We start from the raw sequence: 57,789 nt of genomic DNA on the forward strand, positions 1-57,789 counted from the left end.
TTTGTCGGAAACCTCGCCAGCCACCCTGATCGAATCTTTTTTTGTGATCGAGTTTTCTGTTACCTGATCTAATCTTTTTTTTATGATCGAGTTTTTCGTTACTCGATCCCGTTTAATGATCGAGTTTTCTGCTACTCGATCATGTTTGATGATTGAGTTTTTCGCTACTCTATCCCGTCTGATGATCGAGTTTTTCACTACTAGATCCCGTCTGATGATCGAGTTTTTCACTACTCGATCCTGTCTGATGATCGAGTTTTTCATTACTCGATCCCGTTTGATGATTGAGTTTTCGTTACTCGATCCCGTCTGATGATCGAGTTTTTCGTTAATCGATCCCTCGAGTTTTTCGTTATTCGATCTCGTGTGATGATCGAGTTTTTTGGTTACTCGATCCCGTTTCTTCCGAATGCCTGTTAGTCTGTTGTTGCTTGAGTTCTATGCGAAGAGCTGAATCTATTGGCTCTTCAATGTGCCATTATGCTTTCTCAGCTGTCTCGATTGTTTTTTCTTGCCTCTTCAATGTGCCATTTTGTGTTCTCAGCTGTCTCGATTGTTTTGATTATTTTTTCTGGAGTTTTTTGTCTGATGGCTCAAGTCTATTCCTGAGGCTTGTTCAAGCAAAGCAATCTGAAGACTACTCGTTTTTGGCAAATTAGTATTATTCATACTCGTTTTTGGTAAATTAGTATTATTCAAACTCCAGCTGCTTTGTGTTAAAGCATTTTTAGTTTGAGGGGGAGTGTTAGCGTTTTCTCAAGTTAGTATTGATATACGTAATTACTGATACATATCAGTATAGATATCGTGTTAGTATTCAGTATAGATGTATATTTGTATGTGTATATATATCATGATAAGATTAGGTGTCTAGGCAAGATTAGTTAGTAAATATCAATAACGGTTGGTATCAGAACTGATTTGTATTTGTATGTGTATATATATCCTGATAAGATTAGGTGTCTAGGCAAGATTAATTAGTAAGTATCAATAACGGTTGGTGTCTATTCTCTATTTAGAACTGATGTGTATTTGTATGTGTATATATATCCTGATAAGATTAGGTATCTAGGCAAGATTAGTTAGTAAGTATCAATAATGGTTGGTGTCTATTCAGAACTGATGTGTATTTGTATATGTATTTATATCTTGATAAGATTACATGTCTAGGCAAGATTAGTTAGTAAGTATCAATAATGGTTGTCTATTTAGAACTGTTACTAGCTGTATATTTATACGTGGTCATATTCTTTATTGATTAATAAAGAAATAGTATTGATATACATCATTATTGTATGTGTATATATATCTTGATAAGATTAGGTGTCTAGGTAAGATTAGTTAGTATCAATAACAGTTGGTGTCTATTTGTATGTGTATATATATCTTGATAAGATTAGGTGTATAGGCAATTTGTATGTGTATATATATCTTGATAAGATTAGGTGCTTAGGCAAGTAGTAAGTACGTGGTTTTGTATATTCTTTATTGATTAATAAATAAATAGTTCTTTTCAGTATTCTGAATAATCTTCCATGGAGCCTAAGGCCCAAATATTCAGTATTTTATCATAATATGTAATTTTGGTGTAATAAAATTCTTAGGATTATCTAAAAATCTATTTTTATCTCTAATTATAAAATTTTAAACTTCAAAAGGATTATCTAAAAATCTATTTTTATCTCTAATTATAAAATTTTAAACTTCAAAAATAGTTAAAATCATGTAGATCTATAAATATATGAAAATCTTGCAAATGAACGGTGCAAATGAACGGTCTAGATAATGTGTTGCAAGATGCACTGAGACTCATTTTTTTATTTTTTTATATTATATTCATACATCTCGATGTCGAGTTGATCAATTAGAAGGTTTTTCAATATTAAAACAACGATGGATTTTTTAGGTGCATGTTGTAACCTTCTATAAACTTTTTTCAAAGATAAATGTTCTAAAAATAAATGATATTTTTGGAGACAATCCCAAAAGATATACTCCTAGAGAACATGCTTTTTGTTTACTCCCTCTGGTAAAACCCACCTAGGATTTGTGTTAGGACCCCAACGTTGAGAATATAACCTCTTTAATACATAGATTAACCTTAAGTAAAAAACAATTCCTACTTACACCCTCTAAGCAATTGAAAAAAATAATATCTTGATAGAAACTGTACTGCTTTCCGAGGGTGAGATTTGTGTAAAAAACTCAATTTCCAAATTTATTTTTTTGAGAATAAGGTTAGTAATTTTAAGGTAGTAACCAAAATTTTAGATCGAAAAAATCTATAATTTTCAACAATGGACTCCACATTTCCTCACTCCAGGCATATTTCTTTATCTTTTCGCATATTTCCATATAAAACCTATATAGCCAAATTACGTGTTCTCTCTAGGCCTATTCGTATTTGCCCATGCATAATACTGCGACAAATTTAAGTGAGGACCTAGGGAAATGATGAAGTGATACCGCATGGTCCACAGCCGTAGACCCGTCCCGGGTCTGGGTTCAAATATTGGACCCGAACATTATTCGGGTCTGGGTCCATGTGGACCCAACCTGAACAATATTATTATTTAAATAAATATTTAATATACAATATTTAATAATATTTAATTAAGGGTGAGGTTTGTACAAGGTTGCCTCCTTATACTGTAGAAAGAAGGTTCAGGTGTCGGAAATCTTATGATGGCTAAAAAATTAATTTTCATCCCCAATTATAAAACGAATCCGATTTCTATGTGGTCAAGCCTGCATATGTATAACTGTGCGCCTCTTAATAAATATATTTTTTGAAATGGATTTTAAAACTTATTTTTTAAGGGCATGTAATCTCTAACATGGAGATCATGAATGTGAAAAAATAAATAAGTTTTAAAAACTAGAAATAATAATTCTAGTAAGAAAACATTTGGACCGTTAGTTTGCATTTTTTTTAGGTGAAGCACCTACTTGCATCCATCTTAAAGATGGATGCTTTACACTTTCTGGACCTCATATGTTGAAATGTGGTCCAGCCCACATGAAACAATTTTCCTTAGAGTTTAAAAACATTATAAATAGAGCAGATCAATAATCTTGAAAATGGACGGTCCAAATAAGTTGTTACAAGATGCACTAGTTTTTTAACTCTAATTCCTTCTTTTTTCTTTAAGTATGTGTATATCTCAATGTTCAGATGATCAATTGCAGGGTTCTCTAGCACCGAAGCACTCTCTTCTATAAGGTTTTTTTAGATACACCTTACTTCAATAATTTAAGATTTCAACCTTATACAAAAATTTTTCTTTAATTAATATTTAAATAAATAGAACTATATATTTTTAGTTATAATATTTAAATAATACATGTATGTATTTAACATAATCCGATGGCTTCTTTATCTGTCTTCTTTGCTATTGTAATTTTTCTTTTGCTTCTAATAATATTTGTTATATATATATATATATATATATATATATATATATATGTTTTATTTATTATTTATTTTTGAATCGAGTTCAGGTCCAGCTAGGTCTGGGTCTGGGTCTAGGACCAGCCGGCATCCTACCATAGGGTCTTATTTTCTTGGAGCTTTTTATGTAGGGTGTGGTTTCTATAAGGTTGATGCCCTAAACAATCAAAGTAAGGTACACCTTCAAATAGTATCAAAAGATGTTGTTCCAGTATAAAAAGTCTTTGTAAGGGCCTCAAAATTTATTTTCATATCTAGTTATAAAATTTAAAGTTTCAAAACTAGTGTAGATCGGGCAAATATATGAACATTTGAAAATCATAAAAATTAACAAATCTATTTAATGATACACTATTTCCAAGACTTAAAATCCATTTGTTCTCTTGTCCATACATCTTGAGGTCGAGATGATCGATTTGAAGATTTTTGGGCATCAAAATAACCTATTTTAGTGAATTTTTGTCCATACATCTTGAGGTTGAGATGATCAATTTGAAGATTTTTTAGCACCAAAATAACCTCTTTTAGTGAGTTTTTTGAGGTGCGCCTTCATTTGATTGTTTAGGGCCTCGCCCTTATATAATCTTTTTCCTTTTATGTATTTTGGGCTGTTCTATTTTTGTGGCAGGCTCAATTCCTATCGAGGGTGGGGCCCTTTCCCCACTAACTCACCAAAGCCGCCTAGACAAAAGTGTTTTTTGTAAGGAAAAAGTTTATATAAGGATGCAACCTTATAATGTAGAACTCTGAATGCAGCTCAAAAATCTATCGGAAAAGGTAGTTTTAATGTTGAAAACCCTTTTGATCTTGACATCAAGATATATGACCATGAAAAATAAAAAGATTTTAATTCTCAAAAATAGTGCATTTTACAACATATTATCTACACCGTCCATTTTCAAGACTTTCATATGGTTTATAGATCTACTTGATTTTAACCATTTTTGAAATTTAAAATTTTATAATTAGATATAAAAATAGATTATGAGATAATCCTACTAACATTTTACATTAAAATTATATACCATGATAAAATTTGAAGTTGCACTTTACCTACAGCTACGGATGCATACGTATGCCAACTGCACCCTTTTTGTAATTTTAGCATTTCACCTTTATGTAATTTTAGCATTTCGAAATTTGGACTTTTAAAACCACGTCAGCATAATATGGCGATGGACCTGCATCTTTTAACTTAAAAATTTCAAAGAGTGCGGTTTGTATAGAGCTGATGCTCTAAACCATCAAAGTAGAACGCACCTTCAAAGAGTGCGGTAGAATGTGGTTTTAATATTGAAAATCTTTGCAATAGCCTTAAAAAGTGTAGATAGAGTATATTTATGAAAGCTTGAAAATCTTGAAATTTGACGATCGAAAAATGCATGACAAGATGCACTATTTTCAAAACTTGAATTCCCTTACTTTTTTTTTTTTTTTTTTTCTCTCACATTCATGGGATATTGGGCATCACAACAACCTCTTCTAGTGAAATTTTTGTGATAGCCTTAAAATATATTTTTATATTTAATTATAAAATTTAAAGCTTCAAAACTAGTGTAGATCGAGTATATCTATGAAAGCTTGAAAATCTTGAAAATTGACGGTCGAAAAACGCATGACAAGATGCACTATTTTCAAAAATTGAAATCCCCCTTCTAGTGAAATTTGTGAGGTGTATTTTAATTCGATTGTTTAGAGCCTCACCTTTATGTAAACTGTTTTTTGTACTTAAAAACAAAATACCAAATAAAAACATTCATATTGTTTAGCCTCACATTTATATAAACTTTTTTTCGTACATAAAAACAAAACACCACATAAAAACATAAATTTTTCCAATCATCCTAGTAGAAAGAAAGCTAAAACAATGTTCTTCATTGTTTATGAAACTAAACCAAAACCATGAAGAAGGGACGACTCTTACCCTATCAGACCAAGCATGAATATTTGAAACGCTTGTCTCCAATCAAGAGGGGGCCTCTTTTTTCTGAAAAAAAATAGGAAATTCATGTGAGATATGAAGAACTTAGTTAAGAGAGAACTTAGAGATAGAATCTCTAAGTAGTTAAGAGATGGAATTCTACCTCTCAAAATAAGTAAGAGGAGCAAGGGCAATGGTAGCCATGGCTGCTCGGTATGCGACAAAGACGTGGGTGCTCATTCCTTGGGTGAGGGCCATCTTGTTAACCAGAAAATTACCAGCCCAAAGGAATTGCATCACTATTTGTACCAAAACAGGCCAACAGTCTGCCATGAGAAGAGAGTCCTCAAACCTGGTTGAGAGGTCCTCAAACCTGGTTGAGAGATTGTTGAAGAGAAGAGAGAAAACCTGGTTGAGAGATCACCAAACCTGGTTGAGAGATTGTTGAGGGACAGATGAGGAGAGAGAGTCTCTGCAAGTAAAGTAAAAGGTTACACACAGAAAGTTCGAACCTTAGTTTAAGAGAGAGAGGCCTGAAGCAAGCGATGTTTGAAAAACCGAGCCGGCTATGGGCCGGGTCTGTATAACCAGTAAAGCCGCTGGTTCAACCGGGTAGGTCTTGACTGATCCAAAAAATATTTAAAAAAATAAAAATCCAAAAAACTATGAAAATTAAATTTAAAGCATGATCAAACAAAATCTAAATGATGTTGAAATGTTGTGAAAAAAAATGAAATTTAAGAAACTAATTTGTGCCGAAGGGTATTTTTGTACTTTTTTATAAAGATATAAAAATATAAAAATAAGTGTTCTTAACCAAAACACTTTTTAATCTTTGTCAAAATGATAAAAAACATTAAAAAATACATCACAAATAAATCCTTTATTTTTTGAAATATCTTTGTCAAAATGATAAAAAATATTAAAAAATGCATCACAAATAATTCCTTTATTTTTTGAAATTTTATATTTTATGAATGATTTCTTTTAAAATAAAAACCAGACCACCAAAACCTAATATGCCCAGTTCGAGTTTGACCCTCCGGTTTCGAGTTGGACCGACCGAGTTTGCCAACACCGGAAGAGAGAGAGAAAGCATAGAACTGAGAGGAGGATACTCGTTTTTCAGTTTTTGGTAGACCTGTTATTGTCAGTGGCGCCGGTTTTTTATTCAGTTGCATTTTTAGGGTTTCTGGTTCTCTCATTTGAAGAAATGGTTGAATAACAGCGATAGTCAAAGTCCATAACGCTTACGCAACACACACGCAAAAAGGAAAGAATAAAAACTCATGGATTAATAAATTCTTAGTTCGTTTTCGGGTAACCAGCATACATGACTAACATTATTATGTTGAATTAGTTATGGATCACATTCATGACATATTTTTGGATCCATTTATTCTTGAAACACCACTAAACACGATTAAAAGAGAACAAGAAAAACAAAGGAATGGACCCTACCTTGGTTCTTGTAATCAACCCAAACCAGTCGAAAATGATAGACCGTGGTTTCGAGCATAATGTTTGCATTGCCACTTTTGGGACTTAACAAAAAATGAGAAAATTAGGGAAAAATCCATATACGTGTATGATATTTACCCTAAAAAATAAATCTCCTCCATGGTGTATTTGTATTTTATGCCGGAAGTATCTAATCTTTTCTTTTCTTTTTCACTTTTCCAAAACTATCCAGCAAAATTGAATCGAAACAGTTTAACCGGACATGGCAGAAGCGGTTTAACCGGCCTAACCGGTAAACCGACTGATTTAACCCCTCTAACCGGGCAGGTTTGGACGGTAAAAAAAATGTCGAAAAATTAAAAAAGATGCAAAAAAAATCTACTAAAATATAAAAAGCATATAAATAATGATTAAAACAAAACGCACTCAAATGAAGTTGAAAATTAATGAAAAAATGGATTTTAACTAATCGATTTGTGCCTATGCGTATTTTTAAAATTTTCTGAAAAATATGGGAAAATATAAAAGTGAGTATTAATGACCAAAACTGTTTTTAATCTTTACCATAATGTAAAGAATGTTAAACTAGTGTTAAAAAAAATCGACTTGGCTAAGGTAATCGGGACATGGCCGAGAGTAATTCGCCCAAGTCCAACTCCTTTTTTTTTAAAAAAAAATAAAGAAAAAATTAACTTATGTATAATATAGGCCCCTTTTTTATCAACAAAGTAGTAAATGACATACTGGTTAGTGTGCCTAATGTTAAGGGCATATATTTTTTTGAACTCCAAATGGCATATTTTGAACTCCAACAAAATGAAGTAAAAAGATGGCGTTTGTGTTTTTTGATCTCCAACAAAATGAAGTCCTAAAAAAAAACAATAGGATTCGAACTGTGATTGAGATAAAATTTAATCATCAAAGCAAACCAGTAAACCATTATAATATATTTGATATTAATTTGAGATAGTATTCTATTTAAAGTTTAAAATACCGATTGATCACCAAAACCACCAAAAACCGGAATTGGCCGGTTTCAATCTAACCCGGTGGTTAGCTGTTAGATCGCCCATTGCTCTAGGCCAATATATTTTTAAGATTGTATACTATGAGACCATTTATTTTTGGTACAAGGAGATTACAATTGCTTTTAGCCATTCGATGTGAAATCGAGTATTCCATAACATTCAAAAAAATTTAATTTGGACTTTATGTCCAAACAATGCCACATGCTCTATCACGTGATTTCAAATCTAATAATAAGATATCAAAAGTAAATGGTCTCATTGTATATGTTTTTTATACTTTTTCAGTTAAATCCAAGTTTGAAACTAAGCTTCAAGACCTACCATTATTATATTTTTTGTTTTCATATTTATGATCATCTTGGCCTAGATGATGAATCTACAAAATAACATTTTTTTAAAAAAATCTAAAATAAATTTTAGTGGGGGCGCATATATACATATGAGTCGGCCGACTCATAGAAAAAAAAAATATGGTCACCATATTTTTGTCATTTTCTCTGAGAAATAAAGGGTAAAAAAAAGACAATCTATGACGGGTATGTTACATTTAAGCCGCCAGGAGAGAGAACTCCGAGCATAGCCATCCAGGAGTGGAAACTTTTCTAGTGAGAGATAGAGCATTAATTACTGTAATGCAGCAAATATTGTCAGAATTTGAAACATTTATGTAATGCAACAAATAAGCTGACTCAAATGGCTGTCTCCCTTTATTTGGTGGCATATTATCATGTTAATAACTTTTCTCTAACCTTTTTTTTGGGTGAGTCATCCGAAAGAGGCCCTTACCTTTGGTAGGAATTGAGCCTAGGACGGAGAGGGCCTTTACCTTTAGTAGGAATTGAGCTTAAGACATAGCGTTTCATTAAGCCCTATAACGAATTAAGTTTGTGCTCCTTTTCTTATACGATAGGGGTTTTGCAAGAGAAAGATGTTAGTTCACAAGAAAACCCGAAGTCTATAGGAGAAGGCCATGAAATGGTAAAGAAGATATGGGCAGATATCTCCATAACGCACTCCAAACCATCAATCTTCATAACAACACATCTCAAGCCATCCAATTTGATTTATCCGATAAGAGAATTCTATCCCAAGCCATCCAATTTGATTTCTATTACGTAATTTTTTGGCTATATCTGATAAGGGAATTCTATTTATTAGATAAATTTTTGGTTATATCCGATAAGGGAATTCTATTTATTACGTAAATTTCTATATCCGATAGGGAATTCTATTATTAGATAAATTTTGTCAAAAAGGTTTCATAATATACAATTCCACTAAATGATTCTATATTCGACTAGACAATTCTATTATTAGATAAATTTTTTCAAATCAACCAAAGTATACAATGATTTATGACCATTCCCATTGTTCATTATTTTTTCATTATTTCAATGAGAATTGATGATCCAGTAGGCATTCTCCTCGATGAAAACCAAAACGAATTTCAATAAGGAGTAGTGATAGATCCAAAACGAATTTCATTAAGGAGTAGTGATAGATCCAATAGGCATTCTCCTTGATGAAAACCAAAACGAATAGTATGATCCAGTAGACAATTAGATGATATTCATAAAATGGTTTATGAACGCATTATTGATCAAAGGGAAGGACAGTGTGTTGGAGAGAGAGCAAACTAAGAGAGGAAGGGATGTATTAAAAGTAAATGCAAATTAATAACCCTAATCAATTGTAATTATGGAGAAAGAGATTAAGAGAGATTATAATTATGGAGAAAAAGATTAAAAGAGAATGATCTACCTGTACCCAGTTTCAGAGGGAGATGGCCCACTTTTAGAGAGAGAAAGCTTTGAAATTTGGAGTAATGAGTAACCTCTACATGCTACTTATCCACTCAAGAAACAAACGGGCCACTTCATTAAGCGATTTACCACTTCAATAGGGTTATAATGAAGTACGTGGCTCACGAGATTTCCTTGCAGTTATTTTAGGATTAAGATTTAGGTTCGTTAGGGGATTTACCAGTTCATTAGGGGTACGGTGAAGTAGGTTGCTTAGGATATCTAAGCGAGATTAACTTGCCGTTATTTTAGGATTAAGATTTAGGTTCATTAGGGGATTTACCACCTTATTAGGGGTATGATGAAGTAGGTTGCTTAGGATATCTACACGAGATTTACTTGCCGTTATTTTAGAATTAAGATTTAGGTTTCAGTTATTTTAGGATTAAGATTTACAATGGAAAAAAGTTTATATAAGTGCGAGGTTCTAAACAATCAAACTAGGCGCACCTCAAAAATTTTACACGTTGTTTTGATACCTAAATATCATCAAATTCACCGTCTCGACGTCAAGCAGCTTCGAGATGAGAAAAATAAATAAATTTAGAGATGAGAAAGAAGATGAGAAATTTTTTTTTTTTCAAGTTATGAAATTATGAGAAAAAAATGAATTTCAAGTTCTGATGATAAAAAATAATGAATTTCAAAGTTCTGAAAATAGCGGAGATGAGAAAAAAATGAATTTCAAGTTCTGAAAATAGTGTATTTTGTAATATCTTTTTAGACTGTCAATTTTCAATATCTGAACTTTTACAAAATAATTGGATTCTAAAAGTGCTTAATTTTGAATATTAAAGATCTAAAATTTAAAGAATTATCATTTTTTAAAAAATAATTTAAATAATTATCATTTTTAAAAAATTGTGAAAAGGGATAGGCATGTATTAATATATATATATATATATATATATATATATATATATATATATATATATATATATATATATAGAAAAAGGATGGGATTAGCCCACTAGCTCATATGAACATATGAGCCCAACAGCCTAAATTGAATTTAGACCGATCTGACGATCACGGATGTCCAGTAGTGTTTGAATTTTATTTATTTTTTGCGCACCTAATTAAAATATAAAAAAATATTCGTGGAAAAATGACCAAAATACCCCTCAAAACATTTCGGGGGTATTTTGGTCAATTTATTTCATGTAGAATATTTTTTTGATATTTTTCGAAGATTCACCTATTTTTTATGAGCACACACCTAAAATTTCAAATGATTTGGATTTGTAGAAAAACAACTAAAATTCAAACACTACCAGACAATATGATCGTCAGATCGGCCTAGATTCGATTTGGGACGTTGGGCTCATATGTTCATATGAGCTAATGGCTCATATGCTCATATGTTCATAGGAAGTTTGAATTGCAAGTACCAAGAGTGGGTATTATTTGGATTTTTGTATGAAAAAACCTTATGACAGACTTCTATATACTCAGCATATTTATAATATTTGTATTGAAATTTTGAGTTCACTAACATTTTCCCTTGTAGGGGGTTACAGCCCCAATCTTCATAAGAAAGTAGTTTTTTTATTTGAAATTTGGAATAAGCATATAATTTAGTGGTTCCTTGATAAAAATGAACAATAGAAACGGAACCTGTTTCCATGAGAATGGATTCAAACCACTCACGGGTCTTAACTCCGTGTGATGGATTTAAGTGGTTTACAAGGTAAAAAGAAGCCAGTTTATTTGAGTCAATTTGCGTATGGTTATCAGAAATAGGCATATCTGCCAAGAATGGTGTTTCAATATAAACTGATTTTGCAGTAGTGGAAGTTTGCTTATTTGGGTATATTGCCGAAGAGAATGCCGTACTAGGGGTTTGTATTGGACTTTGAGGAGGAGTTTGTATAAAGTATTCAGATATGTTTGTGGATCTGAGAGGTGACATAGGTGTCAGAGTCAAAGAGGGATAGCTGGGCATAAGAGGCCCAGGCATATTGCAAGGTACTAAGTCCATGGGTTGTTTTCCTCTTTTGTTTGAAGGATTATTCATATTGTTATTCTTATTGGCAAGAAATAATTGCAAACCGTATGGAAGAGTATCGTCTTTAAGAAGTGGTGGTAATGTACGATCCCCCCTGCAAAAATTTACGGGTAAGAAAGTCAGGTAAAAAATTAACAGAGCCGTGAAGATGCTCAATAGAGAAATCAAAAGCAGATATAGAATGGCCTGCCAACGGGCAAATATTTGTTCTGAAACAAGGTTTTGAACATCTTTTTGCAGAATATCTTTTGCTGCTTTACAATCGGTGCGAATAAGAAAGTTTTGGTTTAGAATATCTGTTTGAAATTTGCAAACACAGTGAATAATAGCAAGTAATTCCTTTTTAACAGTAGAAAATTTTTTTTGTGTAGGATTCCAGGCTTTGGAAGTAAACCGTATTAGTTGTTCTTTAGAGTCAACTGATTGTTTTAATATGCCACCAAGACCTAATTCAGAAGCATCGCATTCAATTATTTTAAAAGCTGTAGGATTAGATAAAGTTAAACATGATAATTCTTTGGCTTTTAATTTAAGTCGTTGTACAGCCAAAGTATGGACATCAGTCAATGGTGGAGGATTCTTCTTTAATCTGTCATATAAGGGTTTAGCATCAAGAGCTAGATTTTGATAAAAATCACTTATATAATTCAGACATCCTAAGAATCTTTGTAATTCAGTTTTATCTAAAATTTTATCAGGAAATTTATCAGCAAATAGAATAGATCTGTCAATTGGGATAATTGTCCCTTGATTTATATTATGTCCTAAAAATCTAATTTTTGTTTGGAAAAGATTTAGCTTTTTAGCAGTGACTACCAATCCAATTTTTTTAACTGTATGGATGAAAGTATGAAGATGTTTAAAATGTTGTTCAAGAGATTCAGAGAATACTAGAACATCATCAATATAAACTATCATGAATTTATAAAAAGGATTGAATATATCATTCATTATTTTTTGAAATTCAGATGGAGCATTTTTAAGACCAAAGGGCATGACACTCCATACATATTGTCCAAAAGGGACATTAAATGTTGTTTTATACTTATCTTCTTCTTTTATCTGTATTTGCCAAAAGCCAGATTTTAAATCAAATTTGGAGAAGATGACTGCATGTAATAGTCTATCTTGTAAATCTTTTTTATTTGGAATGGGATATCGAATCCATTGTAAAACCTTATTGAGGGGTTTACAATTGATAACCAATCGTGGAAGTCCTCGTTATTGTTCGGCGTTTTTGTTGACATAAAAAGCAAAGCAGCTCCAGGGAGATAAACTGGGACGTATGAGTTTCTTGTAAAGTAAATCTTTAATTTCATTATGACATGTTTGTAATAATTCCGTATTCATTTGAATGGGTCTAGCTTTTGTTGGTATTTTTGTTTCACTAAAATTTTGTTCATATGGTAATCCAATTATATGTTGTTTTTTATGCCAAAAAGCAGTTGGTAGATCATTACATATTTCGTTTTCAATAAGACTTTTGAGTTGTATTTTTTGTATCATATCATTATTTTGGAGTTTTTCACTGACAATCTTGTGTTTGATTTCAAGTTGTAGTGATCCTATAAAGTCTTCTTTTTGTTTGATACTATGTTTGACAGTATTAATTTTTTTGAGTTTTGGTTTATCAAGGAATTCAAATTTAATAGGGGTACCATGGATATTTGTTTTAATACCTGTATAGGAAATAGTAATTGGATATAACAGAGTGAAGAAAGGTACGTCAAGGATCACAGCCTGGCTGAGTCATTTGATCATAATAAATGGAGTTGAAAAACAATGACCTTCATTACAAATTTTAGCATTAGATAATTTATATTTAATAAATAGTCTACTCCCATCCGCAGTGTTAAGGATTTGAGTAGTTTTATCGAAGTATTTTGTAGGAACTAATCCCTCATTGAGGCAATTAAGATCAGCACCTGAATCGACTAAGGCTAGAGTTTGGAATTCATATTCATCACTTATTACAATGGTTACTAATACAAACCATTTCTGTATGATTACTCTATTTAATACATTTACTGATTTCCTCGTAGATGATTCGCATTGATTTATGTAATCATTGGGGTGATATGATTTGAGTAAGTGGTCAAATTCAATGGCATACTGAATCAGTGTCTATTTCGAAAGTTTTATTATGGAGTTCAAAAACTTGAATTCTATTTTTTAATTGAGTTACTTCTACCTTGACTGTATTTACTTCGGCTTTGAATTCAGCAATAGTAGGTTCTTTTTGTGTAGCTTCATGCTGACTTATATGTTTCATTATATCATAAAAGTTATAATTATCAAGAGGTTTGACTAATGGCATATGTTTTGTTTTTGTTTTGGTCAAATTAATAAATTGAGTAATTATTTCTCTTTTTTCATTAAGGTCAGAAATTTTCTCTATTAGGTCTAAACTAAGATTGTCTTCTTTTGTTAGGGTATGAATATCAGAAGTTGTGATAGGACATTTATATACTTCTTCATCCGTATCAGAACTACTATTTGTAGACCAATAAAAATCATCATTATGAATAGTTGCTATAAAAGATGTATCACTACTTGATGAAGTAGTGTCTGTATCTGAACTAGTGGATGAATCATATATTTGAATGATGTCATATATTTTATTTCTGATTTGCTCATCTAATGTAATAGAGTCTAATTTTTGTTTGACTTTGCATTGGCTTTTATAATAGCCAACTTTTCCACATTTATAGCAAACAGGTAATTTCTTACCTTTTTGATGGAATTTTTTAGACGCAAAACGTTTAGTAAATTTCCTATATTTCTTATGTCTGGTTGGAGAAGACTTATGTGTTTTTACGAGTCGATCAATACGATGTTTTTTCCTTTTATGTAATTTATGTGGTTTATTCTTATCAAAATGATCGCCAAATTATTGACAGAAATCACCTAACTCTTTTTTACCACTTATGTTTTGTTTATCAAGTTGTTTTTTGAGTTTTATATCTGTGCATAGGGCTAAGCCTTCAACACATATTTCAGAGGATAATTCACCTAAACTATATTGAGAGTAATTGATTGTACCACTATTTTTATTTTTCAGACGTTCTTTGACCTTTTCGACGAATAGATATGGTAGTCCTGCTACGAACTTTTCTTTCCAGTGGTCAAGATGACTATCTTCTCGTATAAGTAAACGAGAGAAAAAAAACATCTTTATACTATTTGTAATGAGATAATGTGGGACAACGTAAATTAGATAAAAGATCAGCAGTTCGAACTGCAAGTATAGCAATATTTCCTATGAAATGAAGAGCAATTGTATAAATAAGTGAATTGACAGCATCACTTTCAAAGTATATAACATCTTGGTTGTGTTCATTCTTTGCTGTCCATTGACGAGTATTTGTTAATATTTGTTGTTTTGTCTGATCATTGAGATAGGAATTACATCCTCTTAGCCATCCAGTAAATCCTGAAACTATGCCTTTTGCTATCTCCTGATCATGGCTACCAGCCATTTTTCATGCCGAAGCATACATAGTCATATGTTTCGTTGTATCTAATATTCGGTGATCGAAAATTCCATCAATGTTTCAATCTATAATGGTTCGACCAATATATGTGGATGTATGACTTGTAAGGTCTTCTTCTAATTGGATATCAACTGGGGTTGATCTCTTATAGTATGGTCGAGCATTTATTGGTTGCCAATTTTTATTATAATATGACTCTTCAAGAAGAAATAATGTTCCAAGAAAATGAAAATATTGAACCCTCAATCGACAACACAATAACAAATATACAAAAAGCATTTTCTGAACATCATATTTCCCCAGATACTATAAATCGAGTCAATTATAATAAAAATTGGCAATTACTATTTCCCATACAGGTATTGGAATAAATATCCATGGTACCCCTATTAAATTTGAATTCCTTGATAAACCAAAACTCAAAGAAATTAATACTGTCAAACATAATATCAAACAAAAAGAAGACTTTATAGGATCACTACAACTTGAAATCAAACACAAGATTGTCAGTGAAAAACTCCAAAATAATGATATTATACAAAAAATACAACTCAAAAGTCTTATTGAAAATGAAATATGTAATGATCTACCAACTGCTTTTTGGCATAGAAAACAACATATCGTTGAATTACCATATGAACAAAATTTTAGTGAAACAAAAATACCAATAAAAGCTAGACCCATTCATATGAATACGGAATTATTACAAACATGTCATAATGAAATTAAAGATTTACTTCACAAGAAACTCATACGTCCCAGTTTATCTCCTTGGAGCTGTTTTGCTTTTTATGTCAACAAAAACGCCGAACAAGAACGAGGAGTTCCACGATTGGTTATCAATTATAAACCCCTCAATAAGGTTTTACAATAGATTCGATATCCCATTCCAAGTAAAAAAGATTTACTAGATAAACTATTACATGCGGTCATCTTCTCCAAATTTGATTTAAAATCTGGCTTTTGGCAAATACAGATAAAAGAAGAAGATAAATATAATATATATATATATATATATATATATATATATATATATATATATATATATATATATATATATATATATATATAGAAAAAGATATGGTGCGCAGCCTAGTGTAAATAAGCTAAATGTGCCAACGACCCAGATTGAATCTGGGCCGATCTGATGATCACGGATGCTCGGTAGTATCCAGTAGTATTTGAACTTTAATTGTTTTTCTACAAATCGGAATGACTTGAAATTTGGAACGCGTGTTCATCAAAAATAGGCAAATCTACGAAAAATATTTTAAAAATATTTACATGCAAAAATTGACCAAAATACCTTTCAAACACTACTGGGCATCCGTGATCGTTAGATCGGCCTAGATTTAATTTGGACCGTTGGCGCATTTAACTTATCTACACTATGTTGCACACCATATATATATATATATATATATATATATATATATATATATATATAGATTCTGTAGATTCCCATAAGGGTTGTATTATCTTCTCCTATAAGAAATTTTTCTTTATTCAAGTCAGGAGGTGGCTTGAAAAATAATTGTTTTTTCTCTTTGTGAATAGGAGGTTGTAATAAATTTTCTATTCTATTAGATTGTTTTCCAAGTGTATGAAGACAAAGATTGGTATAATTATTTTGTTCAATTATGTGTGGAAGTAATTCTATACGAGGTATATTAGCATTATTAAGCTTATATGGTGTGGCTACTGTTTCATAGACAACTATTTGAGTAGATGGCAATCCTTCAGTTTGATCTGAAGATTTTGGTACTGTAGTTGCCATTCCTTGTATCTTCAAACTTTGTTCAGGAGGGTGTATGGATTTAATAGATTTTCCCTCTGTTGTATTGAATGTAGTATATTGGGTTTCTACTGTATTTAGTTCAAACTCAGGAATTGGTATATTATGTTGTTTAAGAGTATCTCTTAACCAATCAAAAAAGCATTTTCCTTTATTACCCTTTTGTCTCCATTTATTAAATTGAGAATGAAATAATTCCACTAATCTAGGTTTAAATTCTTTAACATACCATTTTCTAATATTATCATTTTCTGGGGATAGAAAATCATTTATAATATCATCTCGTGTGAATGTTTCTTCAAGCTGTAGTACTTGGATAAATTCTGGTTCAGCTTGTTTATATTGTGGTATAATAATATTATCAGATGTACGTAGAAATCCGTCCATCTGTGGTTTTAATGGTGATGGAGTGTTTATAGGAGAGTTTCGAGCATAAGTTGTAATGGATTTCCTAGGGGGTTCTAGGTCTCTGAAAGAATGATTGCTCAGGGTTTCTGATGCATTATCTAGGATTCTATTATTTGTAGTAAATTGTATTTCAATATTTCCATCCGTATATTCTGTAATTCTGTCTGGAATAGTTTGAATAGGATGTTGTGATGGTTGGTTTTCATTATGAATAGCCCATGTTTGGGGTAGAACAATATCTGACCATGTTATTGTTTTTGGTATGATTGTATTTGATTTTTCTATATTAGTTTGGAAAAATATAGTTTGTCCTCTAGTATCTATTTGAAGTATATTTGGACATAATGTAGTCATTACCTTATAATATATTCTATAAACAATGGCTATGTTTTGGGAACCTGCCATCATATCGAAACCTTGTGTTTTGAGGTTCAAAGATAAGACATTTAAAATATTTGGATCAGTTAAAGATACAGAATAATTCGGAAAACAATTGAAATATATTGGTCCACTACATAAACTAGTTTCGACTATTCCTAATAATGAATCTGAAAATCTATTATGTCTAGTATCTCGCAAACAAACTAAAATAGAGTTATTTAATCCTAACCGAGTCAAGGGTTTGACTGCCACTTGTATTAATCCTATGTGTAAATATTTATAATTCTTATTTTGATGAACTTGTAATATTTTTTTAGATAATAGTTGGAAATCCTCTTGATTGCTAGTAACAGAGAGAGTCTCTTCTACTGTTTTTATGGCATATCCGATTTTGAAGTCGAATGTACCTTTTTTGTAAATATCTGATATAGGAACTTTGGGGATGTTCCAATTCTGTATTTGGCTTTCGATATCATTGATAATGATTTCTTCTTTGTTTTTAATCCTTAGAGTTCTATTAGTTTTACTGGTTGTGGTATCTGTTAGATTCTTAATAAATTTCTCCATTATTAGGTTGCGGATAATGACAACTCAGGACGACCAAAAGTCCAGCGTTTTCCCTTAGCGGCTCTTCCTCGGCCTTGGCGGTACTTTGCATAAGACTTTTTCGTCTCGTGTCTTAACACTCGGACCAACTTTCTCTAATGGATAAATTTCTTAAGTTTCTTAAGATAACAAAACTAATAATACTAGGAGATCTCTAAAACAGGGTTGGCTTTGATACCATTTTAGCCCAAGAATCTACCCTAGTTCTTTTTACTTAATTGTCTATAATAAATATGAAAAGATTGCGGAATTATAAACTATTAGTTGTTGAAGAACAGAAATATAATAGAGAAATACGAATAAAATGATAATTATTGGAAGTACAGAAATGTCAAATATAATCCAAGATGTATGAGTATAATCACAAATCTTAAATGTAAAGACAAATTTAAATTGCATAACTTACTGATTACATATACAGAGACTTGCAAATTTCTTCCACTCAGGAGGATAAAAAGAAGGTAAAGAAGATAGATTACAATCACACATATTACACTAGAGAAGTCATAGAAGTTACCGACTTTAGTGGTATACAGGTGTCGATGACTTGAATCTAAACCTACGGTCTAGGTACAGGGTGAAAAAGAAGAAGGTAAGAAGAAGAGAAGAGATGAGAGAGAGAGTATGAGAAACTCTGAAAGGCTATGCTGCTATTGCGGAATGGACTCGATCTGCTGCTTGAATGTTATCCTTGATGCTCCTCCTTTTGCCTTCGGGAGATCCTTGGTATTTATAGAGGATTGCTGAAGTAGTGGATGTGGCTGAGAATGGTTGCTTCTTTACGAAGGAACTTCTTGTGGCTCTCCTTCATTGCTTTGGAATAATATTGTCGGTGATGTGTCGGTGAAGAGGATATACACGTGGCTGGAGTAGGAAAGCTCTGGGCAACTGATGATGATTGATAAGAGATATAGGGAATATTTTGGTTCGTGTGAGCAACACGTATGAGTCTTCAACGAAGAGGGAAGGGACACGTCAGTAGCTGATTTGACCCCAAATTCGTCATATCAGTGAATAGTGACGAAGGAATCTTTACTATGCATTTGTCGCTTCTATTTGAAAAGCATCTTTGTACTATTGTGCTGTCGAATCGGTCGGATGAAGGGAATCTTTTCTTGTCATTTTGCAGAGGTGTTTTGTCGTTTTTTGTGAGAGGATAGAAGGGAATCTTTTTGCAGAAAGATTAGACTTTATCAGTCTGGGAATGAGCTGTCGGGTCATCGGGTTGGAGATGATTTGTCGATTGGATTATTCTGTGGGCCTTTGGCTAAAATCTTTCAGGAGGGGATTTCCAGACTGGACTGTTTCTTCTGAGGTTGCTGGCCTGGTGGTATCAGGAGCAAAGACATGTAACAATGTTTGCTCTATTTCTTCAATCGTGGCATTGGGGTGTGACTGTTTCAGCTTTTTAAGATAGGCTGAAAAGGTAGGGAGACTTACAGTATTATTTAACACTGGTTTAAGATATTCAGATTGAGGAGGTATTCTCTTTAATGGTAGGGTGGTAGGATTGGTGCTAAAAATATCCCACCATTTTACTTTCACAGTTTTGCCAAGTTGGAGAATATATGTGTAATCATGAGTATTATTTTCAAAGATAGAATATTCCCATTTAAGAATCCAAGGGATTTGGTAAAATGGCCATGAAATAGAGATGGTAGTCATCTAGTTCGGTGCAAGTATTATATTCAGCAAATTTAGTCTGTAAGGCTTGAAAGGTATCTGGCATTATTTGGGTTAAAGATCCCCATACTAAAAACCAGTGGCGAAACCAACTGGGGAATCTTTCAAGAATGGGACATTTGAATTGAACATACCAGGAGTGTGTATTATTTGGATTTTGGTAGGCAAAGACTTTATGCCATGCTTCAACATATTCACTATATTTATAAGATTTATAAGGAAATTCTGGATTGAGCAGCCTTTTTCCCTGGATGGGATTACAGCCCCAATCTTCATATGAAAGTAATTTTTTTATTTGAAGTTTAGAATATGCATATAATTTAGTATTTCCTTGGTAGAAGTGAACTATGGAAACTGAACCAGTTTCCATGAGAATAGCCTCATACCATTCACGGGTCTTAATACCATAGGATGAATTCATATGGTTGGATAAGTAGAGGGGAGCTATTTTATATGGGTCTAGTTCAGCATGATTGTCAGAAATAATGGTTTCTGGTAAAAAGGCAGTATCAGTATAAATGGATTTGGAGGAGTTTGAAGTCTGTTTATTTGGGTATGATGCTGGGGAAAATGCCGGGCTTGGAGTGGCTAATAGACTTTGGGGAGGAGTCTGTATTATATACTCTGGAACATTTGTAGATCTCAGAGGTGACATTGGTGTTAAGTCAAGAGGAGAATGGTTGGGCATAAGGGGCCCATACCTATTGCTTGGGATGAGATCCATTGGCTGTTTTCCTTTGGAATGAGGATTCATATTTGTATTAGTATTTTTATTTGAAAGGAAGAGTTGCAAACCGTAGGAGGGAAATCCGTAGGAAGAGATGGTCTCGTCTTTAGGTTGTGGTATATGGTCCCCCCTGCAAAAATTCACGGGTTAAAAAGTCAGGTAGACAATTAGATGATCCGTGCAGATGTTCAATGGAAAATCAAAAGCAGATAAGATGGCTTGCCATCGGGCAAAGATTTGCTTAGAAACAAGATTTTGGACATCTTTTTGCAGAATATCCTTAGCGGCTTTGCAGTCAGTTCGTATTAGGAAATGTTGATTGAGAATATCAGTCTGAAATTTGCAAACACAATGAATAATAGCAAGTAATTCTTTTTTAACAGTAGAATAATTCTTTTGGGTTGGATTCCAAGCTTTAGAAGTAAAACGTATTAATTGTTCTTTAGAATTAATGGATTGTTTTAATATGCCACCTAGGCCTATATCGGAAGCATCACATTCAATAATTTTAAAAGCTTGTGGATCAGCTAAGTTTAAACATGGAAGCTCTTTAGCTTTAAGTTTAAGTTTTTGGACAGCGAGAGTATGAATATTAGTCCATGGGGGAGGATTCTTTTTTAAACGATCATATAAAGGTTTTGCATCTAAAGCCAGATTTTGGTAAAAATCACTAATATAATTAAGACATCCTAAAAATCGTTGTAATTCAGTTTTATCTAAGATTTTATCAAGAAATTTATCAGCAAAAAGTATTGAGCGATCAATTGGAATGATTGTTCCCTGATTGATTCCCTGATTGATATTATGTCCTAGGAATCTTATTTTTGTTTGGAATAAATTTATCTTTTTAGAAGAAACCACTAAACCAGAGGTTTTTACTGTGTGAATAAAAGTATGAAGGTGTTTGAAATGTTGTTCTATTGATTCAGAAAAAACTAAAATATCATCAATATATACAATCATAAATTTATAAAAGGGATTGAATATATCATTCATTATTTTTTGAAATTCTGATGGAGCATTTTTAAGGCCGAAAGGCATAACGTTCCATTCATATTGGCCAAAAGGGACATTGAAGGCTGTTTTGTATTTATCTTTTTCTTCTATTTGTATTTGCCAAAAACCAGATTTTAAATCGAATTTGGAGAAGATTACAGCATGTAATAATCTATCAAGTAGATCTTTTTTATTTGGAATGGGATATCTAATCCATTTTAAGACTTTATTAAGAGGTTTATAATTGATCACTAATCGATGGACACCTCGTTCTTGTTCAGCATTTTTATTGACATAAAAGACAGAACAACTCCAAGGAGAAGAACTGGGACGTATTAATTTCTTTTGGAGTAGGTTGTTTATTTCTATTTGACATGTTTGTAGTAATTCAGTATTCATTTGGATTGGTCTAGCTTTTGTTGGTATCTTTGCTTCACTAAAACTAGGCTCATATGGTAATCCTACAATATGTTGTTTTCTATGCCAAAAGGCATTAGGTAATTCATTACATATTTCCTTTTCAATAAAGCTTTTGAGGTGTTGTATTTTTTGTATTATTTCAGGAGATTGGAGCTTTTCACTGGTGAGCTTATGTTTGATTTCAAGTTGTAAAGATCCTAAAAAATTTTCTTTGTATTTCATATTCTGTTTAACAGTATTGATTTCTTTAATTTTTGGTTTATCAAGAAATTCAAATCTAATAGGTGTACCATGTGTATTTGTTTCAAGACCAGTATGGGAAACTGTAACTGGATATAATAGAGTAAGAAAAGGGACACCTAGGATTACAGCTTGACTGAGTCTTTTGACCATGATGAATGGGGTAGGGAAGCAATGTCCTTCCGTACATATTTTTGCATTTGAAAGTTTATATTTGATAATTAATCTACTACCATCAGCTGTATTGAGAATTTGAGTAGTTTTATCAAAATATTTGGTAGGGACTAGTCCCTCATTAAGACAATTTAAATCAGCACCTGAATCTATTAATGCTAAGGATTGAAACTCGAATTCGTCATTTATTACGATAGTTATTAATACAAACCATTTTTGGGTTATTACCCTATTTATTATATTTACCGAATGCCTATTGGATGATGATTCACCATAAGTCATTTGGTCTAAATAATCATTGGGATGATATGACTTGAGTAAATGATTGAATTGTACTATGTCTTCTTCAGTATGTACTTCGGAAGTATTATTATGAAGTTCGAGGATTTGAATCCTTGTTTTTAATTGAGATAATTCTATTTTTACAGTATTGACTTCAGCTTTGAGGTCAGCAATGGTGGGTTCTTTTTGGGTAGCTTCATGCTGACTGATCCTTTTCATAATATTAGAAAAATTATAATTATCAGGAGGTTTAATCAATGGTGTATATTTTGTTTTTGTTTTAGTTAAATTGATAAACTGAGTAATTATTTCTCTTTTCTCATTGGGGTCGGATATTTTCTCTATCAGGTCTAGAATAAGATGATCTTCTTTTGTTAATGTATGAATATCAGAGGATGAAATAGGGCATCTGCATATTTCATTATCATTTTCTATATCCGAGCTATTATCTGACCAGTAAAAGTCATCATTATGTATTGTGCCTATGAAAGAAGTATCACTACTAGAAGAAGTAGTATCTGATTCTGAACTATCTGATGAATCATATAATTGACTAATATCATAGATTTTATTTCTGATGGATTCATCTAAAGTAATAGAGTCTAATTTTTGTTTAACTTTGCATTGGCTTTTATAATGGCCTATTTTACCACATTTATAGCAAACAGGTAATTTTTTCTTATTTTGAGATAGTTTAGAAGCAAATCGTTTTGTGAATTTCTTATATTTTTTCTGCTTAGTTGGAAAAGACTTATAGGTTTTGTCTGGTTTATTTCGATGTTTTTTCTTTTTATATACTTTATGTATTTTATGCGGTTTGGTTTTATCTATATGACCTAGGTCCATATGATAGCCAAATTGTTGGCAAGAATCTCCTAATTCCTTTTTGCCACTTAGATTCTGTTTATCAAGTTGCTTTTTGAGTTTTAGATCTGTGCACAAGGCTAGGCCTTCGGCGCATATTTCTGAAGATAATTCTCCTAATGTATATTGGGAATAATTTATGACACCACTATTTTTATTTTTGAGGCGTTCCTTAACCTTTTCAGCAAATAGGTAGGGTAATCCTGCAACAAATATTAACAAATAGAAGACAGTGGACAGCAAAAAACGAACATAACCAAGATATGGTATATTCTGAGAGTGATGCTGTCAATTCATTGATATATACAATCGATAATACAACCCTTATGGGACAACTAATTTCTAAATTATCCAAATTAGAAATAAAAGAACCCAAACCAGCAATAGTGATATCTACTCCTATTCTCCCAGATAATGATAAGGGAAAAGCAAAAATCCTTGAACATGATAATATGACTTTACAAGAAGAAATGCTTTTTCAAACTAATGAAACCATAGAACCATCTATAGGACCATCTATTGCCAATACAATACAAAATATGCAAAAAGCATTTTCAGAAATACAACTAAATCCAGAAAGTATTAATCGTATCAATTATAATAAGAATTGGCAACCAATAAATGCTCGACCGTATTATAAAAGACCAACTCCCGTGGATATACAATTAGAAGAAGACCTAACAAGTCATACTTCTACATATTCAGGACGAACTATTATAGACTGGAATATAGACGGTATCTCTGATCATAGAATCCTAGATACAATGAAACATATGACGATGTACGCATCTGCTTGTAAAATGGCTGGAAGCCATGACCAAGAAATAGCCAAAGCTATAGTTTCAGGATTCACTGGATGGCTGAGAGGATGGTGGGACTCATACCTAGATGAACAAGTAAAACAACAAATATTAACAAATACTAGACAGTGGACAGCAAAAAACGAACATAACCAAGATATGGTATATTCTGAGAGTGATGCTGTCAATTCATTGATATATACAATCGCCCTTCATTTTATAGGAAATACTTCAATACTTGCGGCTAGAACAGCTGATCTTTTATCCAACTTAAGATGTCCTACATTATCACATTATAAATGGTATAAAGATGTCTTTTTCTCTCGATTACTTATACGAGAAGATAGTAACCTTGATAATTGGAAAGAAAAATTTGTTGCAGGATTACCCTACCTATTTGCTGAAAAGGTTAAGGAACGCCTCAAAAATAAAAATAGTGGTGTCATAAATTATTCCCAATATACATTAGGAGAATTATCTTCAGAAATATGCGCCGAAGGCCTAGCCTTGTGCACAGATCTAAAACTCAAAAAGCAACTTGATAAACAGAATCTAAGTGGCAAAAAGGAATTAGGAGATTTTTGCCAACAATTTGACTATCATATGGACCTAGGTCATATAGATAAAACCAAACCGCATAAAATACATAAAGTATATAAAAAGAAAAAACATCGAAATAAACCAGACAAAACCTATAAGTCGTTTCCAACTAAGCAGAAAAAATATAAGAAATTCACAAAACGATTTGCTTCTAAACTATCTCAAAATAAGAAAAAATTACCTGTTTGCTATAAATGTGGTAAAATAGGCCATTATAAAAGCCAATGCAAAGTTAAACAAAAATTAGACTCTATTACTTTAGATGAATCCATCAGAAATAAAATCTATGATATTAGTCAATTATATGATTCATCAGATAGTTCAGAATCAGATACTACTTCTTCTAGTAGTGATACTTCTTTCATAGGCACAATACATAATGATGACTTTTACTGGTCAGATAATAGCTCGGATATAGAAAATGATAATGAAATATGCAGATGCCCTATTTCATCCTCTGATATTCATACATTAACAAAAGAAGATCATCTTATTCTAGACCTGATAGAGAAAATATCCGACCCTAATGAGAAAAGAGAAATAATTACTCAGTTTATCAATTTAACTAAAACAAAAACAAAACATACACCATTGATTAAACCTCCTGATAATTATAATTTTTCTAATATTATGAAAAGGATCAGTCAGCATGAAGCTACCCAAAAAGAACCCACCATTGCTGACCTCAAAGCTGAAGTCAATACTGTAAAAATAGAATTATCTCAATTAAAAACAAGGATTCAAATCCTCGAACTTCATAATAATACTTCCGAAGTACATACTGAAGAAGACATAGTAGAATTCAATCATTTACTCAAGTCATATCATCCCAATGATTATTTAGACCAAATGACTTATGGTGAATCATCATCCAATAGGCATTCGGTAAATATAATAAATAGGGTAATAACCCAAAAATGGTTTGTATTAATAACTATCGTAATAAATGACGAATTCGAGTTTCAATCCTTAGCATTAATAGATTCAGGTGCTGATTTAAATTGTTTTAATGAGGGACTAGTCCCTACCAAATATTTTGATAAAACTACTCAAATTCTCAATACAGCTGATGGTAGTAGACTATTTATCAAATATAAACTTTCAAATGCAAAAATATGTACGGAAGGACATTGCTTCCCTACCCCATTCATCATGGTCAAAAGACTCAGTTAAGCTGTAATCTTAAGTGTCCCTTTTCTTACTCTATTATATCCAGTTACAGTTTCCCATACTGGTCTTGAAACAAATACACATGGTACACCTATTAGATTTGAATTTCTTGATAAACCAAAAATTAAAGAAATCAATACTGTTAAACAGAATATGAAATACAAAGAAAATTTTTTAGGATCTTTACAACTTGAAATCAAACATAAGCTCACCAGTGAAAAGCTCCAATCTCCTGAAATAATACAAAAAATACAACACCTCAAAAGCTTTATTGAAAAGGAAATATGTAATGAATTACCTAATGCCTTTTGGCATAGAAAACAACATATTGTAGGATTACCATATGAGCCTAGTTTTAGTGAAGCAAAGATACCAACAAAAGCTAGACCAATCCAAATGAATACTGAATTACTACAAACATGTCAAATAGAAATAAACAACCTACTCCAAAAGAAATTAATACGTCCCAGTTCTTCTCCTTGGAGTTGTTCTGCCTTTTATGTCAATAAAAATGCTGAACAAGAACGAGGTGTCCCTCGATTAGTGATCAATTATAAACCTCTTAATAAAGTCTTAAAATGGATTAGATATCCCATTCCAAATAAAAAAGATCTACTTGATAGATTATTACATGCTGTAATCTTCTCCAAATTCGATTTAAAATCTGGTTTTTGGCAAATACAAATAGAAGTATATATATATATATATATATAAGAAGGTACTACAAAATGCCTATAGGCAAAAATGAACAGTGATTTCGCCAGCCCATATCACCATCCAAAGTTCATCGCACGGTCACGATTGTCTGGTAGTGTTTTATTTTTCATTTTTTTTCTACAAATCAAGATGACCTGAAATTTGGAGCGAATATAGACGAATTTACGAAAAATATCAAAAACATATTTTACATAAAAAAATAACTAAAATACCCCTGAAAAACTTTGGAGGTATTTTAGTCAATTTATTTTTTACGAATTATTCTTTTTTATTTTTATTATATGCGCCTCACTAAGATGCACATACGCTCCAAATTTCAAGTCATTTCGATTTGTAGAAAAAAAATTGAAAAATGAAATACTACCGGACAATCGTGAACGTACGATGAACTTCAGACGGTGATGCGGATAGGCGTTGGGAAGACTTTTCCATATATATATATATATATATATATATATATATATATATATATATATATATATATATATATATATATATATAAAAGTTGGGGTTAACCTACCAACTCATATGAACATATGAGCCCAACAGCCCAGATTGAACCTGGGCCGATTTGACTATTACAAATGTCCGGTAGTGCTTAAATTTTATTTTTTATTTTATTTTCTACAAATCCAAATCACTTGAAATTTTAAGTGTGGGGTTAGCCCACTAACTCATATGAACATATGAGTCCAACGGATCATATTGAACCTAAGCCGATATGAAGATTACAGATGCCCGGTAGTGCTTAAATTTTATTTTATTTTCTACAAATCCAAATCACTTGAAATTTTAGGTGTGTATTCTTCTCATCAAGACGTAGCTAATAAAAATATTTAAAAAAATATTCACGAAAACAAAATAACCAAAATACCCCCCCAAACGTTTTAGGGGTATATTGGTTAATTTATTTCATGTAAAATATGTATTTGATATTTTTCGAAGATTCATCTATTTTTGATATACACACACACTTCAAACTTTCAAGTGATTTGGATTTGTAGGAAAAAAAATAAAAATTTCAAACACTACCAGACATCTGTGATCCTCAGATTGGCCCAGATTCAGTCTGAGCCGTTGGGCTCATATGTTCATATGCTAGTAGGCTCACCCTAGCTTTTTCCATATATATATATATAGGGTGTGGTGTTTATAAAGTTGCTACCTTAAACAATCCAATTAAGGTGCACCACCTAATTTTATCATAACATGTAATTTTGCTGTAAATGTTTTTTAGGATTATCTAAAAAACTATTTTCATATCTAATTAGAAAATATTAAACTCCAAAAATGGTTAAATACAAGTAGATCTATAAACATATGAAAATGGACGATCTAGATAATGTGTTGCAAGATGCACTATTTTTTGGACTAAATTTTTTTTTTTTTTTAATATTCATACATCTCGATGTCGAGATGATCAATTAGAATTTTCAACATTAAAACAGCCTTTCCGATAGCCTTTTGAGGTTCGGGATTCTACATTTTAAGGTTGCAACCTTATATAAACTTTTCCTATATATATATGAGTAATGATCTTATGAGACCCTCCCACACCCATGTGTGTAGGACCCAAAAGAATCACCATTAAATTTAGCACATATTTCTAGAAAAATCAAGTCCTACATCCGCGTGATAACTTTTCTAAAGATCTGTGCTAAATTTAATAGTGATCTTTTGAGGTCCTACACACATGGGTGTGTGAGGTCTCATAGGATCTTACTATATATATATATATATATATATATATATATATATAGAGAGAGAGAGTTTTAGATCGGGCCCGCTACCTAACAGCGATTGTAAATGCTCAATGCCTAGATTGAATCTGACACGATCCCGTAATCACAATTGTATTTCGTATTTGAATTTCAATTTTTTTTAGAGATTTAATTCACTTAAAATTTTGAACGTTGACTCTTGAAAAATAGATGAACCTAATAAAAATATTAAAAAAATAATTTATAAAAAATAATTTATCAAAATACCCTTAAAATTTATTGGGGTATTTTAGTCAATTTATTTTATGAATAAATTTTTTGTATGTTTAATAGGTGCTCCTTGATGAATAAAGTGAAGTTTCAAATTTCAAGTGATTTACATGTGTAGAAAAAAGATTAAAATTCCAATACAAAATACAATTGTGAACATCGGATCAGCCCAGATTCAATCTAAGCCGTTGGACTTGCACTACTCCATCAGCTAGTAGGCTGACAGGATCTTTTATGTGTGTGTGTAAGCATGGCTCTGATGAGCTACGATTTTAGTCATAGAATTTGCCAAAAGAGATCATTTTCTGTGTAATTTAGATAATGGAAATAATAATAAACTGCTACGAAGAACACCATATATAATAGAAGATCATAAGGAGTTTAACAAAAGATAACGCAGCGTAGACGAGTTCTAAAATACCCAACAAGCCAAAAACTAATAAGATGGCTTCACTAGTGTGTTGATCCAAATGAGTCAAAGGGACAATGGCTTTGAATGTACATCGAATGGTTCACAAGATGTCAACTAAGCCAGCGTACTAAGCATATACTACAATAAAGAAAACCATTGTAACTAGTATAGCCATTCAAAAGAAAAGAAAGATGTTGCAAAAATATCATCAGATTCAATAGAAAAGATATCTTCCATGATATTAAGATAGTTTCTCATTTCTTGCTTTTTTCCTGTGATTTTTTTGAAAAATAAAGTTCATGGGGACTTTCAAACTTGAAACAAATATGATAAATAACAACTTGGTCTTTTCCTTTCTTAGTTCTTTGGTTTTTTTCTCACTATTGCAATTTTTTTTTTTTTTAACCCAGAATTTTCTCAAGACGCGGTTTCCTAAGAGCTTTTGACAGATTATCTCCCAGAGGAATTCCTAATACAACAGATTTTTTTATTTATCTCTTTTTACGATTGAGGATGAGATTCATTACCATGAAGCCACCAATCCATCAGATCCACAAGACCACAATATTTATTCTTTTTTACCATTGAGGATGAGGTTCGTTACCATGAAGACAACAATCTAATAGATCCACAATACTAAGGGTGTCAACAAGCCAAGTTGACTTGAGCTGGCGGGCTAGTGATGAGACAAGTTTGAACAGTATTTTTCAACTCGTCCATGCAGAGGCCATAAGCTCACTTATTAGACAAGCCAAGCTCAAACTGAGAAAAGCTCAACTCAAGATTGTTTACAACATTATATTATATAAAGGAAAGGTTTATATAAGGTTGCAACCTTAAAATGTAAAATTATAGATGCACCTAAAAAATCCATCGAAAAAGGTTGTTTTAATTTTGAAAGACCATCTAATTGATCATCTCGACATCGAGATGTATGAATGTGTAAAAAAAAAATATTTTGAGTCCCATAAATAGTGCATCTTGCAATACATTATCTAGACCGTCCACCTTCAAGATTTTCACATGTTTATAGATCTACATTATTTTAACTATTTTTGGAGTTTAAAATTTTATAATTAGATATAAAAATACATTTTTAGATAATCTTAAGAATTTTTTACACCAAAATTACATGTTATAAAAATTTGGAGGTACACCTTAATTGGATTGTTTAAGGTTGCAACCTTATTGAAACCGCACCCATTATATAATATAGTATTATAATATATATTGCCTTGTTTATTGGCTTGTGCTTAGTGGTTTATGCCTTAACTTCTTAATGGGCTTGCTTAAGTAAACAAGCCTCAATCAAGCTTATCTTCCTTAATCAAGCCAAGCACAAGCTCGTCTACCCATGCAAGCCAAGCTTGAACATGCCCAAGCGTGGTTTGGCTTAGCTCATTAGCACACCCACATTTATGATCCATTTAAGGCCATTGTATATACCTGTGACAACCCACCAACGCTAAGGCTACCACCAGTCAAAAGCATGGTGATGAGAGATGTCACAGGCCCACCACCGTCCAAGCTTCCATTGCGAGTCTCACGTATTGTTGCGCACATAGAAGTCAAGATGCTCCCATATGTTGCTCCAGCACCACGCTCAATAGCTTGGATGAAACTGTAAGTCATCGCCCAAGGGATGTGATCTTCGAGAGAGCCTTTACACATGCAAGTTTACTTTTTTTGAGAAAACATTGCACAATAAAACCTATGATGAATCAAACTTAAGCAACACAATATGATTAAATGGTGGGAAAGTATACTATAATTCCAAATACCATGGAAGAAATTGGGTTATCGTGGTTCATTGAAACAATGGACACTGATTGAAAGAATGGAACCCACAAGGGGACACAAAAAAAAAAGGAGATTGAGCCCAATGGTGTGGGTTCCACTCCTTCTGCATCACTAACCGTCATTACAATGGACATTAATGGCCCCATGAAATATGATTTTGCATGGTCCATTTTATGATAATCATAATATATTTTCCCTAAAATGATAATAAAAATACAAAGGGTAATTAATACCATTGGTAAATGGATTTTAAGGTACAAGTTCAGTGGCCAGTATAATCAGGGTAGCAACAAAGGATGGCATGCCAAATACAATCTTGATTTTCATAATTGAGGGAGAAGTAGCACATAGAATTAGAGCTGGATGAGCGAGGTGGAGATGTACAACCAAAGTTTTATGTGATCGCCGCATATCAATGAAGCTGAAAGGGAAGATCTATAAGACAGCTGTGAGACCAGCTTTGCTTTATAGGGCGGATTGTTGGCCGGTCAAGAAATAACATCATAGGACAAATGTAGTTGAGATGAGCATGTTGAGATAGACGAGTGGCAAGACAAGAAAGGATAGAATTCGAAATGAATTACATTAGGGAGAACTTAAATGTGGCTCCAATAAGTGATAAGATGAGAGAAAGTAGACTTAGGCGGATGGCCATGTACAATGCAGACCCAATACAACACCTGTTAGGAGCTGCAAGGTGGTTCAAGTGGAAGGCTAAAAAAGGGTAAGAAGTGGGCCCAAAAGAACATGTTTAAATGTAATGAGAAAAAATATGGCGACTTATGGCCTCACTTAGGGTATGGCCCTTGATAGAGCAGAATGGTGGACCAGGATTTGTATAGCCAACCCTAAATAGTTGAGAAAAGGCCCTGATGATGATCATCATCAGATGTTTTAGTTTTCAGACGTACAACACATTTAAAAAAGTTAAATCCATTATTCCTACTGACTTTAAAAAAATTAAATCCATTATTACTAAATCAATTGATTGGAACTCGGGAAAGAGTGGGGCTTGCACATGAAGTACTGTGCATTGTTACTATTCAGCTACACGTGATGCTTTTTTGAAAAGTTGTATGACATAATTTATCCTGAGTTCTTCCGATGTTCGCTAAAGTGAGTTTGCTTTTTTCCTTTAGTCTTCCATAGACTAACACTAATGCTAGAAATGAAAGGAACTTGTTCATTTCAACAGAAAACGAAAAAAAGTGAGAAAGAAACTTATTACATACAACAAAAGTAAATGACCAATATATTCACATTTGGATCAGTATTTAACATCGAAAAGAATAACAAACATGCATAATAATATTATCACCATGCTATAATATTGTAATTATCATGCAGTGATATGCATTTCCATTATCTACTCAAGGTAGAACTTATTTTATACGATTGAAACCTCTCTGGCATTTGGTGGTGTTGGGCTTTCAGTGACTAGTCACCTAAAAAAGTGCTCTGCCTATATATTCAACGCAGGAATATTAATCTTCGACAGGGAATTTAATCTTTAACATGTAAGAGTATGCCAATCAATTAAGAATATGATATTTGGATTGAGATCACAATTCACGCACAAAGATGTTTAGTTATTGAGTAAAATAAAATGTTTCAGATCATATGAGGCAAACAAACAACTCCGCAATGACTAGTCCTAAGCAGATAATGCCAGTACCAAGCCTGGGTCAAGGAGGAGGATTGTGTTAAGTGGGCAGCCGGCATAGAATTTTGCACATTTTTTCATAAATCCTGAACGAATATGGTGAAACAAGACTTGCTTAACCAATCCGAAATAGTTGGGATAATGCTTGGGTGATGATGATGATGATATGAGACAGAGAAAACCTTGATCCTAATTTCAGGATCAATATTTGGATGAGAGTGACTCTTCTACTATCCACAAGTATGACTTGAGCCCAAGGTTCTTCTTTTTGCTACAAAATCCCCCAACCGTATCTTTTAGCCTTTTAACATAATGTGAGATGTATATAAACGGAGGCATTTGTTTCTATGCCTGGAGAAAAAGAAAGCTTATAGAAATAAGAAACAACTTATGTCCAGGAAAAATGTTGAGAAGCATCTGGCTATGGTAGAAACATGAAGAAAAATTGGAAGCAGACACATTGACAAAGAAAATCAGCCAGGCACTTTACCGAGGTGTCTGCAGAGGTTTGATGATCATCACAACCACTAAAGGAAATGGCTTCCCCACCGTTTGTTCCTTTCCACACAACCTGATCTAGGGCGATGGTCCTCCCAAATATATTGTCCGCCACTGGTAAATTTATAAGAGAGCATATGTTAATCAGTGAAATAAAGATGCATATATTCTAATCATTTAAGAAGAAAAGAATTAAAGAAAAAGCCTCCATTTGATATCTATTTCACTGATAAATTTACCAAACCATATTGCATTTGGGAAACATGAAGCTATGTTGCATGGACACAGATACGTCAGACTAAGGTACTAGGAGTCGGATTCCTTGGCAAAGCTATATTTTTAAGGGAACAACATAATCTAACATCGTTCGCTATCATTGCTTTTCATTCGCAGCCAAAAGAAAAAGAAAAAAAAAACCATTTATGCCTTAGTTGGCTGAAATCGTTCATGCTTTTCAAGTTCATACATTTCTAGGTTAAAGAATATCATGTATAAAAAATGGTTAGAAAACAAGAAGAATCCAGAAAGAACCTGTGAAGGTATGTGTGTCAACACGTGTACGACATGGGTATGGCACAAACACAAAAGAATCCATGTAACATAGTCATCAAGCATTCTTTATTGAAGTGAGAGAGCGGATCTTTATGCTAACTAATGCTCATGTCCACACCAACAATTCTCATTCTGCCAATGACAAATACACAAGATGCTCCTCAGAAAACATTTTGCACTAAGCGGTAAGGGCATCAGTGTCCAAATAATATTGATCAGGTTTACAAATGCATCATATTAAGAAAACCCTACAGATGTCCATATTCACCAAGTACAGGAGTACGACTCTAGCACAGCAGCACCCAATGAAACCTAAGGTTTCCTAACCTAATCAAAATGTTTCAAAACAGACGGCGTATAGAGTCTCCAATTTCAGAATGTAGGAGGAAAACACAAGATAAGTATAGAAGAAGCAAAACAAAAGATAGGGAAGTGCAAACTTCGGAGGCTTTCTTCTCTCAGCACCAAGTGATGCAATGGAATTATAGTAACCAAACTTCTAAGGATCTCTAGCTACTTTTTTTATTTTCTCCATTATAATTAGGATCCAATCCATAGTTACCCTATGAACTCAAAAGAATATCTTGCTAATGGGGAATAACATCCAAATCCTCGAAAGAAACTTCAGCACATTTAGATGGAAGTTGTCTTACTCACTTACCTGTTCATTCTGCAGAGGAAGGGTCCTGTGACAAGCATCTATAATTGCGTGAAGTTTAACCCCACGGGGTCAAGGTCTAGCCATAGTTGCATTGATTTCATCATTAACGATCATGCCTTGAGTTTCGAAGTCTAACGACCAGAGGGTTTCATCATAGCCATCAACCTCATCTCCACTGTAACTCCTTTGTTGTGAACCATGGCCAGAGAAATGGAATACTAAGGAGTCCCTTGTTGATAACCATGTACAAGCCAATACATCGCCATCTGTATGTTTTGCTTTGTGGGTATCTTGTAAGGATCTCTTTCATCTTCTGCAGATCAACTTTCGGAAAAAGATACAATTATAACAGGCATTACTAGAATTAAAGAAAGAAAACTATTAATTATCACATAGGATATCTTCCCCTAAAGATGTATGACTTCGTACTTAATCCCACAAAACAAGCCACACAAATCTCACCGTGAGTCTTCTTAATTCCTGTATCAACCCCTCCAATGTAAGGTAAAAGAATGGAAAATGTTTACATTAATTAGCAACTACTGAAAGATATCGTTTGGAAATGCATAGAACACTACAGCGAGTAGACTCAATATGTGAAATTGTCAATGATATTTGCAACAAAACTTCCTTAACGGTTCTACCACAGAACCTCCAATAGTGGACTGTGTTCGCTTAAGCCTGTAATGAACTTAACTAAGCAAGTCAGGCTAGAATTCTTGAGCACTATCTTGAGTTCCAACAAAAGAATTACAGTATAGACACTCCAGTATCTTTCAGTGAAAAATAATTAGAACCTCTAACCAGCTGCTTGCACGAAAGGTGAGGCACAAACAAGGTGATACAAGGTGGTGTGGTCTATAAATGGTTGGCATTTGATTCGTTTTCCATGTTTTTTTTTGTCCCCCCCCCCCCACCCCCCACACACACACACGCGCACACAGTCATATTTATCATACCGATCAATTAAAACACACATATTCGACGGTTGATACCAATGGTATATTACCACATACAATATGTATATTAACACACATGAATGCTCTACAAAGGCAATCTGTCTCTGTGTGCGTTGAAATACTCTGGATACGTCCCTGGATGAAAGGTGAGCCTCAAATCCAAAAACGTTAAGGACGTGATCAGTAAGAGGCAAGCATTAGGGCGGTAGCACTTGTTGCAGAGCAAGGGTCAAAGTTAAACCCCAACTTTTCATGTACCTTTTTTTGCCACATTAGTAGGGTTTGTGCCTGAACTCACCCGTTGTATGAATTGGCATGAAAATTTACAGAAGGATGGGTGCTAGTCCTTGTGTGATATAATATTTACAACGGGCCCCATTACAAGTTTCTCTTTACCGATCTATTCGCGTAATGACCTCACTACATTTGCTCTATCTCTCTCAAGGTCAATTGGGAGTTTGCATTCCCCACCTTTTCATATACGACTTTTTCTCATGTATTCCTTGGGGGGGTTACTTTTTTCTTTCAGGATGCAATTTTGAATTTTCCATGACATCTCCCTTTCATAGACCTGCCAATGGAATTCTATCCTTTGGAAGGTGTTGGTTTTATGACCCTTATCAAAGCAAGACTAGCAAAAGTTCCTATTTAGTGATGTTGCTTTGTAGGATCACATAAATAGTGACTGGTGAGCAATCAACTTCATAAACTTCGGAGCGACTTCCTTTGGAAGGAAGGGACCTCAGGGATCATGTTCCATACAGTCCAATAGAAGGAGGTACACATCCAAAGTGTCAAGCTGGTCTTGGTATTCAGCAATCGAAAAGACATGTGGTCTTGATGTTCAAGAAGTCTATCTGATGAACAAGGTTTCACTGTCCAAATTGATTTGCTGGCTAATTATGAAAATGGAAGCTTTATGTACAAGTTGGCAAGTGGGAGAAGAATGTTCCAGGATCCTAGAAGTCAATTAGAAGCATGATAAAAGATGTTAGAAGTGATCCATAGGCAATCGTCGGAAATTGTGGTAGATGCTGATTTAGATAAACAAGTGGTGAGGGAAAATTGAACTAAAAAAGAAAAAAGTGGTGAAGGGGGACTTTAGGAACCTACTTTCTAAGAACTTAGGTGGTGAGACATCTAAAGTTTGAAGTGGAGAAGCACTATTCTGAACGAATTCAAGGGATAAGCAGCTACATGCTGTCTGCTTAGGAAGGTCATTCAGGTTGCAGAATTGGTAAAAGGAATGGTGATTATTGTACATTTATGGGATTTATGTGAGGAGAAAAATGTACAATAGAATAGTGTGTGAACTGGAGGTATCATGGGCTTTATCTGTTAAATATATGATAGTACAATTACAGATTTAATGTCAACCAATGGTTTGGAGGGTATAACCTAGCTGCTTGAGGTTGGGATGGGAACATCAGAAAAAAAAAGAAACAAAGCATTCAAATAAAATCAAAAGGACAAAAAAAAGGAATCCAGACTCACAATTTTGTAACATGACAGCCATTTTTGTAGGAGCATGATGGTCGATATATTGGCAAATATGGATCATCAAGGAATGCATGGATGTTGTCTGCCAAAGCAAAAGTGTTTCCTTTCTTCGAGAGAAAAGTCGGGGTTTTCAGATGTCTCACCTATTTTTCTATATATTCAACACGTAACTCCAGTAACAGTCCTCCGCATCGCCCTGATATTTAAATTGTGCCCCAAGTTGGCATAAGGAACCAGCTATTTTCTATGTTTTTCGTTTCTCATTCAAATTCACCAATCTTTCTAGTGATCTTTTTTTTCTTTGCCTTTTTTTCTGTGGAAAAATAGGAATAAACAACAACCAGTAAACTTCAGTTTCAACATCAAGAGTGCTTAGTAGTTGATATCAACAGTTTCAACATCAAGAGTGCTTAGTAGTTGATATCACGGAATGCTACATCTCAAGTTCCTTTCCTACCACTGAACTAAATCCCAACACCCCACCCCCCACACCCACCCCCCACCCCCCACCCCACAAAAAACCAAAAAAAAAAAAAAAAACAGAAAAAGGAAAAAGCAAGAGTGGTAGACTAAAGTTTGTACTTACCAGATACAAGAACATCCAAATTCATATGGCAAGAATCGCGTATCTTAATATACAATCATTTCATCAAACCATAAATGCACCATTTCCCCAAATTCTAGCATTACATGACAAATTATGAAGGATTCTCCTACCCTAAAATCCAGAAAGATCAAAACAAACAAAATAAACAAAACAAAATTGAAGTGTCCAACCCAGAGAAAAGAAAGAGGCACAAAGAGAGATTCTCATGAAACATCAAACTCAAGAAAAACCAAAAAAAAAAAAGAAACAAAAGAGAGAAAAAAAAAAAAAACAATGTCTGGACTGGATTAACAAAGGTGACAGAGAGGTAATCGTTGCAAAGTTCTATGATATCTACTGCTGCAGAAGAAGATACGATGATCCCATGAAAAGCCAGATTTCGAAAACCAAATCAAGAAAAGTTTTGAAGTTCCATCAGAAACATAATAAAGAGAGTTCTAGAGAAAGATGTACAATTCAAACAGAGCAAAATCAAATCATACATATTTAGAGACAGAGAAGAGAAAGAGAAATTACCAGTAAGGCTAATGATTGAAGATTCCGGGAACTTGAATTTGTTGATGAGGAGATACTTCATGCACTTTGCATCATTAATACAACCCTTAAGCTCATGTCTAGAGTATCACTACCATATCCCACAAATCACCGCCTTTTTGCGACCGTGAGAAGAGGGAAACAAAGGCGTAGTGATTAGGAGCGGGAGCAACTGGAGAAGAACAAAGCGGGAACCATTTTATATTATATAATTTAAACCTCTTCGAATCACATAGCGGGGATAGCTCAGTTGGGAGAGCGTCAGACTGAAGATTTGAAGGTCGCGTGTTCGATCCACGCTCACCGCACTACTTTTTGGTTTGCGAAGTTTTTATTTTTATTTTTGACAAGTGTACTTTCATTTTATCAAACAATTAAAGACTCGGAAATAACCAAATCTCCCAAACTAGCTCCTAGCTCCTCTTTTTGCCAAACCATCGGCCACCTCATTTGCTTCTATGTAATCAGAAAGAAACATTCATTTTATTATTTTTGACAAGAGTACTTTTATTTTATTAAACAATTAAAGACTTAGAAATAGCTAAATCTCCCAAACTCGCTTCTCTTTTTGCCAAACCATCTGCCACCTCATTTGCTTCTATGCAAACAGAAAGAAACATTAAATTGAGAAGTATTATCTATAACCTCCATCCATGTCTCTCGTAGCATCCATGGTGATCTGAAAACCTTATTACTCCATTTTATGATATTTGATGAATCCCCCTCTATAATACAAGGCACTTCCCTGTACTTTTGTAAAATAATAGAAAAACCCCTTATGATACCTCCAAAGCTTGTCAATCTTGGGTTTCCTAAAAATCTCCCATCGAAATTTAACAATATTTTCCGTAACCAAGTTTGCTAGATTAAGAGAAATATCTACTTTAGAAATGTCAAACCCCTCTTTGGTGATGGATAACCTACTCTAAATATTATGAATAATTATTTTCTTAACCACATTTCGCCCATCCACACGTCCTTCAAAAATTCTCACATTTCTCTCTTCCCATAACTCCCACAATACACACGTCTTCACCATCTGCCAAATTTTCTTACCAAGAAGTGTTAAAGAACCATACTCCCATTGAGTCAACATATATGTATGTGAGATCGGAAAGGCCATTAAGAAGCCCAACAACTGAAACATCCAACTCCAAATACCATAAGCAAAGGGTAATGTAAGAAAAGATTATCCCCACATTCTTTTGCTGCCCTACACATGAAGAGCATGTTAACCATAATTATGCCCCTTTTCATCAAATTATCAATTGTTAGAGACTTTCTTTGGAATAAGATCCATAAAAAGACTCTAATCTTTAACGGGGTCGCTCACTTCCAAATTTTGTATAATGAAGGACAATTCCACCGTAGCCAATCATAAAAAAGCAAAAAATATGCAGATCTAACACTGAAAATGCCATCACTTTCTGCCTCCCAAACTAATTCATCATCTAACAATTGAGAAAAGCAGCAATCTTGAAGTTTCTTGAGCAAATCTGTAAAATCAGAAATAACAGAATCCGACGTCCTATTCCGTGTCAACTGAATTCTCCAATCACCAGGCCCATCAACTCGATTAAACATTTGCAAAACATTTGCTTCTTGAGTTGATGAAAGAGTAAATAACTGTGGAAACTGAAATTTCAGCGGGTTCTCTCCAAGCCATCTATTATGCCAAAAAGAAATTGAAGTTCCTTTCCCAAGCACCCATCTTGAGCCATTAGATACTAGCAGTCTATTTCTAACAATCCCTTTCCACAATGGTGACTGATTTGCATTCCTTCCCCTTGATATCTACTGAGTCGTATGATCTATTCCATATTTCAATGTCAAAACTTCTCTCCGTAACTTATCCCCACATCGCATTGACCGCTACCACCATTTTGTTAGAAGCACCCGATTAACCATTTTAATTTTTTATTTATTTTTCTTCATTTGGTTTGCGAGCTTTTTATTTTTTTATTTTCTTTTGGAGTCCAAGACATGGACAGTTTGATCTTAGCACTTGATTAGGGGTGAGATGAAGTAGGTTGGTTTAGGATATCTATACGAGATCAGTTAATTTTGGATTAAGATTTATGTTACAGTTATTTTAGGATTGAGATTTATGTTTGCAAGAAGTTTATATAGGTGTGAGGCTCTAAACAATCAAATTCAGTTTCCTGAATAATATTCACCCCTAGTTGGTGAACTTTTGTACAATTGTAACATGTGAGGCTCCAACAATCAAATTAGGGTGCACCTCAAAAATTTCCCGAATGCTATTCATCCCTAGTTGGTGAACTTGTGTACAATTGTAACATGAACAGTTTTATCATGTAAGGAAAGGCGTTGGGATCGTGGTGGTAGCATCCTCACACCCAGTTACCACATCGTAGTATCGTGGTGGTAGCATCCCCACACCCAGTTACCACATCATGGTATCGTGGTGGTGGCATCCCCACACCCAGTTACCACATCGCGGTATCACTAACACCCCATGGGGCGTGTTCATCACAAAGTTGGGATACAGTTGGGATAGCGTCGTAATCTCATAGCTCAGCCGTGTGCTCATCACAAAACGGGGATAGCTACATCGGGGATAGCTCAGTACATCACAGCGGCTATAGCTCAGTACATCATGCCTATGGGCGAAAACGAACAGTGTTTTCGCTGTTCGTTTTAGCCCAGAGTCTCGGTGCCGTCTGATTTTTTTGGCCGGCATGGATTTTTTACTCTAAAAAATACGGAAAACCGCCATGGGTCTCGTAGATTTGTAGCAGTGTTTAAAGCAAAACCTTCGTGGCGGGGCGAAATACTATTAAATTTCGCATGTATGCATCATCATCATTTTAACATTTTCTCAATTAATTAGGAATCTTGGTTCTCCATTCTACTCTATTAAAGGTCATATCCTCAGTGATGCCATAAGTCCCCATATCTTTTCGGACTACTTCCAACCACATCATTTTAGGCCTGCCCCTTGCCCTTTTCAGTCATTTCACTTGAATTAATTCGCATCTCCTAACATGTGTTGTATTTGGTCGGCACGACACATAGCCAACCCACCTAATTCTACTATCTCTCATTCTATCGCCTATTGGTGCCACGCTTAAATTCTCTCAAATAGATTCATTGCGAATTCTATCTCTTTTCGTCTTGTTACTCATCCATCTCATCATGCTCATCTCCGCCACACTCATTTTATGAGTATATTGTTTTTTGTCCGCCCAACATTCCGCTCCATAAAGCAAAGATGGTCTCACCAGTGTCCTATAGAACTTGTCGTTCAACCTCATTGGTATGCAACGATCACATAAAATTTCAGTTGCACATCTCCACTTCGCCCACCCATCTCTAAGTTTGTGTGCACGTCTTCCTCGATCTCTCCATTTTTCTGAATTATCGACTCGAGATATTGAAAGTGTGGTCTTTTTGGTACTTCCTTATCATCAATTTTAACTGCTTCCTCATCTCTACTCATATTATTACTAAATTTATACTACATACACTCTGTCTTATTCCGACTAATTTTAAAACCTTTAGATTCTAGAGCATCCCTCCAAAGTTCTAACTTTGTCTTGACGTCATGTCGAGTCTCATCAATCAAAACTATGTCATCTAAAAACAACATGAACAACTATGCCTATATATATATAGGGTGCGGTTTGTATAGAGCCTAGGCTCTAAACAATCAAGTTAAAGCCTACTTTCAAATAATGTCGAAAAATGTGGTTTCAATACTGTAAAATCTTTGTGATAGCCTTAAAATATATTTTTGTCGTTATTTATAAAGTCTAAAGCTTCAAAAAATAGTGTAGATCAACATATCTTAAAACTTGATAATATTGAAAATTGACGATCCAAAAATGCGTTACAAAAGACACTATTTTCAAAACTTGAAATCCATTTTTTTCTCATGTCCATGTATCTTGATGTCGAGATGAACAACTTGAGGATATTTGGGCATCAAATCAACCTCTTTTAGTAAAACTTTTTAGGTAGGCTCTAATTTGATTGTTTAGAACTTCAGCTTTATATAAATTTTCACCATATATATATATGATTGTATACAATCAGATCATTTACCTTTTGTATAGAGAGATCACAATTACTTTCAACCATCTGATGTGAAATCTGATAGCTTGGGTGTATCATAAAATTCGAAAAAATTTCTTTTGAACTTTGAGTTTGGTCAATGAAATAAATGCGACTATTAATTGTGACCACCTTGTACCAAAGGTAAATGGTCTCATTATATATTTTTCATATATATATATATAGTGAAAGAGAGAGAGAGAGAGAGTTTTAGATCGGCCTGCTACCTGACAGCTATAGTATACGCTCAATGGCCCAAATTAAATCCGAGTCGATATAATAGTCACGATTGTACTTTGTATTTGAATTTTAATTTATTTTTTTACATATTCAATTCATTTGAAATTTTGAACGTCAACCCTTGAAAATAGATGGACCTAATAAAATATTAAAAAAATATTCGTAAAAAATAAATTGATCAAAATACCCATAAATTTTAAAGTGCAATTTGTATAAAACCTACCTTCAAATAGTATCGAGAAATGTGGTTTCACTACCATAAATCTTTGTAATAGCCTTCAAATATATTTTTATATTTATTTCTAAAGTTTAAAGCTTAAAAAATAGTGTAGATCAACAAATCTATGAAAACTTGAAAACCTTGAAAATTGAGGGTCAAAAAATGCCTTACAAAATCACTATTTTCAAAACTCGAAATCCAATTTTTTCTCATGTCCATGCACCTTGATGTCGAGATGATCAATTTGAAGATATTTGGACATCAAAACAACATCTTCTAGTGAAATTTTTTAAGTAGGCTCAAATTTGATTGTTTAGAGACTTGACTATATAAACTTTTCTCTAAAATTTATTGAAAGTATTTTGATCAATTTATTTTATGAATAAATTTTGAATATTTTTATTAGATGCACCTTGATGAGAAGAGCAGAAGCTCCAGATTTCAAGTAACTTAAATTTGTGGAAAAAATATTAAAATTCTAATAGAAAATATGATTGTGACCATCAGATCAACCCAAGATTCAATCTAAGCCGCTAGTGCACTATTCCAACAGTTAGTAGGCTGACAGGATCTTTTATGTGTGTGACCATGGCTCTGTTGAGCTACGATTTTAGTCATAGAATTTGCCAAAACATCTTACAAAGCATGTCCCTTTCAAGCATTGATCATTTTCTATGCAATTTAAAAAATGGAAATAATAAACTGCAATGAAGAACCCCATATATAATAGAAGATCATAAGGAGTTTAACAAAAGATAATGAAGCGTAGACAAGCTCTAAAAACCCCAACAAGCCAGCAGCCAGCAACCAGCAACTAATAAGATGGCTTCACTAGAGTATTGATCCAAATGAGTCAAAGGGAGAATGGCTTTGAATATACATCGAATGGTTCACAAGATGTCAACTGCGGTTCCTGCAAAAATCAAAGACTTGGGCTAAGCCAGCTTACTAAGCATATACTACAATAAAGAAAACCATTGTAACTAGTATAGCCATTCAAAAGAAAAGAAAGACGTTGCAAAAATATCATCTGATTCCAATTGAAAAGATATCTTCCATGATATTAGGATATATTCTCCTTTCTTGCTTTTTTCCTGTGATTTTTTGAAAAATTAAGTTCATGGGACTTCAAACTCAAAACAAATATGATAGATAACACCTTGATCTTTTCTTTTCCTTACTTCTTTGGTTTATTTCTCACTATTGCAATTTCTTTTCTTAATAACCCAGGATTTTCTAAAGAGCCAGTTTCCTTAGAGCACTTGACAGATTATCTACCAGACGAATTCCTAATACAACAGATTTTTCTCTTTATCCTTTTTCACAATTGAGGATGAGATTGATTACACTATGAAGACAACAATCTATCAGATCCACAAGACCACAACATTTATTCTTTTTTCCCAGAGGATGAGATTCGTTACTAGGAAGACAACAATCTATTAGATCCACAATATTAAGGGTGTCAACAAGCCAAGCCGACTTGAGCTGGCTGGGCTCGTGATGAGCCAAGTTTGAACAGTACTCTTCAACTCCCAGCCATGCCGGGCCCATTAGCTCACTTATTAGACAAGACAAGCTCAAGCTGAGAAAAGCTTGACTCAAGATTGTTTACGACATTATTATATAATATAGTATTACAATATATATTGCCTTGTTTATAGACTTGTGCGTAGTTGTTCATGGCTTGACTCAACTTCTTTATGGGATTGCTTAGGTAAACAAGCCTCTATAACCAAGCCAAGCACAAGCTCGTCTACCCATGCAAGCCAAGCTTGGTTTGGCTTAGCTGATTAGCACACCCACATTTATGATCCATTAAGGCCATTGTATATACCTGTGACAACCCACCAACGCTGAGGCTACCACCAGTCAAAAGCATGGTGATGAGAGATGTCACAGGCCCACCACCGCCCATGCCTCCACTGCGAGTCTCACGTATGGTTGCGCGCATAGAAGTCAAGATACTCCCATATGTTGCTCCAGCACCACGCTCAATAGCTTGGATGAAACAGTAAGTCATGGCCCCAGTGGATGTGATCTTCGAGAGAGCCTTTTCACATACAAGACAAACTTTTTTTGAGAAAAACATTGCACAATAAAACTTATGCTGAATCATACTTAAGCAACACAACATGATCAATTGGTGGGAAAGCATACTATAATCCCAAAGACTATGGAAGAAATTGGGTTATCATGGTTCATTGAAATAATGGACACTGATCAAAAGAGTGGGATCCACAAAGGGAGAAAAAAAAAAAGCGATTGAGCCCCATGGTGTGGGTTTCACTCCTTCTGCATCACTAACCGTCATTACAATGGACATTAATGGCCCGATAAAATATGATCTTGCATGGTCCATTTTATGATTATCACAATATACTTTCCCTAAACCGATTATAATAATACAAAGGGTAATTAATACCATTGGTAAATGGATTTAAGGGTATAAGTTCAGTGGCCAGGATAATCAGGGTAGCAACAGAAGATGGCATGCCAAATAAGGCTACTTAGGCAAGTCCACATTTCTATACTATCTTGATTTTCATAATTATCAAATGTTATAGTTTTCCATATCTTGAGTCAATAATCCACAAAAATGGAGAGATTGAGGACGATATCGCGTATAGAATTAGATCTGGGTGGGCGAGGTGGGGATGTGCAACCGATGTTTTATGTAATCGCCGCATACCAATGAAGCTAAAAGGGAAGATCTATAAAACAATTGTGAGACCAACTTTGCTTTATAGGGCCAAAGTTGACCGGTCAAGAACAACATCATAGCATAAGTGTAGCTGCGATGAGGATGTTAAGATAGATGAGTGGGAAGACAAGAAGGGATAAAATTCGAAATGAATTATATTCAGGAGAACTTAGGTCTAGCTCTAATAGGTAATAAGATGAGATAATGTAGATTTAGGTGGCTGGCCATACACAGTGCGGACTCATTATAACACCTTTTAGGAGATGCGAGTTGGTTCAAGTGGAAGGCTAAAAAAAGACAAAGGATAAACACAAAAGAACATGGTTGGAAGTAGTGAAAAAAGATATGGCAACTTATGGCTTCACTAGGGTATAACCCTTAATAGAGCAGAATGACAGAACATGATTTGTGCAGCCGACTCCAAATACTTGAGAAAATGCATTAATGATGATGATGATCAATTGTTTTAGTTTTCAAATGTACAACACATTTAAAAAAGAAAATCCATTATTCCTATTGCCTTCTCTAACAACATTATTCCAAACACGCACATGACTTTAAAAAAGCCACATGTCAAATCCAATCCTAAATTAATTGATTGGAACTCGGGAAAGAGTGCACAGCGAGTAATGTGCATCGTTAGTATTCAGCTACATGTGATGCTGTTTGAAAAGTTGTATGACAATTCTCTCGAAGTTCTTCCAATGCTCGCTAATGCTACAAATGAAAGGAGCTTGTTCATTTCATTAGAAAAGGAAAAAGAGAGCAAGAAACTTATTACATAGAACAAAAGTAAATGACCAATATATCCACATTAGGATCAGTATTTAACATCGAAAAGAATAACAAACATGCATAATACTATTATCACCATGCTATACCATGCTATAATAATGTAATTATCACACAGTGATGCATTTTCATTATTTACTCAAGGTAGAACTTATTATATAAGATTGAAAACCTCTCTGGCACTTGGTGGTGTTGGGCTTTTAGGGGTCGTTTGGATCCCACGGTAAATAAAACATGGTTTTGTATAACCATGTCATCCCACAAAAAAATACATTTGGCAACTTTTTGGATACATAAACTTGTTTTTTGTAACCAAGAAAGAGGGCCAAAACATGGCTCTACAAAACCAAGAATATCAAATTTAGAGAGAAACTACAAAAAAATTTTAGAGAGACAAACTATATCAAATTTCAAGTTTTCGAGAGAGAAAATATCTTAAAATTTTAGAAAGAGAAATCATATCACATTTTAGAGAGCGAAATTACATAAAAAATTTAGAGAGAAAACCCTTCTCAAAAAATTTAGAGAAAAAAATTATATCAAATTATAAATTTTAGATGAATAAAGTATCTTAAAATTTTAGAGAGATAAAACATAATCAAATTCTAGATTGAGAAACTACCTGAATTTTTTAGAGAGAAACTATTTCAAGAATTTTAGAAAGCAAAACTATATCAAATTTGACCATATCAAATTTGAATTAGTGAGAGAAAGTACCTTAAAACTTTAGAGAGCAACTAATCAAATTTTTGAGAGAGAAATTACTTGAAATTTTTAGAGAGAGAAACTATCTCAAAATTATTAGAGACACAAAGTATAACAATTTTTACGTTTTGGATAGCGAAAGTATCTCAAAATTTAAGAGAGAGAAACTATATCAAATTTTAGAGAAAGAAACTACCCACATTTTTTAGAGAGAGAAACTATCTTAAAATTTTAGAGAGAAACTATCTTAAATTTCAAGTTCTATAGAGAGAAACATATTTTAGAGAGAGAAACAATCTTAAAATTTTAGCGAGAGAAACTAAATCATATTTTAGAGACAAAAATTACATGAAATTTTTTAGAGAGATAAAATATCTAAAAATTCTAATTTTAGAGAGAGAAATTATCTCAAATTTCAAGTTTTTGAGAGAGTATTGTAAAATTTTAGAGAGTGAAACTATATCAAATTTTAGAAAAAGAAACTACCGACAAATTTTTTGAGAGAGAAACATCTGAAAAATTTTAGTGAGAAACTATCTCAAACTTTCAAGTTTTAAAAAGAAAAGTATCTTAAAATTTTAGAGATATAAACTATATCAAATTTTAGAGTGAGACTATCTAAAAAATTTTAGTGAGAAAAACTATCTCAAAAATTTTAGAGAGAGAAACTATCTTAAATTTCAAGTTTTAGAGAGAGAAAGTAACTTAAATTTTTAGAGAGAGAAAATACCTAAATTTTTTGAGAGAGAAACTATCTCAAAATTTTTAAAGGAAATTTATCTCAAATTTAAGCTTTAGAAAGAGAGTATCTTAAAATTTTAGAGAGAAACTATATCAAATTTTAAAGAGAGAAACCACCTAATTTTTTTTGGAAAGTAACGATCTGAAAATTTTTAGAGAGAGAAACTATATCAAATTTTAAGTTTTAAAGAGAGAAACTACATCAATTTAGAAAGAGAAACAACTTGAAACTTTTTAGTGAGAGAACTATCTCAAAAATTTAGAAAGAGAAATTACATCAAATTTTTAAGTTTTAGAGAGGGAGAGTATTTAAAAGTTTAGTGAAAGAAACTATATTAAATTTTAGAAAGAGAAACTACCTCAAAAAATTTTGAGATAGAAACTATCTCAAAAATTGTAAAGCGAAATTTTCAACTATCTGAAATTTCAAATTTTTAGAAAGAGAAGCTATCTCAAAATATTTGGAGAGAAACTATATCAAATTTAAATTTTATGACAATTTTCTCTCTAAAAATGATGAGATCGTTTCTCTCTCTAAAAATTTTTAAGTAATTTCTCTCTCTAAAATTTTGATAAAAAATTTTATAATGGGAAATTTTTTTATATGTATTGTTGCGTACCAAATATGTGTAACGTAATTTTCACATGAAAATATTTTGCACGAAAATGTTTCATACATACCAAATGTGTCCTAAATAGTGCAAACCCAATGTAAGCAAATAGATGACCCAAACGCGGGATTTTACATAACCTCGGTATTATCTACAAGCACTCCAAACAGTCATTTCTCAATAACAAGGCTTTGGCATAACCAGAGTTGCATAACCATGTTATGATCCAAAACATGGTTTTGTTTATCCTAGGATCCAAACGAGCCCTTAGTGACTGGTCACCTAAAAAGTGTTCTGCCTATATATATTCAAGGCAGGAATATTAATCTTTGACAGGGATTTTAATCTTTAGCATACGAGTATGCCAATCAATTAAGAATAAGATATTTGGATTGAGATCACAATTCATGCACAAAGATGTGTTAGTTATTAAGTAAAATAAAATATTTCAGACCATATGAGACAAACGAACAACTCCGCCATGACTAGTCCTAAGCAGATCATGCCTATACCAAACATCGGTAAAGGAGAACGATTGTGTTAGGTGGGCAGCCGGCATAAAATTTTGAACATCTTTTCATAAATCCTGAACCGATACGGCGGAACAGGACTCGTTTAGCCAATCCTAAACAGTTGGGATAAGGCCATGATATGAGATAGAAAAACATTGATCCTAATTTCAGGATCAATATTTGGATGAGAGTGAGTCTTCTACTGTGCCACAAGTGTGACTTGAGCCCAAGGTTCTTCTTTTTGGTACAAAATCCCAAAAGGGTATATTTTAGCCTTTTAACATAATGTGAGATACATATAAACGGAGGCATTTGTTTCTATACCTGAAGAAAAAGAAAGCTTATAGAAATAAGAAACAAATACGTCCAGGAATAAAGATGAAAAGCACCTGGCTATGGTAGAAACATGAAGAAAAATTCGAAGCAGACACATTGACAAAGAAAAACCAGCCAGGCACTTTACCGAGGTGTCTGCAGAGGTTTGATGATCATCACAACCACTAAAGGAAATGGCTTCCCCACCGTTTGTTCCTTTCCACACACCTGATCTAGGGCGATGGTCTTCCCAAATATATTGTCCGCTACTGTTAAATTTATAAGAGAGCATATGTTAACCAGTGAAATAAAGATGCCTATATTCTAATCATTTAAGAAGAAAAGAATTAAAGAAAAAGCCTCCATTTGATATCTATTTCACTGATAAGTTTAACAAACCATTTTGCATTTGAGAAACAAGAAGCTATGTTGCATGGACACAGATACGTCCGACTAAGGTACAAGGAGTCGGATTCCTTGGGAAGACTACATTTTCAAGAGACAACAAAATCTAACATTTTTCGCTACCATTCCTTTTCATTCGCAGCGAAAACAAAATAAAAAAAAAGGCTGAAATCATTCACGATTCTCAAGTTCGTATATTTTCATGGTTAAAGAAGATCATGTATAAAAAATGGTTAGAAAACAAGAAGAATCCATAAAGAACCTGTGTAGGTATGTGCATCAACAAGCGTCCGACACGGGTATGGCACAGAAACAAAAGAATCCATGTAACATAGACATCAAGCATTCTTTATTGAAGTGAGAGAGCAGATCTTGATGCTAACTAGTGCTCATGTCCACACCAACAATTCTCATTCTTCCAATGATCTTCCAATGACAAATACCAGAAAATGTCCCCTCAGAAAATGTTTTGCACTAAGCAGTAAGGATCAGAGTCCAAATAATATTGATCAGGCTTACAAATGCATCATATTAAGAAAACCCTATAGATGTCCACATACACCAAGTACAGGAATAGACTCTACCACAGCAACACCCAATGCAACCTAAGGTTTCCTAACCTAATCAAAATGATTCAAAACAGACAGAGCGTATAGAGTTTCCAATTTCAGAATGTAGGAGGAAAACACAAAGATTAGAATAGAAGAAACAAAACAAAAGATACAAAGTGCAAACTTTGGAGGCGTTCTTCTGCTCTCTCAGCAACAAGTGATGCAATGGAATTATGGTAACCAAACTTCTAAGGATCCCTAGTTACCTTTTTTTTCCCATTATAATTAGGATCCAATCCATAGTTACCCTATGGACTCAAAAGAAGATCTTGCCAATGGAGAATAACATCCAAATCCCCAAAAGAAACTAAGAAAATGAAACTTCAGCACATTTAGATGGAAGTTGTCTTACTCACTTACCTGTTCATTCTGCAGAGGAAAGGTAAGTCTAATACAGTGCCACTGTGACATGCATCTATAATTGCATGAAGTTTAACCCCACGGGGTAAAGGTCTAACCATTGTTGCATTGATTTCATCATCAACGATCATGCCTTGAGTTTCGAAGTCCAAAGGGCAGAGGGTTTCATCATAGCCATCAACCTCATCTCCACTGTAATTCCTTTGTTGTGAACCATGGCCAGAGTAATGGAATACTAAGGAGTCCCCTGGTTGACAACCTTGTACAAGCCAATACATCGCCATCCGTATATTTTGCTTTGTGGGTATCTTGTAAGGATCTCTTTCATCTTCTGCAGATCAACTTTCGGAAAAAGATACAGTTATAACAAGCATTACTAGAATTAAAGAAAGAAAACTATTCATTATCACATAGGATATCTTCCCATAAAAATGTATGACTTCTTACATAATCCCATCCGACAAAACAAGCCACAAATCTCACTGCAGGTCTTCTTAATTCCAGTATAACCCCCTCTAATATATGATAAAAGAAAGGAAAATTTTTACACTAATCAGCAACTACCGACAGATATCGTTTGGAAATGCATAGAACGCTACAGCGAGTAGACTTAATATGTGAAATCATCAATGATATTTGCAATACATACTTCCTCATGGGATCTATCCCAGAGAACCTTCAATAACGGACTGTGTTGGCTTAAACCTGTAATGGACATAACTAAGCAAGTCAGGCTAGATTTCTTGAGCAGTGTCTCAAGTTCCAACAAAAGAATTATAATAGAGACACTCCAGTATCTTTCAGTGAAAAATAGTTAGAACCTCTAACCAGCTGCATGCACCAAAGGCAAGGCACAAACAAGGTGATACAAGGTGGTGTGGCCTAGAAATGCTTGGCATTCGTTTTCCATGATTTTTTTTCCCACACACACTCATATCTATCATATCTATCAGTCTATAAATTAAAATACACACATATGCGATGGTTGATACTGATGGTATACCATAATATTACCGCATACAATATGTCAATATGTATATTAACACACATGAACGCTCTACAAAGGTAAATACATCTGTGTTGAAATACTCTGGAGAGGTCCCTGCATGAAAGGTGAGCCTCAAATCCAAACTTAAGGATGTGATCAGCAAGAGGCAAGCATAAGGGCGGTAGCACTTGTTGCAGATCAAGGGTCAAAAGTTAAAAACCTTCCATGTACCTTTTTTTGCCACATTAGTAGGGTTTGTGCCTGAACTCACCCATTGTATATATTGGCATGAAAATTTACAGCAGGATGGGAGTTAGTCCTTGTGTGATATGATATTTACAATGGGCCTCATTATAAGTTTCTCTTTACCAATCTATGCGTGTAATGAACTCACTACATTTGCTCTATCTCTCCCAAGGTCAATTGGGAGTTTGCATTCCCCACCTTTTCAAATATGACTTTTTCTGATGTATTCCTTGGGGGTTTTACTTTTTTCTTTCAGGATGCTATTTTGAATTTTCCATCTCATCTCCCTTTAATATACCTGCCTATAGATTTCTATCCTTTGGAAGGTGTTGGTTTTATGACCATTATAAAAGAAAGACTAGCAAATCTTCCTATTTAGTGCATGTTGCTTTGTAGGACCGCATAAGTAGTGACTGGTGAGCAATCAACTTGATAAACTTCGGACAGACTTCCTTTGGAAGGAAGGGACCTCAGGGATCATGTACCATACCATCCAATAGATGGAGGTACAACATCCAAAGTGTCAAGTTGGTCTTGGTATTCAGCAATTGAAAAGACATGTGGTCTTGATGTTCAAGAAGTCAATCTGATGAACAAGATTTCACTGTCCAAATTGATTTGCTGGCTAATTACGAAAATGAAAGCTTTACGTACAAGTTGGCAAGTGAGAGAAGAAGCAATGTTTCAGGGTCCAAGAAGTCAATTAGAAGCATGATAACAGATGTTAGGAGTGATCCATAGGTAACTGTTGGAAATTGTGGTAGATGCCGATTTTAGATAAACAAGTGGTGAGGGAAGATTGATCTAAAAAAAGAAAAAAGTGGTGAAGGGAGACTTTAAGAACCTACTTTCTAAGAACTTAGGGGGTGAGACATCTAAAGTTTAAAGTGGAGAAGCACTATTCTGAACGAATTCACAGGACAAGCCGCTAGATGCTGTCTCCTTAGGAAGTATATTCAGGTTGAAGAATTGGTGAAATGAATGGTGATTATTGTACACTTATGGGGTTTATATGAGGAGAACAGGCACAATAGAATAGTGTGTGAACTGGAGGTATCATGGGCTTTATCTGTTAAATATATGATAGTAGAATCACAGAATTAATCTCAACCAACGGTTTGGAGGGCATAACCTAGCTGCTTGAGGTTGGGATGGGAAGATCAAAAAAAAAAAAAAAAACGAAAATAAAAAGAGAAAGGCAAAAAAAAAAGGAACCCAAACTCACAATTTTTTTAACATGAAAGCCACTTTTGTAGAAGCATGATTGTCAATATATTTTCAAATATGTATCATCAAGGAATGCATGGGTGCTGTCTGCCAAGCAAAAGTATGTCTTTTCTTTGATGAAAAAGTCAGGCTTCTCGGATGACTCATTTCCCACCTATTTTTCTATACATTCAACATGTAACTCCAGTAACAGTCCTCCACATTGCCCTGATATTTAAATTATGCCCCAAGTTGGCATAAGGAACCAGCTATTTTCTATGTTTTTCATTTCTCATTCAAATTCTTCCAACTTTCTGATGATCTTTTTCCCCTATTTTTCCTTACTTGCTGTTTTATCTGTGGAAAAATAGAAAAATAAACAACCACAAGTAAACTTCATTTCAACATCAAGTTGGTTTTTTATCTGTGGAAAAATAGAAAAATAAATAACCACAAGTAAACTTCAGTTCAACATCAAGTGTGTTTAGGAGTTGACATCAAACAATGCTACATCTCAAGTTCAAGTTTGGATCCTACCACTGAACTATATCCTAACAGCCCACCCCCAAAAAACCAAAAAATAGAAAATAAACAAACAGCAAGCATCGCGAATCAAGATATTCAATCATTTCATCAAACCATATATGCAATATTCCCCCAATTTCTAGCATGAAGGATTCTCCAAAACCCAAAATCCAGAAAGATCAAAAAAAACAAAACAAAACAAAATTGAAGTGTCCAACCCAGAGAAAAGAAAGAGCTACAAAGAGACATTCTCATGAAACGTCGAACTCAGAAAGAAAAACCAAAGAGAAGAGTAAAAAGAAAGAAGCAAATGTCTGGACTGAATTAACAAAGTTGACAGAGAGGTAATGGTTGCAAAGTTTTATGTTATCTATTGCTGCAGAAGAAGATATGATGATCCACTAAAACCCAGAGAACAAAAACCAAATCAAGAGAAAAATTGAAGTTCCATCCGAAACATAATAAAGAGAGTGTCAAAGATGAACAAATCAAACAGAGCAAAATCAAATCATATATATTTAAAGAGAGAAGAGATAGAAAAATTACCAGTAAGGTTAATGATTGAAGATTCAGGGAACTTGAATTTATTAATAAGGAGATACTTCATGCACTTTGCATCATTAATACAACCCTTAAGCTCATGTCGAGAGTATCGATACGAAATCCCGCAAATCACCGCCTTTTTGCGACCGTGAGAAGAGGGGGGAACAGGGGCGTAGTGATTAGGGGAGGGAACAACTGAAGAAGAAGAAGGCGGAGGATATGTATTGGTAGAAGGAGGAGGAGCATTTCTTGGTTCGGCTATGTGGGTGACGGCTTGGCATATCGCGCATCGAATTGACTTTGCACCCGGTGGGAGTTGCAGAGGTGTGTGGCAATTCGAGCAATTCACCAGCATATACATCTCTCTCTCTCTCTCTCTCTCTCTCTCTCTCTCTCTCTCTCTCTGCCTTCCCAAAATCAAAGCACTGCCTGAGCCTCTCTCTCTCTCTCTCTCTCTCTCTCTCTAAACGCCCCTACACAGCCTTAAAAGGACGGCTGGAGGTCCCTCTCTATCGAAGAGAGGAAGGATTTGGGAAGCCAGGTGAAATGAAAGTTGCAGCTCCTGTCCCTCTCTGATCGGGTGCAATCGAAGATCTCTCTTTCTCACTCCTCTCTTCTCTATTTCTCTCTTCTCTCTTCTGTGTGTGCAGATGAGAGGCGCGTGAAGGAGTTTCTTCTCTCTTCTCTGTGTGCAGACGTAGACGTAGAAGATATTAGAAGGTAGAACGATCAAACCCAAAACCAAAATTTACTCAACTCTCTCTCTCTCTCTCTCTCTCTAAACGCGTTTCTGATATCTTTTAAAATGGGCGGAAACCCCCTATCACGTCCTAAAACACGGAGGAAATAGAAAAAAAATATCATAATCCCATTTAATGATGAAAAATTCAACAAGCAAAAAGATTTTATTTTATTTTCACCCCGTGGCCTGTGGGTGGAAAGAAACAAGCAGGCACTTTCTCTCTCTAAAATGCACGCTTAAAACGATAATCCACTTTCTCTCTCTAGAAAGCTGTAGTCCATTTATTGGGTTGGGTTGGGTTGGGTTGGGTTGGGTTGGGCAGGTAACGCATGGAGGGTTGCTTTCGCGTGTTGTAAATGATTAATGGAGCCCACACTTTTTGGGACTTTCTGGGTTTGTTTCATTGAAAATTGGTTTGGGAATATTGGGTTTGGGTGGGTTTGATTCATTGGGGAATATTGGATTTGTAGATCACAACTCAATAGAAGGACCCACTAAAGATGAAGGGGCATGGGTAAGTACAGAAGATCAAATTGTCGAGTGCTGTTAATGAAAAAGATTGCGACAGGGAAAGGGCAAAGATGAGGAGTAATGGAAGTTGAAAAATGTTAGAGAGAGAGAGAGACCAAAAATGATATTCTATGAGATTGGAGGACAGGAATAAATTAGGATTTTGAACCTTAAAAGTGTGAAAGTTTAATTTTGTTTTCAAATAAAACGTCGGACATTAAAAAGTTCAAAACTGATTCAAAAAGAATTTCAAATATTGAAGGTCCGAAATTTACTATAAAAATCAAATATCGGACTTTCAAGATCCCAAATTTGCTCACATACTTCTTGGAGTGCATTCTCAAGGGTAATCCTCGTTTAAAGAAGTTAGATGATTTGAAGTTTTGCAAAAATTTCACCAAGATTTACGTACTAGACTTAAAAGTATTGAAGAAGCGCTTTAGGTTTTTGACCGATGATGTCCCTTCTATAAGTCATTATACCGTAAGTAAATGATCTCATTATATACAATCCCTTTCCTTAACTAAAAGTGATGTGCTAATTCAATTTGGGAAATAAAATTATCAAGAATAATGTTGTGTTTATTGTAAGGGTTTGAGCCTCCGGTTTTTATGTATTGCCAAGGAATGCATTTATTATTATTTATCCCCTAATGCATCTACCATCAAGTTATAATGGAAAAAGTTATATAAGATTACAACCTTATACCGTTCAAGTAAGATGCACCTCAAAAATCTTACGGTGGAGACGGTAAGCAAAGGAGAACCCTCCAATTGATCATCTTTAACAAGTTATCTCGATCATCTATTTTCTAGTGTTACAATATATACTATTTTTTAAATTTTAAATTTTATAGCTGAGGATAAAAAGAGATTTTGAAGCTCGATGCTCTAAGAAAATTTTATAAGTGCGCCTTACTTCTACAGTATAAGGAGTCAACCTTATACAAACCTCACCCATTTATAATAGATGACGGAGATGGCCTGAAAATCATCAAGCGCGAAGTCCATAGTCCATCATAAATGGACGGTGGATAAAGCACCACACTCTTCTTCACGGTAGATATGAGTTAGGCTACTATAGACCTTAAACTTACGACTTTTTGGCCGTGTTATGACCAGGAAATCCTCTTGAATACAAATTAAATTTGTAAGTAAAATAAGGGATCGTAGAGTATGAGATCATTTATTTTGTTACAAGAAAATCAAACTTACCTCTAGTTATTAGATGTCAAATTTGATATATTAGGATGTGTTATGAAGTTTGAATTTTTTTTTTTTTTTTTTGTTTTTTTTTTTGTAACTTTGAATCTACTCAATAACGCACTCACAACTACCCAAATTTGAAATCTAATGGATGAGTGATTGTAACATTTACCGAAAGTAAATGGTCTCTTTATATATATTTTTTGAAATAAGAGAAAATTATTGATACACCCAATTTGTAGGCCCCCAAATACTTTTGATACTAAACTATTAAACCCAATATTGTTATTATTTATTTTAACCACATCCAAAGTAAAAATATTAAAAAAAAATTAGAAAAAAATACCTTCTTAATGGCCATGTTTCGCACTCTCTCTTTTGTGTCAGATCGGCCTATACATAGCTCGTCTGACACATTTTTTATGCCAGACCGACTCTGTATTCAACTTGTATCAGCCCAATACATTTTTGTATCAACACAACTTCTATAGATCCGATTCGACACATTTTTGGTGCCAATCCGACTCTATATTCAACTTGTACCAATCTGGCACATTGCACAATTTGTACAAAGCCAGTCTAGCACAAATGCGTCAGACTGACTCTATATTCAACTTGTGCCAGCCTGTTACCCATTTTTGTGCCGGACCGACTGTCATGCTTTGGAAACATGGGTTAAAACGGGGAGGGGTGTATTTTGATAAAAAAACAAAAGGTTAATTTTTTTACTTGCAAGGTGGTTGAAAAAGGAAAATTAATGTTAGGGTTAACAGATTGGTATCAAAAGTGCTTGCGGTAGGATACCTCTAAAATACAAATTGTAGGGGTATCTATAATTTTCCTTTAAAATAATACCAACTAGGCAACACAAAGAAAAAATACAAAGAAAAATATACAAATAAACCATTTATTTTTTGTATAAGGAGGTCAGAATCACTATTGTCCGTCAGATTTCAAATCGGGTGGTTGTAAATGTATTCTTAACAAAGTTCAAACTTCAAATAAAAATTTCTCAAACTTTGTAATGGACTCCAAGATGTCCAATTTGAAATCCGATGGCTAGAGATATTTGTGACCTCCTTGTAATATAGGTAAATGGTCTTATCATATACAATCTAAAGTATAAAATAAGATCATCCACTTTTGATACAAGAAGATCATAATCACCATTGACTCAATTTTGATATTCAGAGTTATGCCTTTAACTAGACTGGAAATCATTCAACATATCGTAAAACTTTATGCCACATCCTAAGCTTTCAGATTTAATATCTAATGGCTGAGATGATTGACCTCTCTTGTAAATGTAAATGATGTACATAAACG

The 57,789-nt window shown here is 33.8% G+C and overlaps 2 protein-coding genes, 1 non-coding gene and 1 pseudogene across 7 annotated transcripts in view; 1 reads left to right on the forward strand and 3 right to left on the reverse strand.

The window, feature by feature from the left end:
* Positions 1-9,851, reverse strand: part of LOC105420270 (WAT1-related protein At5g07050-like) — an 18,137-nt gene extending 8,286 nt beyond the window's left edge. Inside the window, exons 1-3 of one of the 2 annotated variants that reach the window (XM_088861102.1) lie at positions 9,623-9,851; positions 5,536-5,844; positions 5,376-5,438 (exon numbers count right to left, since the gene is read on the reverse strand). In XM_088861102.1, coding sequence (XP_088717228.1) covers positions 5,376-5,438; positions 5,536-5,705 — 233 coding nt within the window. In that variant the 5' untranslated portion in view covers positions 5,706-5,844; positions 9,623-9,851. Of the gene's footprint in view, positions 1-5,375; positions 5,439-5,535; positions 5,845-5,884; positions 5,982-9,622 lie in introns of those variants that run through there. The other variant, XM_088861101.1, reaches the window with a different exon arrangement.
* A 16,475-nt stretch (positions 9,852-26,326) lies between these two features.
* LOC105420271 (metacaspase-1-like) lies at positions 26,327-34,913 on the reverse strand (annotated as a pseudogene). Its single transcript, XR_016051455.1, has 4 exons — positions 34,606-34,913; positions 33,385-33,506; positions 30,878-31,092; positions 26,327-26,543 (listed from the first exon to the last, which is right to left on the reverse strand). The product of XR_016051455.1 is annotated as a metacaspase-1-like (transcript).
* Positions 34,914-38,440: 3,527 nt separating this feature from the next.
* TRNAF-GAA (transfer RNA phenylalanine (anticodon GAA)) lies at positions 38,441-38,513 on the forward strand. The gene has a single exon. It is a non-coding gene; the product is annotated as a tRNA-Phe (tRNA).
* Positions 38,514-43,314: 4,801 nt separating this feature from the next.
* Positions 43,315-54,695, reverse strand: LOC18429106 (metacaspase-1). 3 transcript variants are annotated; one of them, XM_088861103.1, is made up of 5 exons: positions 54,010-54,695; positions 50,499-50,829; positions 49,271-49,391; positions 44,580-44,795; positions 43,315-43,655 (listed from the first exon to the last, which is right to left on the reverse strand). In XM_088861103.1, exons 1-5 carry the CDS (start codon positions 54,365-54,367, stop codon positions 43,596-43,598), a joined length of 1,086 nt encoding a protein of 361 aa, XP_088717229.1. In that variant the 5' UTR covers positions 54,368-54,695; the 3' UTR covers positions 43,315-43,595. The 3 variants fall into 3 exon arrangements, with proteins under 3 accessions (XP_088717229.1, XP_088717231.1, XP_088717230.1); XM_088861105.1 differs by having other exon boundaries at positions 50,499-50,840; XM_088861104.1 differs by lacking the exon at positions 44,580-44,795 and having other exon boundaries at positions 49,197-49,391.
* Positions 54,696-57,789: the final 3,094 nt, after the last annotated feature.

Source organism: Amborella trichopoda, chromosome 3, assembly GCF_054954075.1.
Source record: "Amborella trichopoda isolate Santa Cruz 75 chromosome 3, AtrichopodaSantaCruz75HAP2 v2.0, whole genome shotgun sequence".
NCBI classification, from domain to species: Eukaryota; Viridiplantae; Streptophyta; class Magnoliopsida; order Amborellales; family Amborellaceae; genus Amborella; species Amborella trichopoda.

What these genes read in the sequence shown, in the direction of transcription:
- LOC18429106 (XM_088861103.1), bottom strand. Translation starts at nt 54,367, where the DNA reads ATGTATATGCTGGTGAATTGCTCGAATTGCCACACACCTCTGCAACTC. An exon ending in TTCCTCTGCAGAATGAACAG is followed by an intron (nt 49,392 to 50,498) that starts GTAAGTGAGTAA and finishes TAAATTTAACAG; the next exon opens with TAGCGGACAATATATTTGGG. An exon ending in GCGTTGGTGGGTTGTCACAG is followed by an intron (nt 43,656 to 44,579) that starts GTATATACAATG and finishes TGATTTTTGCAG; the next exon opens with GAACCGCAGTTGACATCTTG.